The 64,547-nt window shown below is 45.4% G+C and overlaps 1 protein-coding gene across 1 annotated transcript; it reads left to right on the top strand.

Annotated features, from left to right (window-relative positions):
* The first annotated feature begins 5,051 nt into the window (after nt 1–5,051).
* Nucleotides 5,052–51,451, top strand: LOC123727899 (pleckstrin homology domain-containing family O member 1). Its single transcript, XM_045698193.1, has 6 exons — nt 5,052–5,638; nt 6,330–6,476; nt 39,116–39,256; nt 40,644–40,748; nt 46,315–46,416; nt 46,680–51,451. The coding sequence occupies exons 1-6, from the start codon at nt 5,612–5,614 to the stop codon at nt 47,466–47,468; spliced, it is 1,311 nt and encodes a 436-aa protein (XP_045554149.1). The 5' UTR covers nt 5,052–5,611; the 3' UTR covers nt 47,469–51,451.
* Nucleotides 51,452–64,547: the final 13,096 nt, after the last annotated feature.

Raw genomic sequence — 64,547 nt, 5'->3', positions numbered from 1 at the left:
GTTCCGTAAGCACAAATTTGTTTACATCCCTGTTAGTTAGCATTTCTCCTTTGCCAAGATGATCCATCCACCTGACAGGTGTGGCATATCAAGAAGCTGATTAAACAGCATGATCATTACACAGGTGCACCTTGTGAAGGGGATAATAAAAAGCCAGTCTAAAATGTGCAGTTTTGTCACACAACACAATGCCACAGATGTCTCAGGTTTTGAGGGAGCATGCAATTGGCATGCTGACTGCAGGAATGTCCACCAGAGCTGTTGCCAAATAATTTTATGTTCATTTATCTTCTATAAGCAATCTCCAACATTGTTTTAGAGAAATTGACAATACTTCCAACCGGCCTCACAACCGCAGACCATGTGTAACCACACATTTACATTTACGTCATTTAGCAGACGCTCTTATCCAGAGCGACTTACAAATTGGTGCATTCACCTTATGATATCCAGTGGAACAACCACTTTACAATAGTACATCTATATATTTTTGGGGGGGGAGGGTAGGGGGGGGGGGTTAGAAGGATTACTTAATCCTATCACAGGTATTCCTTAAAGAGGTGGGGTTTCAGGTGTCTCCGGAAGGTGGTGATTGACTCCGCTGTCCTGGCGTTGTGAGGGAGCTTGTTCCACCATTGGGGTGCCAGAGCAGCGAACAGTTTTGACTGGGCTGAGCGGGAACTGTGCTTCCGCAGAGGTAGGGAGGCGAGCACACCAGCCCAGGACCTCCACATCCGGCTTCTTCCCCTGCTGGATTGTCTGAGACCAGCCTCCCGGACAGCTGATGAAACTGTAGGTTTGCACAACCAAAGAATTTCTGCACAAACTGTCAGAAACTGCCTCAGGAAAGCTCATCTGCGTGCTCGTCGTCCTCACGAGGGTCTTGACCTGACCGCAGTTCGGCATCATAACTGACTTCTGTGGGAAAATGCTCACCTTTGATAGCCACTGGCACACTGGAGAAGTGTGCTCTTCACAGATGAATGCCGGTTTCAACTGTACTGGGCACATGGCAGACGGTGTGTATGGCGTCATGTGGGCGAGCGGTTTGCTGATATCAACGTTGTGAACAGAGTGCCCCATGGTGGCGGTGGGGTTATGGTATGGGCAGGCATAAATTACGGACAATGAACACAATTGCATTTTATCAATGGTAATTTGAATGGACAGAGATACTGTCGTGCCATTCATCCACCGCCATCACCTCATGTTTCAGCATGATAATGCACGGCCCCATGTCGCAAGGATCTGTACACAATTCCTGGAAGCTGAAAATGTCCCAGTCCTTCCATGACCTGCATTCTCACCAGACATGTCACCCATTGAGCATGTTTGGAATGCTCTGGATTGACGTGTACGACAGCGTGTTCCAGCTTCCGCCAATATCCAGCAATTTCGCAGAGCCATTGAAGAGGAGTGGGACAACATTCCACAGGCCACAATCAACAGCCTGATCAACTCTATGCGAAGGAGATGTGTTGCGCTGCATGAGGTAAATGACGGTCACATCAGATACTGACTGGTTTTCTTATCCATGCCCCTACCTTTTTTTAAGGTACTGTATCTGTGACCAACAGATGCATATCTGTATTCCCAGTCATATGAAATCCATAGATTATTGCACAATGAATTTGTTAAAATCAAATCAAATAAAATTGTATTAGTCACATGAGGCGAATACAACAACACCTTACAGTGAAATGGATACTTATGAGCCCCTAACCAACAGTGCAGTCTCCAAAAATACGGATAAGATTAAGAGATAAAAGTAACAAGTAATTAAAGAGCAGCAGTAAAAAATAATATCTACAGGGGGTTGCCAGTACAGAGTCAATGTGCGGGGGCACTGGTTAGTACAGAGGTAGTCTGGATAGCCATTTGATTAGATGCTTAGGAGTCTTATGGCTTGGGGATAGAACCTGTTTAGAAGCCTCTTGGACCTAGACTTGGCGCTCTGGTACTGCTTGCCGTGCGGTAGCAGAGAGAAGAGCCTATGACTAAGGTGGCTGGAGTCAGACAATTTTTAGGGCCTTCCTCTGACACCACCTAGCATAGAGGTCCTGGATGGCAGGAAGCTTGGCCCCAGTGATGTACTGGGCCAATCGCACTACCCTATGTTGTGTCTTGTGATCGGAGGCCAAGCACTTGCCATACCAGGCAGTGATGCAACCAGTCAGGATGCTCTCGATGGTGCAGCTGTAGAACCTTTTGATGATCTGAGGACCCATGCCAAATCTTTTCAGTCTCCTGAGGGGGAATAGGTTTTGTCGTGCCTGCTTCACGACTGTCTTGGTGTGCTTGGATCATGTTAGTTTGTTGGTGATGTGGACACCAAGGAACTTGAAGCTCTCGACCTGCTCCACTGCAGCCCCGTCGATGAGAATGGGGGCGTGCTCGGTCCTCTTTTTCCTGTAATCCACAATCATCTCCTTTGTCTTGATCACGCTGAGGGAGAGGTTGTTGTCCTGGCACCACATAGCCAGGCCTCTGACCTCCTCCCTATAGGCTTTCTCATCATTGTTCCTGATCAGGCCTACTACTGTTGTGTCATCGGCAAACTTAATGATGGTGTTGGAGTCGTGCCTGGCCATGCAGTCATGAGTGAACAGGGAGTACAGGAGGGGACTGAGCACGCACCCCTGAGGGGCCCCTGTGTTGAGGATCAGTGTGGCAGATATGTTACCTACCCTTACCACCTGGGGGCAGCCTGTCAGGAAGTCCAGGATCCAGTAGCAGAGGGAGGTGTTTAGTCCCAGGGTCCTTAGCTTATTGATGAGCATTGATGGCACTATGGTGTTGAACGCTGAGCTGTAGTCAATGAATAGCATTCTCACATAGGTGTTTCTCTTGTCCAGGTGGGAAAGGGCAGTGTGGAGTGCAATAGAGATTTGATCTGTGGATCTGTTGGGCCGGTATGCAAATCAGAGTGGGTCTAGGGTTTCTGGGATAATGGTGTTGATGTGAGCCATGACCAGCCTTTCAAAGCACTTCATGGTTACAGACGGGAGTGCTACGGGTCGGTAGTCATTTAGGCAGGTTACCTTAGTGTTCTTGGTCACAGGCACTATGGTGGTCTGCTTAAAACATGTTGGTATTACAGAATAGGACAGGGAGAGGTTGAAAATGTCAGTGAAGACACTTACCAGTTGGTCAGGGCATGCTCGCAGTACACGTCCTGGTAGTCCATCTGGCCCTGCGGCCTTGTGAATGTTGACCTGTTTAAAGGTCTTACTCACATCTTCTGCGGAGAGCATGATCACACAGTCTTCCCGGAACAGCTGGTGCTCTTGCCTCGAAGCGAGCCTAGAAGTAATTTAGCTTGTCTGGTAGGCTCGTGTCACTGGGCAGCTCTCGGCTGTGCTTCCCTTTGTACTCTGTAATGGTTTGCAAGCCATGCCACATCCGACGAGTGTCAAAGCCGGTGTAGTACGATTCGATCTTAGTCCTGTATTGATGATTTGCCTGGTTCTGTCACGCCCTGATCTGTTTCACCTGTCTTTGTGATTGTCTCCACCCACCTCCAGGTGTCACCTGTTTTCCCCATTAGTCCCCGGTGTATTTATCCCTGTCTTTCCTGTCTCTCTGTGCCAGTTCGTCTTGTTTTGCCAAGTCAACCAGTTTTTCCTAGCTCCTAATTTTCCCAGTCTCAGTTTTTTCCTAGCCCTCCTGGTTTTGACTCTTACCTGTTCTGACGCCATATCCATCTACCTGACCACTCTGTCTGTTCTGACCTTGAGCCTTCCTATCCCCTTGTACTGTTTGGACTCGAACCTAATCACTGAACCCCTGCCTGTCCTGACCTCGAGCCTGCCTATCGCCTGGTACTGTTTGGACTCTGACCTGGTTTCTGAACTCTCGCATGTCCCCGACCTGCCTTTTGCCTACTCCCTTTTGTTGTAATAAATATCGGAGCTCAACCAGCTGCCTCCTGTGTCTGCATTTGGGTCTAGCCTTGTGCCCTTATAGTTTGATGGTTCATCGGAGGGCATAAAGGAATTTCTTATAAGCTTCCGGGTTAGAGTGCTGCTCCTTGAAAGTGGCAGCTCTAGCCTTTAGCTCAGTGCGGATGTTGCCTGTAATCCATGGCTTCTGGTTGGGGTATGTATGTACAGTCACTGTGGGGACAACATCATCGTCATATCATATTGATGAAGCCAATGACTGATGTGGTGTACTCCTCAATGCCATCTGAGGAATCCAGGAACATATTCCAGTCTGTGCTACCAAAACAGTTCAGTAGTTTAGCATCTGCTTCATCTGACCACTTTTTTATTGATCTAGTCACTGGTGCTTCCTACTTTAATTTTAGCTTGTAACATGCTGACAACATGATGACAAATCTTTGGAGATGTGCTTTACCTGGTTTGGTGTCAATTCAGTAGTGACTCAGTTTTATTAAAATATTTGTTTTAGGGGGAAATTAAAATAATGGTGTTGAGAAGACACTGGAGAAAAACATATTTCAGGCACAGCAATCTTGTTTATTCATATTGGTGTAGTCCTATCCTTTCTGTTTTACAACATCAAGAGTGTGTGAAAGTGGAAAGGGGGCTTAAGGGATAAGCTTCCTCGGATATTCTTGGAAACCTAAGAGGGTCAGCAAAGGATGGAAACAGCAAGTGGCCGTTTTGTTGTTAATGAGACTGACTATTACACCACAGGTATAACATTTTACACCCCATAGCCCAGACCTATATTCTATCATCCTATAATATTCTAGTCTTATTGATATTTTTTTGTGAGATCTTGAGGGTCATTTGAACATCACAACATAATTAAAGATGCACTCCAGGATCTTAAACACATCAACTTTGTAAGATATAGTATATTACGAATTGGATTTGTAACATATACCAATTGAACAGGATGTAACATATATGAAATGGATGACTTAGTACACAATTTGATGACATTGTACACAAAAAAAACGGGGACCACAATTGGCTCTTGAGCATCACTTCCGGCTGAAATTATACAAAAATTAGAGAGTGCAATTTAACATTTTCTAGACATCACAGTACTTGTAGCCTAACACCCCCTCCCACACACCCCCATTTTCTACAGAAAATAATTTTCATGTTTGCGTCTTTCACACGAACCTCGTGCCTTCATTCCTTATTTTCCGTGATGATATCATGACTCGGTAGCCCTACAGCTTTGGTTTTAGAGAGATGGAGCCGTCGAGTTACAGAGCGGGGGAGAAGGCTATCCAGTCTCCCAGCTGCATGCTCTCTAATAACCAAAGCCTCGGAGAAGAGAGGAGAGGGAGAGGGAGGGGGACTCAATAGGGAGGCAATGAAACGGACTCATCCGCGTAACTAGACATTACCAGTTCAGTTCAGTGTTCAGAGCATGCGAGAGCGTAGCTAGACCAACCGCATTCAGTTATAACTACAAAGGAATAGAGAGGGAGAAAATTGAAGTGTTCCAGCCTAGGGAGGCGGCGAGGAAAGGAGCAAGACATAGGCTACTGGCGGCTTTCGAGCTTCACGGGCATATACACCCCGTGTCCACAATTTACGGCGATTCTTGGCATCAGCCTATTGTACAAAATTGCGGATTTATAACTGAGTGAAGTCGGGGATAGTCATCGACAGTCTTATCCTTCACAATGAAGAAAAACAATTCAGCTAAACGGGTAAGGTTCTGAAACGATGCAAGTGATGATCACTTCAGCTTCAACGTAATAACGGGTTTCTGGTTAGCTGCTACTCCAAAGAATGTAACAAAAAGCTACAATGTAACGAGTGTTGTATTTAATAAACAGGTCAATGCTACTTGATACGTTACTGACTCGGTTACTTTGTAGCCAAGTCTCAGTCCAAACTCCAAAGTGATGCATTTGTTAGACATGCTGCTTTGCTTTATTTATTCATTGTCTAACTGGAGAATGTCCCCCACTATCTTAACTTGATTAACAAAATTATATTTGACAAGAGATCTAGCAGTGTAGAGTTTAAAAGTGTTCTGATGAAATGCTTGTAGTGGATGCTGTGAAAGACAAACGTTTTTAGGGACTGCTCTTTTTGTGTATAACGGAATCAGAGGATTTTAAAACGAGCTTTATTCTTGGAATGCAATTATCTAACGTGGTCGGTGTAGCCTAACTAAGATCATAAGATGGTGACAAAAACACTTGCCCAAGAAAAACGGTGCGCGCAAGGAATGTGACAGCATCTACATGACAAAGGAAATGACAGGGGGCTGAGTCCTCACAAAAAGACTCTCCTCTTTTTCTTGTCTGTTCAGTCCCACTTTCGAATCTAAACGAGGTGCTCTGGCAATTTCATGTCTTAACCTCTACTTTGTTGCTTTCGTTGAATATGCAGGGCCCGCAGGACACAAACCAGCACAACACGCAGCCAGACAAAATCGGTTGGATTCGCAAGTTCTGTGGCAAAGGGATATTTAGGGAGATCTGGAAAAATCGTTTTGTAATACTCAAAGGGGACCAACTTTACATCTCAGAGAAAGAGGTAAGTGACGCCTCTTCATTGAACAGCTGATATTTACACACCTTGACATTTTTTAGAGCATTGAACACATATTTTTTTTTACTTTTCAAATGCAAACAGAACCAGCACATCTTTTACACTAATTTTGGGGTACATTGTAATAGTCCTTGTTGAGCATCAACACAGTGAAATATAGGCTACTTTATGACATCATACCGTGGGTTATAAATGACAGTATTTCCAGTGACAACATACAGTATATGGAGTGTTTAACCATGTGGTCATGTAGCAGTCTCAAGAGAGACTCTAGACATGCTCTCCTCTGTTCTGGATCCACTCAGACTGATGGACCAAATCAGCAGCTCCAAAAGCTGTGTGTGTGTGTGTGTTTGTGTGTGTGTGTGTTCAGGTTCACTTAAGGCTTCACATAAATCTCTGTATCCTCCCGCCAAGCCTCATCTATCATCCCTCTGGGGCTGGTCTGCCAACGAGTTCTGTCTTTTTCTCTCTCTCCTTCTCTCTCTCCGTCTCTGTCTGTCCCTGTCTGTCTGTCTGTCTGTCTGTCTGTCTGTCTGTCTGTCTGTCTGTCTGTCTGTCTGTCTGTCTGTCTGTCTGTCTGTCTGTCTGTCTGTCTGTCTGTCTGTCTGTCTGTCTGTCTGTCTGTCTGTCTGTCTGTCTGTCTGTCTGTCTGTCTGTCTGTCTGTCTGTCCCTCTCCTTCTCTCTGTCTGTCTCTGTCTGTCTCTGTCTGTCTGTCTGTCTGTCTGTCTGTCTGTCTGTCTGTCTGTCTGTCTGTCTGTCTGTCTGTCTGTCTGTCTGTCTGTCTGTCTGTCTGTCTGTCCCTCTCCTTCTCTCTCTCCGTCTCTGTCTCTCTCCTTCTCTGTCTCTCTATGAGTCTCTCTCTCTCTCCCTGTCAGCAACAAACCTGAGCTGCAGCACACCTTCCACCTCACTGGATATCCAACATTATAGATGAAAAACTCCACTGTATGTCTGCTCTACACTATACTTCAGTCCTTTGACCTACAGTGTCTGTTATCATTGCAGTCAGACGTCAGAGTGCTTTGAATGGCTGAAGTCTGATTCATTACTCCTGTTAGTTGTCCACAGCAAAACAGCTTGACAGAAGATTAGAAAGTGTTTATTAATAGAGCTAGGAAGTCTCCAGAGACCTCTAGTACATCAGTCTAACCTTATGACAGAAGGAGTTGTCGGAGAGATAACCCTAGATGGTAATAAGGCACGCAGTAACTGCCGTGGTCAGGCTCACTGAGAACAGAGAGCGTGCTCCAGGCATAGCTATGAGACAGCACAACAGCACCCGCATGGTTGTGGTGTTGCAATATTAAGGCCTTAACGTTGTGGTAACCATAGTGACAGAGCCAGCCTGTGATGTGTCAGGGTGATTGCTCCAGATATTAAACAGAGGCAATAATGAGCCACATAATCAGTCAATGTGATGCTTGATACAAGGCAGAGGCAGTTTTAAACCGCTTAGCTGAGAGTTACAGGGAATTTGCTACAAACGCACATGTACGCACGCGCAAACACACACACACACTGACTGCGATCGGGCACTGACAGTTCTCTTGTTGGGCTTGCTTTAGAGTTGCAGGGTATTAGTATTCTGCCAAGCTCAGCTGAAGCTTACAGGAGGATGTGTTGGCAGCTTCTAAGGGACCACTTTAACACCTTACTCCAATTGTAAACATAACTCCAGGGATCACAGCGGAATCTGACAGACACTGAAGATTCCAAACTGTGATCTAATCAATCCTAACATATTCACAGCTTTGAGGGAAAGTAGCCTTTGAGAGTTGAATATCATGGCATATGTGGCAAAGAAATGCCTTCCAGGGTTTTGGTCACTTGAAGAGGTCACCAAGCGTATCAATGTAGTGCCCTTTTCAGTCATTTGTCACAGAATGATAAACAAAAGCACCCAGAGCTAAGGACCCCAAAATAACTAACCTTAGGAGACGATGGAAACCCCGCCAGATAGAACATTAGCTTTTATCATTGTCAGATAAAATGGTGAATTCATGATCATTTCCCATTGACATTCTGTCATGGGGCATGTTAAGGTGGGTGACGTCAGTGCAGCTCATATATTCACCCACCAAGCCTTCACTTGAGTTGACTGTCATGACTTAGTGTCAGCAGTCCTGAGAGAGATTTTTACAATGGAGGGAGCATGAGTCACAGGTCCAGTCTGTAATCAACCTGCTAGCCCCCTTTCCCTACACCTTTCCAAGGGTCGTTATAGACCTGTGAGAATCTGATGGCTGTAAACAATATGGCTGGAACTCTATGCAGCCAACGGGTTGGCCAAATCCTATTCTTTCAGATCTGTAACTGATGACCCTGCGTAACAAGTAGCTTGGGTCCATATCAAGTGGCTAGCAGGTAGGTCTAAAATCTATGGTCAACAAAGGAAGTGCCTTCCTCGACTTTCCTCAAGTGGCTTTTAGGGCCAAATGTCAACCCAGCATTATTTTTCAAGACAGTGCGTGCATGAGGTCAGGTTTCATGGAGATCTGAGAGGAAAGGCCTCCCCGTAGTTGGGACAGCTGTGAGGAGCGAGCTCTGGCAAGTGGGAGAGCTCCGATTTCACCTCGCTGACCAACCTGTTCCAGCCTGACGTCTGTCATGTTCTGATTCAGTCTCTGTCTACTTTCACTATGATGTCTGGTGTGTTTCACTCCACTTTTTACATACCTAACCACATTCCCGTTTCCCAGTTCACTATGATGTCTGGTGTGTTTCACTCCACTTTTTACATACCTAACCACATTCCCGTTTCCCAGTTCACTATGATGTCTGGTGCGTTTCACTCCACTTTTTACATACCTAACCACATTCCCGTTTCCCAGTTCACTATGATGTCTGGTGTGTTTCACTCCACTTTTTACATACCTAACCACATTCCCGTTTCCCAGTTCACTATGATGTCTGGTGTGTTTCACTCCACTTTTTACATACCTAACCACATTCCCGTTTCCCAGTTCACTATGATGTCTGGTGCGTTTCACTCCACTTTTTACATACCTAACCACATTCCCGTTTCCCAGTTCACTATGATGTCTGGTGTGTTTCACTCCACTTTTTACATACCTAACCACATTCCCGTTTCCCAGTTCACTATGATGTCTGGTGTGTTTCACTCCACTTTTTACATACCTAACCACATTCCCGTTTCCCAGTTCACTATGATGTCTGGTGCGTTTCACTCCACTTTTTACATACCTAACCACATTCCCGTTTCCCAGTTCACTATGATGTCTGGTGCGTTTCACTCCACTTTTTACATACCTAACCACATTCCCGTTTCCCAGTTCACTATGATGTCTGGTGCGTTTCACTCCACTTTTTACATACCTAACCACATTCCCGTTTCCCAGTTCACTATGATGTCTGGTGTGTTTCACTCCACTTTTTACATACCTAACCACATTCCCGTTTCCCAGTTCACTATGATGTCTGGTGTGTTTCACTCCACTTTTTACATACCTAACCACATTCCCGTTTCCCAGTTCACTATGATGTCTGGTGCGTTTCACTCCACTTTTTACATACCTAACCACATTCCCGTTTCCCAGTTCACTATGATGCTTATACTGTCCTCAACCAAAGAGACAACTTAGTTAGACTGGCAGATATGAGCCATGGACATATTGACTGAATTAGTTCCTTCTTCAGAGTGTTGTTCTTTGTCCAAATAAGGAAGATGTTTTTTTCCCTGTGGGTATTTTGAAACAGTCTTTGTCTCTGTTCTGCTTTGTGTGTTAGAGGGTTATTGGTCAGAGCACCAAACAGTACTTCCTCTCAGAAACTGTCCGCATAAACTTCTTCAAATGACTCGTCAAGACTTGGAGGGATTTTAAGAGCACTTGTGCAAAAGACAGTACCCTAGGTAACACCAGCACACAACCAGAAACTTTAGTCCATGAAGTTTATCAAATCAAATCAAATGTTATTTGTCACATGCGTCGAATACAACCGTGAAATGCTTACTTACGAGCCCTTAACCAACAATTCAAAGTTTTCAAAAAGTAAGTAAGAAAAATGTGCTAAATAAACTAAATGAAAAAGAGTAACACAATAAAATAACAATAACGTGGCTATATACAAGGGGTACCGGTACCGATTCAATGTGCAGCGGTACGGGTTAGTCAAGGTAATTGAGGTAATATGTTCATGTAGGTAGGAGTAAAGTGACTATGCATAGGTAATAAACAGAGAGTAACAGCAGTGTATGTGAAGAGTGTGAAGGAATGTGAATGTATGTGTATGTGTGTGGCGTCAATATGCATGTGTGTGTGTGTGTGTGTGTGTTTTGTGTGTGTGTGTGTGTGTGTGTTGGAGTGTCAGTGTAGTATGTGTGAGTGTGTGGTTAGAGTCCAGTGAGTGTACATGGAGCCTGTGCAAAAGAGTCAGTGCAAAACATGTGAATAAACAATAATAAAATAAGCCGGTCAATGCAAATAGTCCGGGTAGCTATTTGATTAACTGTTCAGCAGTCTTATGGCTTGGAGGTAGAACCTGTTAAGGAGCCTTTTGGTCCCAGGCTTGAAGCTCCGGTACCGCTTGCCGTGCAGTAGCGGAGAGAACAGTCTATGACTTGGGTGGCAGGAGTCTTTGACCATTTTTAGGACCTTCCTCTGTCCAGGACCTAGTATAGAGGTCCTGGATGGCAGGGTGCTCGGCTCCAGTGATGTACTGGGCATACGCACTACCCTCTTTAGTGCCTTGCGGTCAGATGCAGAGCAGTTGCCATACCAGGTGGCGATGGATGCTCTTGATGGTGCAGCTGTAAAACTTTTTGAGGATCTGAGGTCCCATGCCAAATCTTTTCAGCCTTCTTAGGTGGAATAGGTGTTGTCGTGCCCTCTTCACGACAGTGTTGGTGTGTTTGGACCATGATAGGTCCTTAGCAATGTTCCCTCTAAACTGCGCGCGGGCAGGCAGATCCCCTGGGACTGCTGCGTAGAAGAATATCAGCCTGTGCAGAGAAGCATAAAATTTAACTTCACTCAACTTTCTAGAGATAACACTATCAACGTTTCCCTTTACTGTGGGAATTGTGATCAAATCAACGCAATATTAGGCACTTTCAATGCAACATACCGAAACAAAATTAACAATGCAAGACTTAGTATGCAAAACTAACTATACAAGAGACTTTGTTGTAGGCAGAACACATCAGAGTAAGATTCTATTGCATTGACAAGCACGACTCAGGCACATACTTTACACACACTGGTGCCCCTAAACCAATCAGAGCTGCAGTAGGCCTATATGCAAATAGATTGCTGCCAAATAAGGATCTGTGCCATTCACATTGAACTGGACTGTTTTTACAGCATGAGCGGTCATCAGTAGATATGCTTGTTTTGAGATCAAAGCGAGATCTACATCTACCGACGTGTGCACATTTGGACATTTGTTCATATTCTTTGCTAGTTAGTGAGTTATTAGTCCAGTTTTAGATAATTTGTAGTCATCGATGGGGGACTGATTGCTTCCTACAAAAGCACAAAATGTTTGCATTTTGAAAAGTGAGTCAGGTAAGGAGCTTTTTTGTCTTAAAGGGGCAGTGTTGTAGCCATTAGGCAGATGGTAGCATAATTTGTCTGATTCTCCGTAATAATAGTATGTGAATAATGATGCATTTTATTTTGTAAAGTGGTTTCTTGCATCAAACAACACAACATTTCCAGTCACCTCCTTTGTCTGAAGGACAAGTGGATAAACAGGTTAATGTCAATGTCACGCCCTGACCATAGAGATCCCTTGGACTAACACACACCTGTGTTTGTGGGATCTTGTTTTTGTGTAGGTGCCTATTTGCACTTCACTGTCTTCACGGTTCGTTTGTTCATTTATTGTTTTTGTATTTTGTTAAGTTTCACATTATAATAAAGATGTAGAACGCTACTCACGCTGCACCTTAGTCCAATTATTACGACAATCGTAACAGAAGATCCCACATCACAACAGGACCAAGCAGCGTGTCCAGGAGGAGAAGGTATCCTGGACTTGGGAGGAGATCTTGGATGGGAAGGGATCCTGGACTTGAGAGGAAATCCTGGCAGGACAGGATCGCCTTCCTTGGCGGCAGACGCAGGGAGAGAAGGGAGGACAGAGACGACGGTTCGCGGCCACAAAGACAGCCCAAAAGACAGCCCAAATTGTTTTTTGGGGGGGGCACACGGGGTGGTCGGCAGAGCCGAGGAATGAGCCAGAGACCGTCAGGGAGTCGAAGGAGGAACTCGATGAAAGATTCCGGAGAGAGGTGGTGGCGATGAGAGGGCTGCAGAGTGGGCATGCTGAGGAGCGTGACACCAGTCCGGTGTCATCTGCACTGGTTTCACGCATCTGGCCTCCAGTGCGCCTTTCCAGTCCGGTACGTCCTGTGTCCCCTCCTTGCACTCGCCCTGAAATGCGTGTCCCCAGTCCGGTGCGTCCTGTGCCAGCTTGCCGTGCGAGGTGGGTCATCGAACCGGTACCATTGATGCCGGTTCTATGCACCAGGTTTCCAGTGCGCCTCCACAGCCCAGTACGTCTTGTGCCAGCTCCTCGCACTCACCGTGCGAAGTGTGTCATCGAACCGATACCATTGATTTCGGTTCTACGTACCAGGTCTCCAGTGCGCCTCCACAGCCCAGTGCGTCCTGGGCCAGCTCCACGCACCAGGCCTCCAGTGCGCTTTCACAGTCCAGAGCTTCCGGCGACAGTTCCCAGTCCAGAGCTTCCGGAAACGGTCCCCAGTCCAGAGCTTCCGGTGACAGTTCCAAGTCCAGAGCTTCCGGCGACAGTTCCCAGTCCAGAGCTTCCGGTGACAGTTTCCAGTCCGGAGCTTCCGGCGACGTTTCACAGTCCGGAACCTCCAACGACGGTCCACAGTCCGGAACCTCCAACGACGGTCCACAGTCCGGGACCTCCAACAGCGGTCCACAGTCCGGAACCTCCTGAGACGGTCCACAGTCCAGAACCTCCTGAGACGGTCCACAGTCCAGAACCTCCTGAGACGGTCCAGAGTCCGGAACCTCCTGAGACGGTCCACAGTCCGGAACCTCCTGAGACGGTCCACAGTCCGGAACCTCCTGCGACGGTCCACAGTCCAGAACCTCCTGCGACGGTCCACAGTCCGGAACCTCCTGTGACGGTCAACGTTCCGAAGCCTCCAGCGGGGTTCAACGGTCCGGAGCTTCCAGGCAAGGCGTCTAGTCCTGCTCCAGGGCAGGAGCCTCCCTCTGCGCTGGTGCCCAGTCCAGACACAGTGTCCAGTCCAGCTCTAAGGCCGGAGCCTTCCCCTGCGCAGCTGCCCATTCCAAGCACGGCGTCCAGTCCTGCTCCATGGCTGGAGTCTTCTTCTGCGCCAGTGCTCAGTTCAGATACGGCGTCCAGTCCTGCTCCATGGCAGGAGCCTTCATCGGCACTGATGTCCAGGCCAGGGCTGGTGTCCAGTTCCGCTCCATAGCAGGAGCCTTCCTTGCCACTGAGGTCCAGTCCAGGCACAGTGTTCAACCCGGGTCCATGGCTGGATCCGCGGGATGAGCGGGTTCTGCGGCCCGCACCAGAGCCGCCACCAAAGCTGGTGGATCCGCGAGCTGAGCGGGTTCTTCGGCCCGCACCAGAGCCACCACCAAAGATGGTGGATCTGCGAGCTGAGCGGGTTCTTCGCTCCGCACCAGAGCCGCCCCCGATGCTGGCGGATCTGCGGGATGAGTGGGTACTTCGTCCCGCACCAGAGCCGCCACCGACACTGATCACCCCCCCAACCTCCCTATTTGGTTTCAGGTTTTGCGGCCGGAGTCCGCACCTTTGGGAGGGGGTACTGTCACGCCCTGACCATAGAGAGCCCTTGGTTCTCTATGGTATAGTAGGTCTGGGCGTGACTGGGGGTGTTTTATGTTGTTTATTTCTATGTTGTGTTCTAGTTTCTTTTCCTATGGTGGTGTTTTGTATGATTCCCAATTAGAGGCAGCTGGTAATCATTGTCTCTAATTGGGGATCATATTTAAGTAGTTATTTTTCCCACCTGTGTTTGTGGGATCTTGTTTATGTGTAAGTGCCTTGAGCACTGCAGTAGTTTCACGTTTCGTTTGATTCATTTATATTTTTTTTTGTATTTCGCTAAAGTTTCACATTATAATAAAGATGTGGAACGCTACTCATGCTGCGCCTTGGTCCAATCATTATGACGATCGTGACAGTCAAGCGCTGCATGTTTTTTTCAAAAGTCAAAAGTCATGGAATGTAGGCCTATGTTGAACACCACACATTGGCTGAACGATAGAACAGCTATTTCCATGTTCAAATGTAATGGGATGCATTTTTTCCCTTGTTTCTGATGGTAGGCCAGTCTGGTAGGCCTACATTATGATCAAATAGCCACAGTAGACTACTTGGCCACTGTTAAAACTATTTTAAAGCGGGTACAGCCTCAGTGTTTACAGTAAACGTGCACCGGAAGTAACATTGGAACATTGGTCCTTAGTGATGTGGACACCAAGAAGCTCTCGACCGGCTCCACTAGTGCCCTGTCAATGTGAATGGGGGTATGCTCGGCCCTCGTTTTCCTCTTTGTCTTGCTCCCGTTGAGGGAGAAGTTTTTGTCCTGGCACCACACTGTCAGGTCTCTGATCTCCCTATAGGCTGTTTCATTGTCGTCGGTGATCAGGCCTACCACCGTTGTGTCAACGGCAAACTTAATGATGGTGTTGGAGTCGTGCGTGGCCACAGTCTTGGGAGGGTCAGCGTGTCAGATGGTGTTGTGGGTCAGCGTGGCGGATGTGGTGTTGCCTTCTCTCACCACCTGGGGGCGTCCCATCAGGAAGTCCAGGATCCAGTTGCAGAGGGAGGTGTTCTGTCATTATCATTCCTCTATTATCTCAATACTGGAATACCCTGTAGACATGAATTCACTAGGTCTTAGTTCCAAGATTCTCTACCACCTAGTAGAATGCACTCAACCACTGTTTTTTAAAGGAAGTAGTACAAGAGTCAACCGTAGAGACATGGGCTTGTTATGTCTGCCTACATATGAGAATACACTACCTCTATTTTTGTGAATGTGTTACTTCTACCTGTTGCTACAAGTTGGTGTCACTTGGCTGTGGCGTGCCACTGACAATTAGCTACTTGTATTATGTTTTAAAGATCTGAATGAACTGGATGGGTGAAGCTATATAAAGATGGTTCCACCTAGCATCTCAATAGGCTCAGGGGAGTTTTCCTTCAATTGATTTTACCCATCACTAGGTCTTAGTCCATTGGGTTGATGAGGTCTTAGTCCATTGGCTTGATGAGGTCTTAGTCCATTGGCTTGATGAGGTCTTAGTCCATTGGGTTGATGAGGTCTTTGTCCATTGGGTTGATGAGGTCTTATTCTATTGGGTTGATGAGGTCTTAGTCCATTGGCTTGATGAGGTCTTAGTCCATTGGGTTGATGAGGTCTTATTCTATTGGCTTGATGAGGTCTTAGTCCATTGGGTTCATGAGGTCTTAGTCCATTGGGTTGATGAGGTCTTAGTCCATTGGGTTGATGAGGTCTTTGTCCATTGGGTTGATGAGGTCTGTGTCCATTGGGTTGATGAGGTCTGTGTCCATTGGGTTGATGAGGTCTGTGTCCATTGGGTTAATGAGGTCTTTGTCCATTGGGTTGATGAGGTCTTTGTCCATTGGGTTGATGAGGTCTTATTCTATTGGCTTGATGAGGTCTTAGTCCATTGGGTTGATGAGGTCTTAGACCATTGGGTTGATGAGGTCTTATTCTATTGGCTTGATGAGGTCTTAGTCCATTGGGTTGATGAGGTCTTAGACCATTGGGTTGCACACAAACCTCTTTTGTTTGATTTGTGAGTTATCAAGTCATGTCTGGCAGCGTGCTTTCACTTAAGCCGATAACCTCATTGCCCAGTGGGTTTCTGAAACGCTCTGCACATGATTTGCTATCTTGAAGCGGAGCATGTGCTACAGGCTCCGATCCAGTTTGTCTCCTCAACACTGCTAAGCACTAGATCCATTTTGAGAACGTTTTCAGCCCACAGCCCCACACTATACTTTCTGCTTCCTCATTGGTATCATCATACTTCCTAACTAAAGGCTGCAGTGTTTATTTGCACTAGTTTCTCTTCCTGGACCTGTTCTTATGGAGTCAGTCAAGGGGATGTATGAGGGAAAGTAGTGTGAGAAAGATCATCTGTTTGAATTTTAGATGAGCCTGATCAGTCCCAGAGCGGGTGGATTTCACTTCACAACCACAGCTTTTCTTCAATGAAACCATTCTAGCAACCTGCTCAGGGATTCATTCAGTGTTGAGGCACATAAAGATTTAGCTCCTTACATTTGAATTAAGACATAGGCTTACCCCAAGCAGTTCGTTAGCCTTGGCTTTGTCCTGAAGGGGAAGAGATGTTTTCTGTTTGTCTAAAGTAAATGATGCAATGGAGGAAGGGAGGGAGAAATGAAAGGGGAGGGAGAGTTGGAAGAGAGAGAAAGCGGGGAAGAAAGGGAGACAGGATAGAAAAAAGAACAGAGACAGAACAAAGCACACTTCTTTGTGTAATGCTCGCTAGTGTTTGCCAACTGGCTTCTCAGTAAAACCATGCAAGTGTCTTTGTCATGTTAGGGAGTAAAACCATGCAAGTGTCTTTGTCATGTTAGGGAGTAAAACCATGCAAGTGTCTTTGTCATGTTAGGGAGTAAAACCATGCAAGTGTCTTTGTTATGTTAGGGAGTAAAACCATGCAAGTGTCTTTGTTATGTTAGGGAGTAAAACCATGCAATTGTCTTTCTCATGTTAGGGAGTAAAACCATGCAAGTGTCTTTGTCATGTTAGGGAGTAAAACCATGCAAGTGTCTTTGTCATGTTAGGGAGTAAAACCATGCAAGTGTCTTTGTTATGTTAGGGTGTAAAACCATGCAAGTGTCTTTGTCATGTTAGGGAGTAAAACCATGCAAGTGTCTTTGTCATGTTAGGGAGTAAAACCATGCAAGTGTCTTTGTTATGTTAGGGAGTAAAACCATGCAAGTGTCTTTGTTATGTTAGGGAGTAAAACCATGCAAGTGTCTTTGTTATGTTAGGGAGTAAAACCATGCAAGTGTCTTTGTCATGTTAGGGAGTAAAACCATGCAAGTGTCTTTGTCATGTTAGGGAGTAAAACCATGCAAGTGTCTTTGTTATGTTAGGGAGTAAAACCATGCAATTGTCTTTCTCATGTTAGGGAGTAAAACCATGCAAGTGTCTTTGTCATGTTAGGGAGTAAAACCATGCAAGTGTCTTTGTCATGTTAGGGAGTAAAACCATGCAAGTGTCTTTGTTATGTTAGGGTGTAAAACCATGCAAGTGTCTTTGTCATGTTAGGGAGTAAAACCATGCAAGTGTCTTTGTCATGTTAGGGAGTAAAACCATGCAAGTGTCTTTGTTATGTTAGGGAGTAAAACCATGCAAGTGTCTTTGTTATGTTAGGGAGTAAAACCATGCAAGTGTCTTTGTTATGTTAGGGAGTAAAACCATGCAAGTGTCTTTGTTATGTTAGGGAGTAAAACCATGCAAGTGTCTTTGTTATGTTAGGGAGTAAAACCATGCAAGTGTCTTTGTTATGTTAGGGAGTAAAACCATGCAAGTGTCTTTGTCATGTTAGGGAGTAAAACCATGCAAGTGTCTTTGTCATTTTAGGGAGTAAAACCATGCAAGTGTCTTTGTTATGTTAGGGAGTAAAACCATGCAAGTGTCTTTGTCATGTTAGGGAGTAAAACCATGCAAGTGTCTTTGTCATGTTAGGGAGTAAAACCATGCAAGTGTCTTTGTTATGTTAGGGAGTAAAACCATGCAAGTGTCTTTGTTATGTTAGGGAGTAAAACCATGCAAGTGTCTTTGTCATGTTAGGGAGTAAAACCATGCAAGTGTCTTTGTCATGTTAGGGAGTAAAACCATGCAAGTGTCTTTGTCATGTTAGGGAGTAAAACCATGCAAGTGTCTTTGTCATGTTAGGGAGTAAAACCATGCAAGTGTCTTTGTCATGTTAGGGTGTAAAACCATGCAAGTGTCTTTGTTATGTTAGGGAGTAAAACCATGCGAGTGTCTTTGTCATGTTAGGGAGTAAAACCATGCAAGTGTCTTTGTTATGTTAGGGTGTAAAACCATGCAAGTGTCTTTGTCATGTTAGGGAGTAAAACCATGCAAGTGTCTTTGTTATGTTAGGGAGTAAAACCATGCAAGTGTCTTTGTCATGTTAGTGAGTAAAACCATGCAACTGTCTTTGTCATGTTAGGGAGTAAAACCATGCAAGTGTCTTTGACATGTTAGGGAGTAAAACCATGCAAGTGTCTTTGTTATGTTAGGGAGTAAAACCATGCAATTGTCTTTCTCATGTTAGGGAGTAAAACCATGCAAGTGTCTTTGTCATGTTAGGGAGTAAAACCATGCAAGTGTCTTTGTCATGTTAGGGAGTAAAACCATGCAAGTGTCTTTGTCATGTTAGGGAGTTAAACCATGCAAGTGTCTTTCTCATGTTAGGGAGTTAAACCATGCAAGTGTCTTTGTCATGTTAGGGAGTAAAACCATGCAAGTGTCGTTGTCATGTTAGGGAGTAAAACCATGCAAGTGTCTTTGTTATGTTAGGGAGTAAAACCATGCAAGTGTCTTTGTTATGTTAGGGAGTAAAACCATGCAAGTGTCTTTGTTATGTTAGGGAGTAAAACCATGCAAGTGTCTTTGTTATGTTAGGGAGTAAAACCATGCAAGTGTCTTTGTTATGTTAGGGTGTAAAACCATGCAAGTGTCTTTGTCATGTTAGGGAGTAAAACCATGCAAGTGTCTTTGTCATGTTAGGGAGTAAAACCATGCAAGTGTCTTTGTCATGTTAGGGTGTAAAACCATGCAAGTGTCTTTGTCATGTTAGGGAGTAAAACCATGCAAGTGTCTTTGTCATGTTAGGGAGTAAAACCATGCAAGTGTCTTTGTCATGTTAGGGTGTAAAACCATGCAAGTGTCTTTGTCATGTTAGGGAGTAAAACCATGCAAGTGTCTTTGTTATGTTAGGGAGTAAAACCATGCAAGTGTCTTTCTCATGTTAGGGTGTAAAACCATGCAAGTGTCTTTGTCATGTTAGGGAGTAAAACCATGCAAGTGTCTTTGTTATGTTAGGGAGTAAAACCATGCAAGTGTCTTTCTCATGTTAGGGAGTAAAACCATGCAAGTGTCTTTGTCATGTTAGGGAGTAAAACCATACAAGTGTCTTTGTTATGTTAGGGAGTAAAACCATGCAAGTGTCTTTGTTATGTTAGGGAGTAAAACCATGCAAGTGTCTTTGTCATGTTAGGGAGTAAAACCATGCAAGTGTCTTTGTCATGTTAGGGAGTAAAACCATGCAAGTGTCTTTGTTATGTTAGGGAGTAAAACCATGCAAGTGTCTTTGTCATGTTAGGGAGTAAAACCATGCAAGTGTCTTTGTTATGTTAGGGAGTAAAACCATGCAAGTGTCTTTGTTATGTTAGGGAGTAAAACCATGCAAGTGTCTTTGTCATGTTAGGGAGTAAAACCATGCAAGAGTCTTTGTCATGTTAGGGAGTAAAACCATGCAAGTGTCTTTGTTATGTTAGGGTGTAAAACCATGCAAGTGTCTTTGTCATGTTAGGGAGTAAAACCATGCAAGTGTCTTTGTCATGTTAGGGAGTAAAACCACGCAAGTGTCTTTGTTATGTTAGGGAGTAAAACCATGCAAGTGTCTTTGTTATGTTAGGGTGTAAAACCATGCAAGTGTCTTTGTTATGTTAGGGTGTAAAACCATGCAAGTGTCTTTCTTATGTTAGGGAGTAAAACCATGCAAGTGTCTTTGTTATGTTAGGGTGTAAAGCCAACACTGTCTATTGTCTGTTTGTCTTTGTTTTTTCTCTCTCTTTCATTGATTGGACAAAATCTCTTTCTCTCTCTCTGCTTTCTCTCTCTCTCTGCTCTCTGCTCTCTCTATCGCTGCTCTCTCTCTTTGCTCTCTCTATCTCGGCTCTGTCTCTGCTCTCTCTATCTTTGCTCTCTCTATCTCTGCTCTCTCTATCTCTGCTCTCTCTCTGCTCCCTCTCTCTCTGCTCCCTCTCTCTCTGCTCTCCCTATGTCTGCTCTCTCTATCTCTGCTGTCTCTCTCTCTGCTCTCTCTCTATCTCTGCTCTCTCTATCTCTGCTCTCTCTCTGCTCTCTATCTCTGCTCTCTCTGCACTCTCGCTACCTCTATCTCTACCTCCCTTCCTTCTCTGTCTACCTCTACCTCCCGTCTCTCTCCCTCTGTGTTCTGAATGGGAGTGGTGGGTCTGTGCTAGTGAGCCTCCAGCTGCCCATCAGGAGGGTGAGGGGAGTAGTGGGTTAGATGAGGATGGGCTGCTAGTTTCCATGCCAACCTATAGAAAGTCTCCAAAGCCTGGCACGGGGCAGACCATAAGTCCACATGCTCCCTCCGGAAAGATGCCATGCTGAATGTAATCAGGGCTGGACTCAAGGTGTGAATGAGATGAACAGAATCCACTCTGTCTGGTAATAATAATAGTTTGGTGGGTGCTTGTATGTGTCCTATTTCACACATGTACAAGTGGGTATTATATACCTGTGGGAATTGGAAGTGTATTCTTTGCATATCCCACCTCCCCTGAGACACCCTCGGAGAGTGGGGTCACGGCCAGGGTCAGCCATTATCAACGGTGACCTTTGGAGCAATTAGGGTTAAGTGCCTTGCTTAAGGGAACATCAACAGATGTTTCACCTCGTCGGCTCAGGGATTCAAACCCAGGACTTTTCTTACTGCCCAAACGCTCTAATCGCTAGGCTGCCTGCCACCCAGATGCATATGTTATGGTTGTGCTGCTTGTGCATTGTGGACTCACCCCTTGTTGCAAAGATGCAGGGTTGTTGAATCCAGCAGACTGTTTAGGGGACTGGTATTGAGTCAAGGATGAAGACAAATGAGGAGCCTTCCATTTGAAAAATGTATACACCTCAATGGCTAGGTGTTCTGCATGTTCTAGAAGACAGGTTGGAATGACTCATTAATGTAGTGGTCCAAACTGCCTGATTCCAGTGCTGCTGTACTTTTAACATTTGGATCTGGACCATTTAACTCTGGCAAATTCTTATTTTCAATGACGGCCTAGGAACAGTGGGTTAACTGCCTTGTTCAGGGGCAGAATGACAGATTTTTACCTTGTCAGCTCAGGGATCTGATCTTGCAACCTTTCGGTTACTAGTCCAACACTCTAACCACTAGGCTACCTGCTGGTTACTAGTCCAACACTCTAACCACTAGGCTACCTGCTGGTTACTAGTCCAACACTCTAACCACTAGGCTACCTGCTGGTTACTAGTCCAACACTCTAACCACTAGGCTACCTGCTGGTTACTAGTCCAACACTCTAACCACTAGGCTACCTGCTGGTTACTAGTCCAACACTCTAACCACTAGGCTACCTGCTGGTTACTAGTCCAACACTCTAACCACTAGGCTACCTGCTGGTTACTAGTCCAACACTCTAACCACTAGGCTACCTGCTGGTTACTAGTCCAACACTCTAACCACTAGGCTACCTGCTGGTTACTAGTCCAACACTCTAACCACTAGGCTACCTGCTGGTTACTAGTCCAACACTCTAACCACTAGGCTACCTGCTGGTGACTAGTCCAACACTCTAACCACTAGGCTACCTGCTGGTGACTAGTCCAACACTCTAACCACTAGGCTACCTGCCACCCCAGGATGATGATGGAGTCAAAAGGCTGTAAACGCTCGGTACTCTTTTTCTCATTTGAATGTATTTAGGTCACTCTCCAGCCTTGCCAGAAATTATATGTTAACTCAAATATGATGATATGTTAACTCTGACTGGGGGAGTTGTGGTAAGAGCAATGTAACAAGACAAAATGATCTTTAAATGAAAAAGGGGTTTTGGGGGGTTGGAATATGGAGAAGAGTTTGAAGGCTCCTGCCTAGATGTGACACACCTCACCGATACACTCAGAATGTTTTGCTGCAGAAACGGTAATGAGAGCCACCATCTGCTTGAATAAAGTAGGCCAGAGTAAGAGCAGTGTTTCCCACACCATTACTGAGGCGGGTCTCCGCTGGTTCCAACACAACAGGCTGGTGCAGTAGGTCATGGATAAGCATGGCCAGAGTAATGAGGGAAACAGAAAAAAGCTTGTAAAGTGAATTTCAATTTCGGATTGATGGGAAGTGTGGGATGATGATGATTACAAGAAACGATTGGAACAGGTCTGATTAGAGGCCCAGCATTAGATGATATCAGAATGATCTCACACGTACAGTAGAAATAATTCCAGTATGCTATGACTCCCTGTCAGCTGCGTCTGACTCATCCCTGTAATGGGATCCTGTTAAGCCCTGCAGGTCCTCCTATTGAACAGCACCACTTATACTCCCTCTATGGAAAAGCCTTTTACTATACAGCAGTGAAACAATGGAACCAACCCAAGTGTTTACCAGCGTTGCCATTAGCCAATTGTTTCCTCATGCATGTCGGTGTATGACCAGATTTATCACAATGGTACCTCATTGCTCCTGTGTCAAAGGTCAGTAAACAGTGTGTTGCCGTGTGGGTTATAAGGGTTGCATTTGGAGAGTACCATCATTACCTGCTATTGTAATCTCCAACTGAGCTTAGCCAAAAAGGAGCTGGTGCGTTCCACTGAATTAGCTCTCTAAATATGACACAAGTTATTTGCATGGCTTGGTTCAGACAGGCTTCACACTTTGAATGAAGAAATAAATAAAAACGTGCTAGGTCTAGTTCTAGAACCACGTCAACGGCACCCTATGTGTCCATTCCACTTCCTCATGGTGAGACTGTGGGACCAAATCTGACCTCACTATTTGCATTAAGACTCATAATTACAGTCAGAGGGTCAGGTTCTAATCTACTACTCACTCCCCTCCTGTGTTAGTAGCACCCAACTGAAATGAAGGTTGAGGTGATTTATGAATTATAAACAATTCATTCAATACTGGGGTTTTGACACCATAATCATTTGAACCTTCATCACCCTGTCTGTGGCTGTAACTGTCACTAACTGGCTGAATTCTCCTGAGACCTACACGACTGAAGTGACAAAACAATGTTATGTGGGGAGACCAAGATTCTCTACCACCTAGTAGAATGCACTCAACCACTGTTTTTTAAAGGAAGTAGCACAAGAGACATGGGCTTGTTATGTCTGCCTACATATGAGAATACACTACCTCTATTTTTGTGAATGTGTTACTTCTACCTGTTGCTACAAGTTGGTGTCACTTGGCTGTGGCGTGCCACTGACAATTAGCTACTTGTATTATGTTTTAAAGATCTGAATGGACTGGATGGGTGAAGCTATATAAAGATGGTTCCACCTAGCATCTCAATAGGCTCAGGGGAGTTTTCCTTCTATTGCTTTTACCCATTACCTTCATCTCTGAAAACCCTGATGTGATGGGGTCGATGTGATGGGGTCGACGAGGCTAGTGGCTGTTTTCAGTCCCGGCATGGCTTTAGGAACCTCACCTGGTATGAGCACCGTGCCTGGGAAGCCATCACTCAGCTGATCCACACTGATGGAGAGGGCCTGTGACTCACATGGACATGGTGACTCATACTGCTGATGTAGGATGGCATTTGTTTTCTCACATAATGTAGACACAGAATGGATCGTGCTGGCACAATTCTCAGTGTCATTTATATAGACATACTGTATATTAGAAACGGAGGTGTTGGGAGTTATTAACACTTGAACATTATGCAAGTGTGTTGAAAATTCCCTTCATTTGTTAAGGCAGAATTAGGTTTGTTCCTAACACAGTGAATACCGAACGCAACACAACATGGACAGAGAGCTTAAAAGCGTTTTTTTGTTGTCTTCACTCCTTTAGTTTGTCCTAAACTCAGTGAGAGCTGGGAGTGGGCATTGGTCAATATCCTAACCTGACAAAGGACAAAGAAAGAGAGAGTGAGGGAGATAAAGAGAGACGGAAGTCAGCCTCGTGGGTTCTATACTGCTTTTCCTTTTCAAGCACTGAGGAAACTAATCTGTCATGCTGTTCGTTTCTCCGTGCTCACGTGGCATCTCATTCCATTCTGCCTCTGAATCAAGGGAGTTCTCCAAACATAAGATTTTTTCTCTGGAGCAGCTGTGTTTTTCTCTTCAAAAGCACAGTTATCGGTAGGCTCTCCCGCCCCCTGCCTTCCTCCCTGTCCTCACCTGTTCCTCTGTCGAACAAGAGCCAGAGACCGCTGCCAAGTCGTGGCTATGGGAGCATGGGAGGGGGTACAGGGGGTGTTACTGAGGCTATTTCTGTATCTTTGATATCACCAGAGCATGTTGCCATGCTCCCATCCCTCCCACCTCACTGATTGCCTCCCAATGCTACTCCATGCAACTTTAATGAGATGTGCCCATATTGTATACCTTCCCTGGGTGATCTGATCTTTCTGGAGAAGGGAGATTGAAAGTGTGTGGATTCACGTTTTAGTGCCTGAATGTCTCATCATTTATTCATGGAGTAGTTAGAGATGCTCGCTGAATCTGGTGGCCATCTTGATCTGTATAGATGTGGCTGAAACTTTTTGGATGTCCTAGAGCAGTGGTTCCCAAACTTTTTATAGTCCCTTACCCCTTCAAACATTCAACCTCCAGCTGCGTACCCCCTCTAGCACCAGGGTCAGCACACTCTCAAATGTTGTTTTTTACCATCATTGTAACCCTGCCACACACACACTATACAATACATTTATTAAACAAAGAATGAGTGTGAGTTTTTGTCACAACCCGGCTTGTGGGAAGTGACAAAGAGCTCTTATAGGACCATGGCACAAATAATAATATAATAATCATCAATCATTTTGCTCTTTATTTAACCATCTTACATATAAAACCTTATTTGTTCATCGAAAATTGTGAATAACTCACCATGGGTTAATGAGAAGGATGTGCTTGAATGGATGCACATAACTCTGCAATGTTGGGTTGTATTGGAGAAAGTCTCAGTCTAAAATCATTTTCCACACAAGGTCTGTGCCTGTATTTAGTTTTCATGCTAGTGAGGGCCGAGAATCCACTCTCACATAGGTACGTGGTTGCAAAGGGCATCAGTGTCTTAACAGCATGATTTTCCAAGGCAAGAAACTCTGAGCGCAGCCCAATCCAGAAATCTGGTAGTGGCTTCTGATTAAATTACATTTTCACAGAACCGCTTGTTGTAATTTCGATGAGGCTCTCTTGTTCAGATATCGGTAAGTGGACTGGAGGCAGGGCATGAAAGGGATAACGAAGCCAATTGTTTGTGTCATCCGTTTTAGGAAAGTACCTGCGTAATTGCGCAACCAGCTCACTCAGGTGCTTCGCTATATCACATTTCACATTGTCCGTAAGCTTGAGTTCATTTGCACAAAAAACATCATACAATGATGGAAAGACCTGTGTGTGTTGTCCTTGTTAATGCAGACAGAAGAGCACCAACTTCTTAATCATAGCCTCAATGTTGTCCCGCACATTGAATATAGTTGCGGAGAGTCCCTGTAATCCTAGATTCATGTGAGAAACTCGTCATCATGCAAGCGGTCACACAAGTGAAAATTATGGTCAGTAAAGAAAACTTTAAGCTCATCTCTCAATAAAAAAAAACGTGTCAATACTTTTCTCCTTGATAACCAGCGCACTTCTGTATGTTGTAAAAACGTTACATGGTCGCTGCCCATATCATTGCATAGTGCAGAAAATACACGAGAGTTCAAGGGCCTTGCTTTAACAAAGTTAACCATTTTCACTGTAGTGTCCAAAACATCTTTCAAGCTGTCAGGCATTCCCTTGGCAGCAAGAGCCTCTCGGTGGATGCTGCAGTGTAACCAAGTGGCGTCGGAGCAACTGCTTGCACGCGCGTTACCACTCCACTATGTCTCCCTGTCATGGCTTTTGCACCATCAGTACAGATACCAACACATCTTGACCACCAAAGTCCATTTGATGTCACAAAGCTGTCCAGTACTTTAAAAATATCCTCTCATGTTGTCCTGGTTTCCAGTGGTTTGCAGAAAAGGATGTCTTCCTCGACCCCCATAAACGTAACGGACATATACTAGGAGCTGTGCCAGGCCCGCCATGTCTGTTGACTCATCCAGCTGTCACGCATAGAATTCGCTGACTTGTATGCGAAGCAGTAATTGTTTCAAAACATCTCTTGCAATGTCACTGATGCGTCATGAAACAGTGTTGTTTGATGAAGGCATTGTCTGTATAGTTTTTTTGGCCTTTTCCCACAGCATTGTCCCAGCCATATCCGCGGTAGAAGCAAGAATTAAGTCCTCCACAATAGTATGGGGCTTGCCTGTCCTAGCCACTCAGTAGCTCACCATATAAGACTCTTCTAGCCCCTTCTTATTAATGGTATCTGTTGCTTTTATACATGTCTTACTACTCGAAAGTCGTCTTAATTCTCGCTCCAAAAACTCCTGTGGCTTATTTTTCAAATTGGCATGTTTTGTTTCTAAATGTCTGCGCAAGAGTGAAGGTTTCATAGAGTTGTGAGATAGTACTTTTGCACATATAACACACTGTGGCTGTGGAAAGGCACTGCTCCCAATATAAGTGAACCCCAAATCAATGTAGTTCTCATCATATTTGTGCCTCTTCGATGGTCCAACGTCCCTGTCCCTAGAATTACTGATGCTAGTGTTGGATGTGCTCGTGGAAGGAGAACAACTTGTGTCGTCGACAGGTGCAGGTGTAGTACTGCTGGTAGTAGCAGGTGTAGTACTGCTGGTAGTATCAGTACCACCAGTAGAGCTGGTATGTGTCTCTATGGACACGGGCCTTACTTTTTTTAACCGTTTATACATTTTAGAGCAAACGGAACGAGCAGCAGCTACATTTGGCTAGATACGGACCATTAGTGGAATTCCCACGAATGAGTAACGGCTAATGTGATTGGATGTTAATTATTTGACTAGGCTACCTGTATTAGACATTGTGTTGTTATATCGCTGAATACTAGATGGTTTAATTTTATTTTTGGCAGTGAAACGATGCTACTCAGGCGAGACAAAAACCTCACCCAAATGTATAGCCCCGTTGGAAAATATAAATGGTCTGTTTGAAAATGTGAATCACATAAATATACTTTTTTAAATGTGAATCCCAGTTTTAGTTGGCGTACCCCCGACGGCATTGCATACCCCAGTTTGGGAGTACCTGTTCTAGAGAATCTCCCCTGGAGGCAGCTGGTGTGAAACAGAGTCCATGCATGTGTCCCCATAAACCATGATTTACATAGACACTGGGGCCAGTGAGCTTAAAGGGTCCCTACTTTTTAGAGACGATTATACCATGAATGTACATCGTCACTGACATCATCCTCGATTGATCACCCTCTCAGTCAAGATTAGTCTTGTATCAGGTGTTGGTTGAAGTCAGGATACTCCTGGGATTAGAATAGAACAAATACAACAACACCTATACAGGGAATTATAATGTTCCCCTGGGGAGATGAATGCACCAATTACAGGGCTAGCCTCATAGGCTCCACCTCCACCCAGTACCATGAGGTGATCCTCTGTAACTCTATCAGTAGCTTGTAACACCAGGCGACTGGGTTCCTTTCTTGGGACCATCTGTAAATCACTCTGGATTAAAGCGTCTGCTAAGTGGCATATATTGTTATATACACTGCTCAAAAAAATAAAGGGAACACTTAAACGACACAATGTAACTCCAAGTCAATCACACTTCTGTGAAATCAAACTGTCCACTTAGGAAGCAACACTGATTGACAATAAATTGCACATGCTGTTGTGCAAATGGAATAGACAACAGGTGGAAATTATAGGCAATTAGCAAGACACCCCCAATAAAGGAGTGGTTCTGCAGGTGGGGACCACAGACCACTTCTCAGTTCCTATGCTTCCTGGCTGATGTTTTGGTCACTTTTGAATGCTGGCGGTGCTTTCACTCTAGCGGTAGCATGAGACGGAGTCTACAACCCACACAAGTGGCTCAGGTAGTGCAGCTCATCCAGGATGGCACATCAATGCGAGCTGTGGCAAGAAGGTTTGCTGTGTCTGTCAGTGTAGTGTCCAGAGCATGGAGGCGCTACCAGGAGACAGGCCAGTACATCAGGAGACGTGGAGGAGGCCGTAGGAGGGCAACAACCCAGCAGCAGGACCGCTACCTCCGCCTTAGTGCAAGGAGAAGCACTGCCAGAGCCCTGCAAAATGACCTCCAGCAGGCCACAAATGTGCATGTGTCTGCTCAAACGGTCAGAAACAGACTCCATGAGGTTGCTATGAGGGCCCAACGTCCACAGGTAGGGGTTGTGCTTACAGCCCAACACCGTGCAGGACGTTAGGCATTTGCCAGAGAACACCAAGATTGGCAAATTCGCCACTGGCGCCCTGTGCTCTTCACAGATGAAAGCAGGTTCACACTAAACAAGTGACAGATGTGACAGAGTCTGGAGATGCCGTGGAGAACGTTCTGCTGCCTGCAACATCCTCCAGCATGACCGGTTTGGCGGTGGGTCAGTCATGGTGTGGGGTGGCATTTCTTTGGGGGGGCCGCACAGCCCTCCATGTGCTCGCCAGAGGTAGCCTGGCTGCCATTAGGTACCGAGATGAGATCCTCAGACCCCTTGTGAGACCATATGCTGGTGCGGTTGGCCCTGGGTTCCTCCTAATGCAAGACAATGCTAGACCTCATGTGGCTGGAGTGTGTCAGCAGTTCCTGCAAGAGGAAGGCATTGATGCTATGGACTGGCCCGCCCGTTCCCCAGACCTGAATCCAATTGAGCACATCTGGGACATCATGTCTCGCTCCATCCATCAATGCCACGTTGCACCACAGACTGTCCAGGAGTTGGCGGATGCTTTAGTCCAGGTCTGGGAGGAGATCCCTCAGGAGACCATCCGCCACCTCATCAGGAGCATGCCCAGGCGTTGTAGGGAGGTCATACAGGCACGTGGAGGCCACACACACTACTGAGCCTCATTTTGACTTGTTTTAAGGACATTACATCAAAGTTGGATCAGCCTGTAGTGTGGTTTTCTCCAAATCCAGACCTCCATGGGTTGATAAATTGGATTTCCATTGATTATTTTTGCGTGATTTTGTTGTCAGCACATTCAACTATGTAAAGAAAAAAGTATTTAATACGATTATTTCTTTCATTCAGATCTAGGATGTGTTGTTTAAGTGTTCCCTTTATTTTTTTGAGCAGTATATTATGTGGGATAATGCTTGTAAATACACAGAGGGAAAATGCATGGTTCCATCATGTACAGTCAAGATGCAGGGAATTCAGTTTTTTCAACCCAAGCACTGGCCCTTTAACCTGAAGGGAACTCACCCTATGAGTGATTATAGGGTATTGGCTGCACTTTGGTGAAACTGGGGATGGTGATTAGTGGTTACATGACACATAATCTGATGTGTTTCAGGCCTGCTTGTGACCTCACAGATAGACTTTATACCACTGTAAAACATGTATCGTATATGATCATGAGTGGTAGGAGAGAGATCCACAATATGCTGTTTTTATTCATCAGTAACATTGGGGGATATTTTGGAGGGGCCTCATCCTTTTGGAAAGTGTTACCTTGAAAAGGAATGTCTCCCCCCCCCCAATCCGCAACGGAAAAAGTCCCCCGTAGTTTTGTTGGCACAGCACGTCCTCAGCCAAAATTAGCACCGGCATCTTTTGTGTGGCGAGCACTTGGGTTTCTCCTTCTCGTTGAGGGTCTATGTATAGCCAGGGCCAAGCCTTGCAATAGCTGAATGCTACAAAGAGCCTCCAACAAAGCCAGACAAGATGGCGTTTTGAGATCCGTTTCTTCCTAGGCAGGTATCAGGGCCACCGAACACAGTGCTTTGTTGTTTTTCCACCTCTGGAGTTTAATGGCTGGTCTTGAAATAGGGCCTCCTTCACAAAAGAGTCCAAACCAAGCTTGACGAGGGGACTATGTGTTCTTCATGTTCCTTGACAAGGAGATATGGGCTCCAAGCTTAACAAACACACTGTCTGGTTAACGCCTACTTCTGACACGTCACATGAGCAGAGTCCGGCTCAGGTTCTGGCTCTGTTGAGGCTACATCAGATAGGCTTCTCCTCAGAGGATACCCTGGTCTGTCTTGACGCTAGCAGAGGTCACCTAGCCTCAACAAATCTCCTCCTGCCCTGACCCCTAAACCCAACTGAAACAGTATTAATATATCTCCTGCCCTGACCCCTAAACCCATCTGAAACAGTATTAATATATCTCCTGTCCTGACCCCTAAACCCATCTGAAACAGTATTAATATATCTCCTGTCCTGACCCCTAAACCCATCTGAAACAGTATTAATATATCTCCTGTCCTGACCCCTAAACCCATCTGAAACAGTATTAATATATCTCCTGTCCTGACCCTTAAACCCAACTGAAACAGTATTAATATATCTCCTGTCCTGACCACTAAACTCAACTGAAACAGTATTAATATATCTCCTGTCCTAACCCCTAAACTCAACTGAAACAGTATTAATATATCTCCTGTCCTGACCCTTAAACCCAACTGAAACAGTATTAATATATCTCCTGCCCTGACCACTAAACCAATCTGAAACAGTATTAATATATCTCCTGTCCTGACCACTAAACCTTACTGAAACAGTATTAATATATCTCCTGTCCTGACCACTAAACCCAACTGAAACAGTATTAATATATCTCCTGTCCTGACCCCTAAACCTTACTGAATCAGTATTAATATATCTCCTGTCCTGACCACTAAACCCATCTGAAACAGTATTAATATATCTCCTGTCCTGAGCACTAAACCCAACTGAAACAGTATTAATATATCTCCTGTCCTGACCACTAAACCCATCTGAAACAGTATTAATATATCTCCTGTCCTGACCCCTAAACCCATCTGAAACAGTATTAATATATCTCCTGTCCTGACCCCTAAACCCAACTGAAACAGTATTAATATATCTCCTGTCCTGACCCCTAAACCCATCTGAAACAGTATTAATATATCTCCTGTCCTGACCACTAAACCTTACTGAAACAGTATTAATATATCTCCTGTCCTGACCCCTAAACCTAACTGAACCAGTATTAATATATCTCCTGTCCTGACCACTAAACCTTACTGAAACAGTATTAATATATCTCCTGTCCTGACCCCTAAACCCATCTGAAACAGTATTAATATATCTCCTGTCCTGACCACTAAACCCATCTGAAACAGTATTAATATATCTCCTGTCCTGACCACTAAACCTAACTGAACCAGTATTATGTGACACTCCCTCCTCTCTCCCATTCTATCCAGTAGGTTCAGACATTGCTGACTTGCAATATGCTGCCTTTGAGTTCTAAGAAGAGTGATGATGTTGGCCTGACCACTGCATTCTGGAGGCACCTCTGAGAGGGAAGAAGAGTGTAGAGTCAAAGTTGACTGGACTAACGTTGGCATTGCCCTGCTACCTATCCTGTCCTGCTGTCTCCCATGTCCAGCCATGCGTCCAGCCATGTGTGTGTCCTACAGCTTCTGCACAGTTTGATCAGTCTCTGTCCTGCTCCACTAATGGAAATTGATTGCCACTTAGCGAGGGCCTAGTTGTGCTGAGGGGTCAAGTGACGTCAGCGCAGGTCCTGCTGTGTGCTGGGAACCAGTTAAGAGAGAGGCTTTCTGACAGTAAACCAACCAGGGTGATGTTTGAGGCATAGCATGGTCACACCATGTCTGGTCTTCTCCCTCCTGAAATCATACAGTGGACAGTACTGGGTGTCTCTCCACTCAACTACAGGAAGTCATAGAAGACGACAAGGTGGCATGGTCATCATCATAGCTTAATGTAAGACTTCCCCAGAGTCCTGTGACTTAAAGGTGTCAGAATGAATGTGACAAGATTTGCCTTTTCATCAGAAGAAGAAGAGAGAGGAAAGAACTGGTGTCTGTGGATAGACAGTATGGTGGATAGACAGTATGGTGGATAGACAGTATGGTGGATAGACAGTATGGTGGATAGACAGTCTGGTGAATAGACAGTGTGGTGGATAGACAGTGTGGTGAATAGACAGTGTCGTGGATCGACAATATGGTGAATAGACAGTATGGTGGATAGACAGTATGGTGGATAGACAGTATGGTGGATAGACAGTATGGTGGATAGACAGTCTGGTGAATAGACAGTGTGGTGGATAGACAGTGTGGTGAATAGACAGTGTCGTGGATCGACAATATGGTGGACAGACAGTATGGTGGATAGACATTATGGTGGATAGACATTATGGTGGATAGACATTATGGTGGATAGACATTATGGTGGATAGACAGTGTGGTGAATAGACAGTGTGGTGGATAGACAATATGGTGGACAGACAGTATGGTGGATAGACAGTATGGTGGATAGACATTAGAGGTCGACCGAATATGATTTTTCAACGCCGATACTGATTATTGTAGGACCAAAAAGGCCGATACCGATTAATCGGCCGATTTTAATTTAAAAAAATCTTTGTAATAATGACAATTACAACAATACTGAATGAACACTTATTTTAACTTAATATAATACATCAATGAAATCAATTTAGCCTCAAATAAATAATGAAACATGTTCAATTTGGTTTAAATAATACAAAAACAAAGTGTTGGAGAAGAAAGTAAAAGTGCAATATGTGCCATGTAAGAAAGCTAACGTTTAAGTGCCTTGCTCAGAACATGAGAACATAGCTGGTGGTTCCTTTTAACATGAGTCTTCAATATTCCCAGGTAAGAAGTTTTAGGTTGTAGTTATTATAGGAATTATAGGACTATTTCTCTCTATACGATTTGTATTTCATATACCTTTGACTATTGGATGTTCTTATAGGCACTTTAGTATTGCCAGTGTAACAGTATAGCTTCCGTCCCTCTCCTCGCTCCTACCTGGGCTCGAACCAGGAACACATCGACAACAGCCACCCTCAAAGCAGCGTTACCCATGCAGAGCAAGGGGAACAACTACTCCAAGTCTCAGAGCGAGTGAGGTTTGAAATGCTATTAGCGCGCACCCCGCTAACTAGCTAGCCATTTCACATCGGTTACACCAGCCTAATCTTGGGAGTTGATAGGCTTGAAGTCATAAACAGCGCAATGCGAGCTGCTGCAAAACGCACAAAAGTGTTGTTTGAATGAATGCTTACGAGCCTGCTGGTGCCTACCACCGCTCAGTCAGACTGCTCTATCAAATCATAGACTTAATTATAATATAATAAACACACAGAAATACGAGCCTTAGGTCATTAATATGGTCTAATCCGGAAACGATCATCTCGAAAACAAAACGTTTTTTCTTTCAGTGAAATACGGAACCGTTCCGTATTTTATCTAACGGGTGGCATCCCTAAGTCTAAATATTCCTGTTACATTGCACAACCTTCAATGTTATGTCTTAATTACGTAAAATTCTGGCAAATTAGTTCGCAACGAGCCAGGCGGCCCAAACTGTTGCATATACCCTGACTCTGCGTGCAATGAACGCAAGAGAAGTGACAATTTCACCTGGTTAATATTGCCTGCTAACCTGGATTTCTTTTAGCTAAATATGCAGGTTTAAAAATATACACTTGTGTATTGATTTTAAGAAAGACATTGATGTTTATGGTTAGGTTAAAAAATTAATTAAAAAAAATACAGATATCGGCAAATCGGTGTCCAAAAATACCGATTACCGATTGTTATGAAAACTTGAAATCGGCCCTAATTAATCGGTCGACCTCTAATAGAAATTATGGTGGATAGACAGTGTGGTCAATAGATAGTGTGGTGAATAGACAGTGTGGTGAATAGACAGTGTGGTGAATAGACAGTGTGGTGAATAGACAGTGTGGTGGATAGATAGTGTGGTGGATAGACAGTATGGTGGATAGACAGTGTGGTGGGTCGTTAGCGTGATGGATAGACAGTGTGGTGGATAGACAGTATGGTGGATAGACAGTGTCATGCATACAATCTGGGGTTATCAGTCCCAGACACTGTCACAGAGAAAGAGGAAGACAGACTCAAGTCTGGCTTTGTGGCTCTGAGCTCCAACATCATGTGACAGAGTGTGTGTGGAGGGGGGGATTAAAACCAAAGTGAGTGTCAGCGCTGAGGGGGACATGTGTTGGGAGGGAGGGGGGTGGCCGTGGGTTATGATATCTCCCAAAACCTTCTGTCCAGTGCCATCTACTCTTTCAATCCTAAACCCACAGCCCAACTCACCCACCCAGGGCCACAACACATCTCCCAACAGTGGTGCCGTATAGCTGAAATCTAATCCTTTGTAATGCAGTAAACACTTTAAATCACCCAAATTGATCATGTTTATGCAATGACCATTTCTGTTATTGAATTGTTATTCCTGTCTGAAAGCACAAATAAGTATTCTTATAAACCCATTTTCTAAATACATGTATTAATCTTTTTCCTGACTGGCTGTCTGGCCATCAGCTTACCAGCTAGATAACTAACAGATATCTGCCTTGTCTCAATGCAAACAGGCCTTTTGATTGTTCTACTGCAGCGTTTCCCAAACTCGGTCCTCGGCACCCCCAGGGGAGCACGTTTTGGTTTTTGCCCTAACACTACACATCTGATTCAAATGATCAAAGCTTAATGATTAGTTGATTATTTGAATCAGCTGTGTATTGCTCGGGCAACAACCAAAACGTGCACCCCTTTGGGGTCCCGAGGACCGAGTTTGGGAAACCCTGTTCTAAGGAGTGTGTATGACTCCACCAAGGTTCCGAAAACTAAAATCACGAGAGGCAGCGAGCGGTATGTGGACTCACTGAGGCACATTTATGTACAAAAGTTTAACATTATTTTAATTTATCTTTTGTACGCCCAATAAAACTTTTAACTTTATGAGGTGGATGGCTGTCATGTCGTCAGACTGTCCCAAGATAGACGGTCCCGTGGGGGTTGTGTCATAGACCCACAGCCCCATGTGGCAACTGGCTGCCCCGGACCTGAACTCACAGTGCCACCCTGCCACCTGGGGAGGGTTAAGATGGTGACACTTTACTGGTGACCTCTTCCAAATCTAGGGCCATATAAATCTGTGATGCAGAGAACGTGGACGGAATCACGGAATCCAGACATTTAAACATAATTCAATGATGTTCAAACATTTATTGAACTTAGTAGGAAATCAATTACATTTGCCCAAGTTTATCATAAGAAATGAACAGACTGCATCAGTGATTCGTCTTTCCTGTAACTTCCTGAATAGGCAACGAGAATTCCCCGTCTGTGTATGTGAGGTGAGCACATCTACCTCTTTGTGTAGCGGTTAGCAATGATGCTAATGAAAACAGTCTTATGGTAGATGGAAAGGCTTTCCCTAAAAACTTCTCAATTAAATGTTATCTACAAAGTAGCCTATGCTGACCTGGCAGAATGATATCAGGATTATTTTCATGAATCCAGTGGGTATTTGTTTAGCAAACTCTACCATCATATGTGTGCTACAAAAACACGCTAAACAACAGCCTCATGCTAGGTGTACACTTGAATTAAAGGGTAACTATATCCAAAAATCTAATCTTCTCAAATTTTTCCCAGACCTCAGAAGTGGTCACCTGATGTGGTTTAAGCATTGTTGTGGACAGACACAAAGCCGTGTCTGACCTTAATCCAATTAGCTGTTGTGTTGTCACTGGGTGCTGCCTGTTCAGTCTATTGCCTTTGTCCTGGGATGTGTTTGGTGGTGGGGGACGTCAGATTAATAACACAAGTTATTAACAACCCGGAACAGGAGGGAGTTTGTGTCTAGGAAGGGTTGGGGGTTGGGGCTTATTGTGCACGTTGTGATTAGTCCAGCATGTTCCGGACCGGTTGTGTCCTTCAAGAATTGATGGCCTCCTGCCCTATCTGCACCCTGCAGCATTATTGGATGACTGCCTTTGTTTCTATTTTAGTGACTTCGTGCCTGCTAGCCCCGCCTTTACACCATACAGCCTCACACATCACATGGGAGACATCCTTTGTATCTCTCACAGTTTTCAGGGACACAGAATACACTATTACAGTTCACACAGTTCATTCTGTTGAAGTTGACGTCTGTATTGGAGTCTTAGCTTTCTGTTCAACATCTCCATCTGTCACCTGTGTCTATCTGAAACATCTCCATCTATCTACTGTGTCTATCTGAAACATCTCCATCTATCTATTGTGTCTATCTGAAACATCTGTCCGTTGTGTCTATCTGAAACATCTGTCCATTGTGTCTATCTGAAACATCTGTCTATTGTGTCTATCTGAAACATCTCCATTTGTCTATTGTGTCTATCTGAAACATCTCCATCAGTCCATTGCGTCTATCTGAAACATCTCAATCTGTCCATTGTGTCTATCTGAAACATCTGTCTATTGTGTTTATCTGACACATCTGTCTATTGTGTCTATCTAAAACATCTCAATCTGTCTATTGTGTCTATCTGAAACATCTGTCCATTGTGTCTATCTGAAACATCTGTCTATTAGAAGTCGACCGATTAATCGGAATGGCCGATTTCAAGTTTTCATAACAATCGGTAATCGGTATTTTTGGACACCGATTTGCTGATATTTGTAAAAAAAAACAAAAAAAACCCCATACCTTTATTTAACTAGGCAAGTCAGTTAAGAACACATTCTTATTTTCAATGACGGCCTAGGAACGGTGAGTTAACTGCCTTGTTCAGGTGCAGAACGACAGATTTTTACCTTGTCAGCTCGGGGATTCAATCTTGCAACATTACGGTTAACTAGTCCAACGCTCTAACCACCTGCTTTACATTGCACTCCACGAGGAGCCTGCCTGTTACGCAAATGCAGTAAGAAGCCAAGGTAAGTTGCTAGCTAGCATTAAACTTATCTTATAAAAAACAATCAATCAATCAATCATAATCACTAGTTAACTACACATGGTTGATGATATTACTAGTTTATCTAGCCTGTCCTGCGTTGCATATAATCGATGCGGTGCGCATTCGCGAAAAAGGACTGTCATTGCTCCAACGTGTACCTAACCATAAACATCAATGTCTTTCTTAAAATCAATACACAAGTGTATATTTTTAAACCTGCATATTTAGCTAAAAGAAATCCAGGTTAGCAGGCAATATTAACCAGGTGAAATTGTCACTTCTCTTGCGTTCATTGCACGCAGAGTCAGGGTATATGCAACAGTTTGGGCCACCTGGCTCGTTGCGAACTAATTTGCCAGAATTTTACATAATTATGACATAACATTGAAGGTTGTGCAATGTAACAGGAATATTTAGACTTAGGGATGCCACCCGTTAGATAAAATACGGAACGGTTCCGTATTTCACTGAAAGAAAAAACTTTTTGTTTTCGAGATGATAGTTTCCGGATTCGACCATATTAATGACCTAAGGCTCGTATTTATGTGTGTTTATTATATTATAATTAAGTCTGTGATTTGATAGAGCAGTCTGACTGAGCGGTGGTAGGCACCAGCAGGCTCGTAAGCATTCATTCAAACAGCACTTTTGTGCGTTTTGCCAGCAGCTCTTTGCAATGCTTCAAGCATTGCGCTGTTTATGACTTCAAGCCTATCAACTCCCAAGATTAGTCTGGTGTAACCGATGTGAAATGGCTAGCTAGTTAGCGGGGTGCGCGCTAATAGCGTTTCAAACGTCACTCGCTCTGAGACTTGGAGTAGTTGTTCCCCTTGCTCTGCATGGGTAACGCTGCTTCGAGGTTGGCTGTTGTCGATGTGTTCCTGGTTCGAGCCCAGGTAGGGGCGAGGAGAGGGACGGAAGCTATACTGTTACACTGGCAATACTAAAGTGCCTATAAGAACATCCAATAGTCAAAGGTATATGAAATACAAATCGTATTGAGAGAAATAGTCCTATAATTCCTATAATAACTACAACCTAAAACTTCTTACCTGGGAATATTGAAGACTCATGTTAAAAGGAACCACCAGCTTTCATATGTTCTCATGTTCTGAGCAAGGAACTTAAACGTTAGCTTTTTTACATGGCACATATTGCACTTTTACTTTCTTCTCCAACACTTAGTTTTTGCATTATTTAAACCAAATTGATCATGTTTCATTATTTATTTGAGGCTAAATTGATTTTATTGATGTATTAAATTAAGTTAAAATAAGTATTCATTCAGTATTGTTGTAATTGTCATTATTACAAATACATTTTTTTTAAATCGAACGATTAATCGGTATCAGCTTTCTTGGTCCTCCAATAATCGGTATCAGTATCGGCGTTGAAAAATCATATTCGGTCGACCTCTACTGTCTATTGTGTATATCTGAAAAATCTGTCTATTGTGTCTATCTGAAACATCGCTATCTGTCCATTGTGTCTATCTGAAACATCTGTTTCTGTCTATTGTGTCTATCTGAAACATCTCCATCTGTCCATTGTGTCTATCTGAAACATCTCCATCTGTCTATTGTCTATCTGAAACATCTGTCCATTGTGTCTATCTGAAACATCTCCATCTGTCTATTGTCTATCTGAAACATCTGTCCATTGTGTCTCTCTAAAACATCTGTCCATTGTGTCTATCTGAAACATTGCCATATGTTCATTGTGTCTATCTGAAACATCTGACACATCTGCCCATTGTGTCTATCTGCAGGTGAAGGATGAGAAGAAGATCCAGGAGGTGGTTGACCTGACGGATTACGAGCGTTCTGAGGAGCTCCGCAAGGCCAAGAGCCGCAGCAAGAAGAACCACAGCAAGTTCACCCTGCTGCGCTCCAGAACCCCAGGCAACACGGTGAGTCCACAGGAAGTGTCCACAAGAACCCAGATCTAGAACCTTGGAAAGAGCAAACCTGTACCTCAAAGTACTGTACCACAATAGCAACACAATCAATACTTACATCTTAAACACAGTGTTGAGATGAGTTCACGGTACTGTAGCCGGACATTAACATAGTCAGATCAGTTACAGCATCCAGATTGATTGACAGGCTGATTGACACTCACCTGACCCCGCCCGCCAGACCGGGCCACCACCCTGTACACCCTGTCCTTAGTCATTAGCCATGATCCCATTTGACTCGACTTAGCTCCTCCCACCTCTGTCTCTGCCCAGAGAAACCGTCCTCCTTCTCTCTGTTCCCTCCCTCCTTCTGTTCCCTCCCTTTCACAGGGACATTGTGTTCCAGACTCTCCACACCTCCAACTCCTACACCCAGTATATGATCACCAACGCTGATGGACAGACTAACTTGAGAAACAAAGTGAAAGTGTCAAATTCCCAATGCTTGTAGACCATTTGAAATCTGACAGTTTACCAGTCCAGTTCACCTTTGAAACATGGAAAGGCTCTTCTGGTGAGGCAGTGATTCCACCATGACCCCTACACACACTAGGGATGGGCATTTGACGGGTTTTTTTATGTTCAAGTACTCGCATATTTGTTTTTTGAGTACTCAAATCCTTTCTTTTAATAACATGTAGAACACAAGGCCCCCGCTGGGACAAAAGATGTGTCCATTTATCTATAGACATAACCTGTATGATCCTTGGCTTGGTTTCCTTTCTGTTGTGCCCTGCAAATGCACATATACAAATGGAACACTAACATGGTCTCCAAGTCCTGTTCAGGCAGCCGCAAAGCACAATCCACCAAATAGTTTTACAGTAATTGACACAAATGTGATCTCTGGTTAAAGGTCAAGGGCTGACTTCCTTTCCAGTACTCCATTACTCATACCCATCCCTAACACACACATGCACTCACAAAGCTGCACACACACACGCACACATACACACACATACACCATCTGCAGGCTCTCCCAGAACCCCCAGAGCAGCAGAAGGATAGGGTATCATGTTGGGTTGTCAGGCCAGGAAGCTTGTGTTTCAGCACACAGACAGACACAGACAGAGAGATTCTCAGAGTCTCCACACAGCTGCAGTTTCCTGTAGCCTCAGTGGGAGAAAGAGCACCATATGGTCATATCTGTGTGTGAATGTGTGCGTGAGTGATCTGGGTTTCTGGAATGGTACCTATATGAAAGGTATCCCTTACAGATGGTTGACTGAGTACTATGCATGTTAGGATTTTCATCACTCCTCTCATGCTCAGTAACACAATATTGTGCAAGGCCCTGGCTTCTTACATTCCCAGTCTCTCTCCCCTTTGTGTCTGTCAGGTCCCTAACCTGGTGTTCCTGGCTGTTAGTCCAGAGGAGAAGGAGTCCTGGATAAACGCCTTAAATGGAGCAATCACCAGATCCAAGAACAGCATCCTGGATGAGGTGAGACACACCCCTCGATGCACCTCCACTCTCCTTCTCCTCTTCCTCTCTCTCTTATAAACAACACTTCATCTGGCACATGGCCAATTGCAAGAGGATATCTTACTGAATGCACTTTTGAGGAATGGAATCCATTGACCTGCCCCTCATTCACACACACCCTCATGACCCGACACTAAACTCCACAGCATGTTGACGTGGAAAAAAGTGCTTCAGAAATAAAAGGAACTGTTATAGTATCTTACATTCTATCTTAAACTGGTTTCCTGATGAGGGCATTTTCTGGGTTTCAGTCTAGTGTAGTGTAGATGTAATGACCTCTATAAAGAAGAGAGAGACAGGTGGTGACTGATGGGACAGTCTTCTAGCTGAGGCTGCTGATCAAAGGATTCCCTCTCTGTTTGGGGATGATGGGATGGATCCTTCATCCCTCCTTCTCACTTGCAGGTCAATCGCCCTGATGACATCAATAGGCAGACGGTAGGGGAGCAGCTTGATGTGAAATAACATGTACACACACTAAAACACACATATACATACACACACACTTCTGAGCTTTTATGCACTTAACGCATCGCGTCAACACCACCCTTATATAAGGCCACAACACACACATTTGACATAATCCCCAACACACACACACGGATGGATGGACACATGCACACACACACACTGACGCACGAAAGCACATGCATGCACACACACACACACACGCACCCTATCACACAGCTATAGATGGCCCAAACTGGACAGGTCCCTATCACACAGCTATAGATGGCCCAAACTGTACAGGTCCCTATCACACAGCTATAGATGGCCCAAACTGTACAGGTCCCTATCACACAGCTATAGATGGTCCAAACTGTACAGGTCACTATCACACAGCTATAGATGGCCCAAACTGTACAGGTCCCTATCACACAGCTATAGATGGCCCAAACTGTACAGGTCCCTATCACACAGCGATAGATGGCCCAAACTGTACAGGTCACTATCACACAGCTATAGATGGCCCAAACTGTACAGGTCCCTATCACACAGCGATAGATGGCCCAAACTGTACAGGTCACTATCACACAGCTATAGATGGCCCAAACTGTACAGGTCACTATCACACAGCTATAGATGGCCCAAACTGTACAGGTCACTATCACACAGCTATAGATGGCCCAAACTGTACAGGTCACTATCACACAGCTATAGATGGCCCAAACTGTACAGGTCACTATCACACAGCTATAGATGGCCCAAACTGTACAGGTCCCTATCACACAGCTATAGATGGTCCAAACTGTACAGGTCCCTATCACACAGCTATAGATGGCCCAAACTGTACAGGTCACTATCACACAGCTATAGATGGCCCAAACTGTACAGGTCCCTATCACACAGCTATAGATGGGAGAAGCAGAAGCACTCTCACAATGACTATCCAAATCCATGACATCACTGTTAAAGAAACAGAACGAATACAACATTGAGCTACTTTCACATAAAATAAAATACATTTAGAGGACAAATGGTCAGGCGTGTGGATGGACTCGGAACAACAGCACCAGCACTGTGAGAGATATCAATTACCTCCAGGGCTCCAGTGTCTCTGCTGCTCAATAGCCTGATGACATCAGAGACGGGATTCACTCTTCCACCAGGATGGGGTTTCATTGCTCTCAACTGTAGGGTTATCGCAGGTGGAGTCCTACATGATGGTACACACATACTGTAGATCTATGTTGATAAACCTGCATTGAATTGCAATGCAACATTGGTTGAAAGTGTTGTATACACATAATGTATGTGTATAATAGCGAACCTAGTGCCCTTAAATACACCCTTATTTACATTTTTATTTAACCTTTATTTAACTAGGCAAGTCAGTTAAGAACAAATTGTTATTTACAATGACGGTCTAGGAACAGTGGGTTAACTGCCTTGTTCAGGGGTACTTATACTGAACACAGTACCCTGACAAGACAGTCACATGATTGGATGGCGTTTTAAAACATCCTCAAAAGTTCTATTCAATCTGTGGATTCCTCCTGGTCAGCTGTATCACATAGAAATACTAGATTGACTTCAGAATATTGTCTTATAATAGATGAACTAGATACATCTTGACAATTGGATGTGGGACAATTGCTGATCCAAGGTTTTTGTCAAAGGATGATGGATAAAAACATCTGGTTGAGTTTGGGTTTAGTCATTGGTTGTCATGTCAGAAAGAAGACAGGTCATAGCTGTAACTGCATACATTACATGATTGTGGAACAACAAGCTTACATAGGTCCCGTGTGGCTCAGTTGGTAGAGCATGGTGTTTGCAACACCAGGGTTGTGGGTTCGATTCTCACGGGGGACCAGTACGGAGAAGAAAAAAAATAATGTATGCATTCACTACTGTAAGTCGCTCTGGATAAGAGCGTCTGCTAAATGACTAAAATGTAAAATGTACAAAATAACACAACAGTATGTTTAGCAGAACATAAAAGTTGCACCCATCATATAATCACCATTTAAACCCACTCTGTTATGTCCAACACCGGAGATGGATAATGTTGGCAAACACCGGAGATGGATAATGGATAATATTGGCAAACAAATTAAATCCCTTAAAGTTTGAGGAATGAGTGGCACTTTGCTGTAATGGAATGACTCCACCACGCCTGCACCCCAAACCCCTAACCTCCCATCTAAAACCCCTAACCTCCCCTCTAAAACCCCTAACCTCCCATCTAAAACCCCTAACCTCCCCTCTAAAACCCCTAACCTCCTCTCTAAAACCCCTAACCTCCCATCTAAAACCCCTAACCTCCCATCTAAAACCCCTAACCTCCCCTCTAAAACCCCTAACCTCCCATCTAAAACCCCTAACCTCCCCTCTAAAACCCCTAACCTCCCATCTAAAACCCCTAACCTCCCCTCTAAAACCCCTAACCTCCCCTCTAAAACCCCTAACCTCCCCTCTAAAACCCCTAACCTCCCCTCTAAAACCCCTAACCTCCCCTCTAAAACCCCTAACCTCCCATCTAAAACCCCTAACCTCCCCTCTAAAACCCCTAACCTCCCCTCTAAAACCCCTAACCTCCCATCTAAAACCCCTAACCTCCTCTCTAAAACCCCTAACCTCCTCTCTAAAACCCCTAACCTCCCCTCTAAAACTCCTAACCTCCCCTCTAAAACTCCTAACCTCCCCTATAAAACCCCTAACCTCCCCTCTAAAACCTCTAACCTCCCCTCTAAAACTCCTAACCTCCCCTATAAAACCCCTAACCTCCTCTCTAAAACCCCTAACCTCCTCTCTAAAACCCCTAACCTCCCCTCTAAAACTCCTAACCTCCCCTCTAAAACTCCTAACCTCCCCTATAAAACCCCTAACCTCCCCTCTAAAACCTCTAACCTCCCCTCTAAAACCCCTAACCTCCAGCTCCTAAAATACAGATAAGCCACATGGTCACGTAAAGACCTAAATCCAATACTCACCGCCATGACTCTGTATTGAGGAAACAAGGCTCTGGGTGTAGTCACAGGAAGTCAGGGCACATTTTTTTTATTTATTTTTTATTTAACCTTTATTTAACTAGGCAAGTCAGTTAAGAACAAATTCTTATTAAATTATTTTTTATTTATTTCACCTGTATTTAACTAGGCAAGTCAGTTAAGAACAAATTCCTATTTAAAAAAGAAAGAAAAATTCTACTTTATTTAACCAGGTAGGCTAGTTGAGAACAAGTTCTCATTTACAACTGCGACCTGGCCAAGATAAAGCATAGCAGTGGGACACATACAACAACACAGAGTTACACATTGAATAAACAAACGCACAGTCAATAACACAATAGAAAAAATCTATATACAGTGTGTGCAAATGAGGTAAGATTAAAGGAGGTAAGGCAATAAATAGGCCGTAGTGGCGAAGTAATTACAATTTAGCAATTAAACACTGGAGTGATAGATGTGCAGAAGATGAATGCGCAAGTAGAGATAGTGGTGTGCAAAGGAGCAAAAAATAAATAACAATATGGGGATGAGGTAGTTGGATGGGCTATTTACAGATGGGCTATGTACAGGTGCAATAATCTGTGAGCTGCTCTGACAGCTGATGCTTAAAGTTAGTGAGCGAGATATGAATCTCCAGCTTTAGTGATGATCTTTTCTCATTCCACCTGATAATGTAATGGTTAGAAGCTTTCAGATCCAATTGACAATTATGACGTAGATATTAGACATAAAATCCCAGCGGATAAAATATGACATGTTGCTTAGTCCCACTAGCCAGTGAATAAACTACACTCCAGCTGAACTCACTTCATCAGTGGAGACTGTGTTATCACTAGATGACAGTGCAGACGTGTTGGTCATCAGTGTAGCTATAGGTTAGATATAGGTTAGATATAGGTTAGCTATAGGGCTGAACTCACTTCATCAGTGGAGACTGTGTTATCACTAGATGACAGTGCAGACGTGTTGGTCATCAGTGTAGCTATAGGTTAGCTATTGGTTAGCTATAGGTTAGATATAGGTTAGCTATAGGGCTGAACTCACTTCATCAGTGGAGACTGTGTTATCACTAGATGACAGTGCAGACGTGTTGGTCATCAGTGTAGCTATAGGTTAGCTATAGGTTAGCTATAGGTTAGCTATAGGGCTGAACTCACTTCATCAGTGGAGACTGTGTTATCACTAGATGACAGTGCAGACGTGTTGGTCATCAGTGTAGCTATAGGTTAGATATAGGTTAGATATAGGTTAGCTATAGGTTAGCAATAGGGCTGAACTCACTTCATCAGAGGAGACTGTGTTATCACTAGATGACAGTGCAGACGTGTTGGTCATCAGTGTAGCTATAGGTTAGCTATTGGTTAGCTATAGGTTAGATATAGGTTAGCTATAGGTTAGATATAGGTTAGCTATAGGGCTGAACTCACTTCATCAGAGGAGACTGTGTTATCACTAGATGACAGTGCAGACGTGTTGGTCATCAGTGTAGCTATAGGTTAGCTATTGGTTAGCTATAGGTTAGATATAGGTTAGCTATAGGGCTGAACTCACTTCATCAGTGGAGACTGTGTTATCACTAGATGACAGTGCAGACGTGTTGGTCATCAGTGTAGCTATAGGTTAGCTATTGGTTAGCTATAGGTTAGATATAGGTTAGCAATAGGGCTGAACTCACTTCATCAGTGGAGACTGTGTTATCACTAGATGACAGTGCAGACGTGTTGGTCATCAGTGTAGCTATAGGTTAGCTATTGGTTAGCTATAGGTTAGCTATAGGTTAGCGGCCTGTTTCCCAAGGCCTTATGCAAATTGTTGTGGCCCATTTGGCACAGTGAATCACATGCCTGTACATGATCAATCAATGATTAGGTCCATAATACTGATCAATAAACTACCCAACCCACTCCGACACAAAGACAGCCCTCAGGCTAATGTGAAAGCATGTCAATCCCCTCACTCCACATGTGACTGTTCCATTATCTCCTCTCTCTCTCTCTCTCTCTCTCTCTCTCTCTCTCTCTCTCTCTCTCTCTCTCTTTCATCTTTCTTTTTTTCTTGCTTTCTTTCAGGTGATGGTTGAGGATGAAAACCTTCTGTCCCATCTGACACGGGACAGGGCTAAGATCCCTCACACACGGCGCCTGCCTACACGAGGACACATCATGGCTGTGGTAGGTATCCTGCTTCCCCTGGCCTGTCTTGTCTTAGCCCTCCTTATTACCACAACGGCTGGTTGGAGACAATTCCAACTCGGTCAATTGAGCTTTAATAAAATGAGTCAGTTGAACATGCTACTTTCAAATGGAATTTTTCATTAGTTTAATCCAATTCATTTCCTAACTTAACTAAGTCACAATGGGCCTTACCCTGATCTCAGTGTTTCTCACTGTGTCTAATATCACTAACAGACTGTTTCTCCTTGTTCCGTATCCAGGCCTCCACTTCTACCTCTGACTGCATGTTGACCCTTGACCTGATCCAGGAGGAGGACAGCCCCAGCACAGACGGCCAGGACACCTGTGACAAGAGCTTCCGGGCCAACCTGGACAAATCCACTCAGCTCGACTGCCTCAGGTCCAAAACAGAGGGTGCCATCAGTAGCATCTGTCTAGCGACTCCCGCAGAGGTCACTGGGAAGTCCCAGAGCCTGCCGCGCGAAACCGGGGTCACCTGGGACGACAAACAGCAACTTCAGAGCCCGATGGGGAAGTCCTGCACTCCTCAGCCGGGCAAGAGGCTCACAACGGCCGAGAAAAGCCGCTGCGCCTCCATGGACGAGATCCTCTCACACTCCGGGACGCAGGCCACCAAACCCAGGACATCCATCCCCCGCTCTGCCACCTCCGCCCCCCCGGGCAACCTGCCGCCCATCAGCCAGCTGCAGGACCTAATCGCTCAGAAGCTGGAGAGAACTCAGGAGCTGCTGATGCAGGTGCAGGGGACGAAGGGGGAGGAGGTGGAGCGGGGGAAGGGGAAAGGGAAGGACTCGCCAGGTTCCAAGGGCTCCAGGGGTTCCTCGGACGGGGCCCGGGCAGAGGCAGAGAGGCTGCTGAAGGAGGCAGCGTCCACATGGGGTCAGGCCAAGGATGTTCTAGAGGAGGTGAAGGAGCTGAGGGCTCTCTACCGTCATCTGGACTCCTCGCCCATCACCCCTGCCTCCCTCTCACCCCTCACACCCTCCAACAGCGGCAAGCAGACTGACTACAGGAAGAGCATGATGTGACCGTCAGAGAACTCAACACAGACTGGACTATGAATCCCTAAGCAAAAAACCATCTCAACATGCAAAGCCACAATATTGTTAAATATGTCTGTTTCTCTCCTTCTGTGTCCTTTCACTTTATTGATGCTGTGACAAAGTGAGGACATTCAGTTGCCCAACGACGTCCCCTGTGCTTGACCACTGTGCCCTTACATGTCTGCTTGATGAAGGGTGTGGGGGGCAAAGGGAAGGGGCCAATCTAGGGTCTGAGGTACATGTTGGCCAGGGAGTCCAGTAGAGATCCTGTCTCTCTGTACTGACCGGCTGCTGAAAGACCTTGTGATACTGCAGTGTCGGGTTTTACTCACAATCTCAATGTTTTCCTCTGCGTTGGTTGTCAAACAGGGGATGTTGCAAGGTTTGGGCGGGGAATCAGAAGGGCTCTGCTCTCCAGGGATAGACACACAGTGGTTGAGGATAACTCAGATTACAGGAAGGGAAACATGGCGTCCAGACCAGCCCGCATGTTGGGAATGGGAATGTTTTCCTTTTTCTGTTAGGTTGGTCTGAGCCAGATTCCCAACGACCACCACTCTAAAAGCAACAGCAGCCCACCCACCGTACACCGTACAGTACAGCATTCTCCCTCCCTCCCTCCCTCCCTCCCTCCCTCCCTCCCTCCCTCCCTCCCTCCCTCCCTCCCTCCCGCTGCTGCTCTGGGAATGGAGCTCGGTGGACTCCTCATCTCTGCTGGTCCATTATGATTCACAGGGGCAAGGGGAACCAGTTCACATAGTCAGAACGCACTGGCGTTCCATAGGGTGTTTCTGTCTGTTCCATGAGCCATATGATACAGTCAAAATGGAGGACGTCTGTCTGGGTTGTGTTGTTACTAGATGGTACATACTAGGACAGGGCGTTCCTTTCCTGTAGGCCTACAGCCAGTTGTCTTCAGCCAGTTGCCACTGCAGCCATTGATTCTCATGCTACTGTAGAGCCATGGAGCCGGGATGGCGACTGTGTGTGTCTGGTGTGAGTGGTGATTCTCATGCTACTGTAGAGCCATGGAGCCGGGATGGCGTCTGTGTGTGTCTGGTGTGAGTGGTGATTCTCAAGCTACTGTAGAGCCATGGAGCCGGGATGGCGTCTGTGTGTCTAGTATGAGTGGTGATTCTCATGCTACTGTAGAGCCATGGAGCCGGGATGGCGTCTGTGTGTGTCTGGTGTGAGTAGTGAATATCATGCTACTGTAGAGCCATGGAGCCGGGATGGCGTCTGTGTGTCTAGTATGAGTGGTGATTCTCATGCTACTGTAGAGCCATGGAGCCGGGATGGCGTCTGTGTGTGTTTGGTGTGAGTGGTGAATATCATGCTACTGTAGAGCCATGGAGCCGGGATGGCGTCTGTGTGTGTCTGGTGTGAGTGGTGAATATCATGCTACTGTAGAGCCATGGAGCCGGGATGGCGTCTGTGTGTGTCTGGTGTGAGTGGTGAATATCATGCTACTGTAGAGCCATGGAGCCGGGATGGCGTCTGTGTGTGTCTGGTGTGAGTGGTGAATATCATGCTACTGTAGAGCCATGGAGCCGGGATGGCGTCTGTGTGTGTCTGGTGTGAGTGGTGAATATCATGCTACTGTAGAGCCATGGAGCCGGGATGGCGTCTGTGTGTGTCTGGTGTGAGTGGGAGGCATGACATAGAGGTCAGATGCAGTACTGAGGAGAGGAACCACTTGTAAGTGATTTGCTAAAATAGTAATAATAACAGAATTGCACTATGAAGGAAGGCTGTAAAACAAGAGGATGAAACTGGTGGTTGGAAACTGGAGAGAACAGATGTGTCTAATATGGCTTTTCATTCTGTTCTACATATTTGTTACGACAATCTAGTGTTTCTAGAAACATACAGGCTGCATAGTTCCAACGCCTTGATACCTAAGACAGTCGCTCGGCTCGCTACTGTTTGAAAATCTGAGCTTCTCAAAGGTACAATGTGTGTAAACAATGCTGTTGATGAACGCATCCCTCCGGCTAGCTAACAGTGATGCTAATGCTTGACCTCTGACCTCCCTGTCCTACTTAACGTCTTATTGGGTTTATGGCAGAGAAGAGAGCTATGCAACATAGCACGAACACACACAACCACAACGAGAGAGAGAGAGAGAGAGAGAGAGAGCGAGCAGCGGCCAATGGACTGCGTCGCCTGATCAAAACATCCAGTGCGCCTCTCCAGAGCACCCCGCCTTGTTTTATAGTCAGTAGCTACGTATGTTATGTGTTTGCACAGTGCTGTGGAAATGGTTCACTCTGGACTGTCAGACAGACAAAAAAAAAACAGTGTTATGATTATGTTGTTATCATTGTTTGTATTTTTTATTTGTTTAAAATGCTTTTGTAGGATGATTTAAGGCACTCTTTAGAGAAGAAAATGGCCGGGGCATTCTAGAACGTTCACGCTCTTAAAATGCTCAACTGGAAACTCAGCATATTGTAGTGTTACTCTGTTTGTTCAACCACAACCACAACCCAATAACAGAAGTCAGAAATCATTGACGTTGAAGTTGGATATGGACATGAAAGAGGATGAAGTGAGAAAGGTATGTTAGAAAGACGACAACAGGAAACATTTAACGGAGTAGGCCATAAACAATATTTTTACTAGTATGTCTATTATTGTTGTTGTTATTTAGTTTTATCTGGGAGGAAGTACTATCTTGTGTGAGGCTGAACACAAAACCTAACGTTTGTGCAATCCTGAAAAGATTGATATGACCGCCGATGCACTGTACATACTCAGAGCAGTTTGAATCATCTCAAAGGATGTTGCTGTATTTTCTTATTGTGTTGCGTTATGATGGAGACGGAAGTGGCTTTGCTTTGCACTGAAGTTCCTCACTTCTGGACTGTCAAAGTACTTGAGACATAACCACTTGTGCAATTATAACAATCAGCCTAATTCAGACAACCAGTGTTCTACATTGAATGTTTGCTTTTTTAAGTCAAAACCTAGCCGAGAATTGTAATAAAATGATTTTTGTATGTCCATTCAGAAGAATACCCTACTGGAATACAGGGCTGGTTTTCATAGGAAATGCTGAGGTAGGAAGTGATTGATCCAAGCATTGTTTTTATGGCAGCAATAATACCATCTTCAAGCTATGCCAAAGATAATATGGCTGTACAAGGAAATAAAACTATTCCCATTGAAATACTTTGATAATGTAAATAAGGATGTTTCATACTTTCTAGTTGACAATGTAAACGTCAGCCTACTTGCTCTGACAACCATACCACATGTTGTGTCACACCAACTCCAACCTTAATAATCCATCAAACACCAAGTCAACTTAACCTCTTCTACAGCTGGCAATGCATTCTGGGATATAATAATAATATAATATATGCCATTTGGCAGACACTTTTATCGAAAGCGATTTACAGTCATGCATGCATCCATTTTAGGTATAGTGGCCCCTGGAATCAAACCCTCAGGTATGGCAGTACAAGCGCCATGCTCTACCACCTGAGCCATACAGGACCAGGATACAGGATCTGTGGCCACAAGCTGTGAAATCCAGCCAATATTGGCCACACATGGTCACACACAAACGCATAACATTCAATCATGACTGTTTTCTTATTTCTGTAAGGTGAAATGTCTTCCTTCTTTTTATGTATGACATGTTGTCATATTTTCAGTTTCCTTTCCAATTTTGTTCACCAAATGTGGGTCCGGCACCAAAACAGTAGCTACCGCAGCCTTAAATACCAAGAGGAATATAGGAAAGTTACTCAGCAACTACAATGATTGTCCCCCAGCTATTTACAAAATCCTAATTCTTGTGCATTATGGGTGAGATGAAGATTGTAGCATAGGAATACAATAGCAGAGTACGAGCTAGGTGGATTACTAGATGGGGATGGAGAAGGTATTGTTCAGACTCAGAGGTTTAAATCCTGCTCCCTCAGGGTTCCATTTTAATAAATTGTGCTAAACAAAAGAAATGGAGGATTTACTTTCTCTTCATTTTTGACCAAATCTGTTCAAGAGCATTTGAAACTACACTCACACTCTCTCTGCCAGTCTGTAGAAACTGTATGTACACACACACACACACACACAGACAAACACACATACACACACACAGGAATGATTCCATGCATGTGTGCACCTCACACCATGTGGCAGGAGCTGCCTGCTAGTCCGACACAGACAGACAGAGTGCTGGGCCTACGGCATGACGGACTGTGTGTTATCATCCTCCTGTGTTGTCACTGCCAAAGACAGTACAGAGATGGTGGAACCTCCTTAAAACTGGGTGAGATGTGGCACCGATGTTCACAGCCCCATCGAGGCAGGAAGAGGAACAGATACTGACAGTGATTTTCAATGAGACACAAAAATACACCACAGAAATAAAGAAGCCAAAACACAGCTGAGAGAAGTCTACTGTGTGAATAGAATACATCCAATACATCCTCTGCCCAATGCACACTTAAATATGCATGCATATTACCCTGTCTTTCTCTTGCTCTGTCTCTCTCTCGTTCTGTCTTTTGTTCTCTCTCTGTCTCTCATTCTCTCGCTCTCTCTCTGTCTCTTTCTCGGCCTGTGGAGATCATGACACTCCATAGGGCAGAATCCCCTCCCAGAGGGCAGCAGGCCCCTGTGGCCTCCATGCTCATTAAACACGAGAGATGTCCCTCTGCCTCCTCAAATTAGGACTGACGCTGCTCTGCTCGGTGACTAACTTCAGTCACACTCCAGATGTCAACACTTCATCCAACAGCACAGCAGACAGGAAGAAGCTTGCTGTCACCACGAGTCTAATGGGTGTATATGATTTTATGAGCGACAGAAGAACAGCATCTCATGGTCACCTCAAGCATCCTTGAGGTATTTGTTTAGCACACGTGTTACGGGTCATTGTAGGCCGTCATTGGAAATAAGAATTTGTTCTTAACTGACATGCCTAGTTAAATAAAGGTTCAGTTAAAAAATGTAAAAAACAATTGAAAGAATATATATAAACTCAGCAAAAAAAGAAACGTCCTCTCACTGTCAACTGTGTTAATTTTCAGCAATCTTAACATGTGTAAATATTTGTATGAACATAACAAGATTCAACAACTGAGACATAAACTGAACAAGTTCCACAGACATGTGACTAACAGAAATTGAATAATGTGTCCCTGAACAAAGGGGGGGTCAAAATCAAAAGTAACAGTCAGTATCTGGTGTGGCCACCAGCTGCATTAAGTACTGCAGTGCATCTCCTCCTCATGGACTGCACCAGATTTGCCAGTTCTTGCTGTGAGATGTTTCCACACTCTTTCACCAAGGCACCAGCAAGTTCCCGGACATTTCTGGGGGGAATGGCCTTATCCCTCACACTCCGATCCAACAGGTCCCAGACGTGCTCAATGGGATTGAGATCCGGGCTCTTCGCTGGCCATGGCAGAACACTGACGTTCTTGTCTTGCAGGAAATCACGCACAGAACGAGCAGCATAGCTGGTGGCATTGTCATGCTGGAGGGTCGTGTCAGGATGAGCCTGCAGGAAGGGTACCACATGAGAGAGGAGGATGTCTTCCCTGTAACGCACAGCATTGAGATTGCCTACAATGACAACAAGCTCAGTCCGATGATGCTGTGACACACCGCCACAGACCATAACGGACCCTCCACCTTCAAATCGATCCAGCTCCAGAGTACAGGCCTCAGTGTAACGCTCATTCCTTCGATGATAAACGCGAATCCGACCATCACCCCTGGTGAGACAAAACCACGACTCGTCAGTGAAGAGCACTTTTTGCCAGTCCTGTCTGGTCCAGCGACAGTGGGTTTGTGCCCTTAGGTGACGTTGTTGCCAGTGATGTCTGGTGAGGACCTGCCTTACAACAGGTCTACAAGCCCTCAGTTCAGCTTCTCTCAACCTATTGAAGACAGTCTGAGCACTGATGGAGGGATTGTGCGATCCTGGTGTAACTCAGGCAGTTCTTGTTGCCATCCTGTACCTGTCCCACAGGTGTGATGTTTGGATGTACCAATCCTGTGCAGGTGTTGTTATGCCTGGTCTGCAACTGCAAGGATGATCAGCTGTCCATCCTGTCTTAGGCATCTCACAGTATGGACATTGCAATTTATAGTCCTCATGCCTCCTTGCAGCATGCCTACAGCACATTCATGCAGATGAGCAGGGACCTGGGCATCTTTCTTTTGGTGTTTTTCAAAGTCAGTAGAAAGGCCTCTTTGGTGTCCTACGTTTTCATAACTGTGACCTTAATTGCCTACAATCTCTAAGCTGTTAGTGTCTTAACAACCATTCCACAGATGCATGTTCATTAATAGTTTTTTTTACCTTTATTTAACTAGGCAAGTTAGTTAAGAACAAATTCTTATTTTCAATGACGGCCTAGGAACAGTGGGTTAACTGCCTGTTCAGGAGCAGAACGACAGATGTGTACCTTGTCAGCTCAGGGATTTGAACTTGCAACCTTTCGGTTAATAGTCAAAAGCTCTGACCACTAGGCTATCCTGCCACCCCAGGTTCATTGAACAAGCATGGGAAACAGGGTTTAAACCCTTTACAATGAAGATCAGTGAAGTTATTTGGATTTTTATGAATTATCTTTGAAAGACAGGGTCCTGTAAAGTACCATAGTAAAGGTAAATCTGTCTCCCTCCATTAAGTATGATATGTTACATTTCGTATGGTATGTATTCATTTGTGGATGTCAATAATCAATATGTTACAAATTCAAATGTATTGTGGCTAACCTAGGTGGCTGATGTTAGCTAGTCCTGCGGTTACGGTTAACCTGTTTGGGATAGGGGACAGTATTTTCACGGCCAGATGAATAAAACGTACCCGATTTAAACTGGTTTTGCCCAGAAACGAGAATATGCATATTATTAGTAGATTTGGATAGAAAACACTCTGAAGTTTCTAAAACTGTTTGAATGGTGTCTGTGAGTATAACAGAACTCATATGGCTGGCAAAAACCTGAGAAGATTCCAAGCAGGAAGTGGCCTGTCTGTGAAATTGTAGTTCTTCTTTTGGTTCTCTATCAAAACTACAGTATCTGAGCTGTTACGAAGCACTTTCTAAGGCTTCCAATGGCTCTCTAAAGCCTTCAGAAAGCGGATTGAGGCGTCTCCTGTCTCTGGGCAGTGTCAGTGGTCTGCCTGGTGACAAAGAGATTGGAGATGCGCAGTCCCGCGACCATGCTGTTTTTTCTTTTCCTTTTTGAATGAATACACTATTTTACGAGAAAAATACCATAAAAATTGATTTTAAACAGCGTTTGACATGCTTCTATGTACAGTAAAGGAACATTTTGAATTCTTTTTTCTCGAAATGCGCTCGCGCGTTACCCTTTGGATAGTGACCTGAACGCACGAACAAAACGGAGGTATTTGGACATAACTATGGATTATTTGGAACAAAAACAACATTTGTTGTGGAAGTAGCAGTCCTGGGAGTGCATTCTGACGAAGATCAGCAAAGCTAATACCATTTTTCTAATAGTAATTCTGAGTTTAGTGAGCCCCGAACTTGGCGGGTGTCAAAATAGCTAGCCGTGATGGCTGAGCTATGTACTCAGAATATTGCAAAATGTGCTTTCACCGAAAAGCTATTTTAAAATCTGACATAGCGATTGCACCGGATGTTTTGGGTGGGAATGAATGTTCTGAACATCACATGCTAATGTAAAAAGCTGTTTTTGGATATAAATATGAACTTGATTGAACAAAACATGCATGTATTGTATAACATAATGTCCTAGGAGTGTCATCTGATGAAGATCATCAAAGGTTAGTGCTTCATGTCACAGTATCTAACGAAGGTGGCGCCCCTCCTCGGTCGGGCAGCGCCCGGCGGTCATGTCGCCGGCCTATTAGCTGCCACCGATCATTGTTTCTGTGTCTTTTGGTTTTGTCTGTCTATCCCGCACCTGTTTTGTGTCTGTAATTAGTGGGGGGTTATTTAGTGTGTATTTTCAGTTGGGATTCTTGTGCGGCATTGTTTATCTGTCGCTAGAGGACAGGTGTTAGTTAGCGCTGTCTTTATATTAAGCGTGTTACTGTTCTGTACTGTGTTTGCCGGGCTGCGCCCCGTGCGTTAAACGTTTCCGAACGATTCTCCTGTTTTGGGTGTTATGCGCACCCTGTGCCTTTTTCCGGACGCCTTATTGTCTACGGTGGAAATAAACTTTTGACCTACCGGACCTCAGTCTCCTGCATTTTGACTCTACTCCTTTCCTGCTCCTAAGAGAAATCGTGACAGAATCCCGCACCACTATGGAGTCAGCAGGAGCAGAAGCGCCGTCCATGGTTGAGCAGGTCTCTCACCACGCCAGCCTCCTCCACCGCCTAGGCTCGGCCATGGACCAGGTGTTGGCCCGGTTGGAGAACTGGGAGAGAGGTGCTTCCCCAGCTGGGCCAGCTCCGGTCCCTCACGCTGCGCCCCTACCCACACCCACTGAAACGGGCGCCGGCGGTATCCGGATTACTCCTCCCCGGGAGTTCGATGGGACGGCCGCTGGGTGTAAGGGGTTCTTGCTCCAATTGGAACTATACCTGACGACCGTCCCCCCCCCGACGAATAGAGGGTGAGCGTCCTCGTCTCCTGTCTCACGGGTCGAGCCCTGGAATGGGCCAATGCGGTCTAGGATGGCCCAGACTCGGCTCGGGGCGACTACCCTGAGTTCACCCGCCGCTTCCGGGCGGTTTTCCATCATCCCCCGGAGGGCAGGGTGGCGGATGAGCGTCTATTCCATTTGAGACAGGAGACGAGGAGCGCTCAGGATTTCGCCTTGGAATTCCGGACTCTCGCCGCTGGATCGGGGTGGAACGAGCGGGCACTGATAGACCACTATAGGTGTAGCCTTCGCGAGGACGTCCGCCGGGAGCTGGCTTGTAGGGACAACGCCTCCACCCTAGACCAACTGGTGGATTTGTCCATTAGACTGGACAACCTGCTGGCTGCCCGGGGACGTTCCAGTCGGGGCCTGTTCGTTCCGCCTCCCAGTCCTCCCGCTCCACAGCCCATGGAGATAGGGGGGGCTGCGTCGAGGAGGACCGGAGGGGGGGGTCTCTCCTGCACCTGCTGTGGGCGCAGAGGACACACTGTGGACTGGTGCTGGAGAGGTCCCCCTGGGAGTTCGGAGGGCAGGCAGAGCACTACTTCGACCAACCCAGGTGAGTCCGCACCAGCCACACCCAGAGCCCCCTGTCGACCACATGTACACCTCCGTTTGTTTTCCTGATTTTTCCCCTCACTTCCAGTATAAGGCACTAGTCGATTCAGGTGCAGCTGGGAGTTTTATGGATCGTGGGTTAGCGAAGAGGTTAGGGATTCCCCTGGTTCAGCTGGACCACCCCTTCCCCGTGCACGCCCTAGATAGTCGACCGCTAGGGTCAGGCCAAGTAGGGGAGGTCACAGTGCCACTGGTTATGCAGACGTGGGGGGGTCATGAGGAGCGTATCAACCTGTTTCTCATTGACTCCCCAGCGTTTCCGGTGGTAGTGGGAATCCCCTGGCTAGCCACGCACAACCCTCAGATTTCGTGGAGGCAGAGGGCTCTTACGGGGTGGTCGAGGGAGTGCTCAGGTAGGTGCATAGGAGTTTCCATCGGTGCGACTACGGTGGAGAGTCCAGACCAAGTCTCCACCGTGCACATTCCCTCAGAGTATGCCGATTTGGCTATCGCCTTCAGTAAGACGAAGGCGACTCTAATACCCCCCCATCGACGAGGGGATTGTGCGATAAACCTCCAGGCCGACGAGGTTCTTCCTAGGAGTCACGTCTATCCTCTGTCTCAGGAGGAGACAGTGGCTATGGATACATACGTCACTGAATCCTTGAGACAGGGATACATTCGGCCATCTAAGTCCCCCGTCTCCTCGAGCCTTTTTTTCGTGAAGAAGGAGGAGGGAGGTCTGCGCCCGTGCATTGACTATAGAGGTCTAAATGCTATCACAGTGGGTTTCAGTTACCCGCTACCTCTCATTGCTACGGCAGTGGAGTCATTTCACTGGGCGCGCTTCTTCACGAAATTAGATCTCAGGAGCGCGTATAACCTGGTGCGTATTCGAGATGGAGATGAGTGGAAAACCGCATTTAGTACCACATCGGGCCATTATGAGTACCTCGTCATGCCGTATGGGTTAAAGAATGCTCCCGCTGTCTTCCAATCCTTTGTGGATGAGGTCCTTCGGGACATGCTCGGGCAGGGTGTGGTGGTGTACATCGATGACATCCTTATCTGCTCCGCCACACGCGCCGAGCATGTGTCCCTGGTGCGTAGAGTGCTTGGGCGGCTGCTGGAGCATAACCTATACGTCAAGGCTGAGAAATGTGAGTTCTCCAAAACAAGCCATCTCATTTGTAGGATATCGCATTTCCACCTCGGGGGTGGAGGTGGAGTGTGACCGCGTGACGGCTGTGCGTAATTGGCCAACCCCAACCACTGTGAAGGAGGTGCAGCGGTTCTTGGGGTTTGCTAATTATTATCGGAGGTTTATCCGGGGTTTTGGCCAGGTGGCGGCTCCAATTACCTCACAGATGAAGGGGGGGCCGGTGCGGCTACGATGGTCAGCAGAGGCGAACAGAGCCTTCCATCGTCTGAAGGTTCTGTTCACCAACGCACCTGTCCTGGCGCATCCAGACCCCTCTTTGCCATTCATAGTGGAGGTGGACGCGTCCGAGGCTGGGGTAGGAGCTGAGCTATCGCAGCGCTCGGGCGTTCTTCTGAAGCTCCGCCCATGTGCATTCTTTTCTAAGAAGCTGAGCCCGGCGGAGCGCAACTATGATGTGGGGGACCGGGAGCTGTTAGCCGTGGTCAGGGCTTTGACGGTGTGGAGACATTGGCTTGAGGGGGCATGTCACCCTTTTCTCATCTGGACCGACCACCGTAACCTGGAGTATATTCGGGCAGCGAGGAGGCTTAATCCCCGTCAGGCAAGGTGGGCCATGTTTTTTACGAGGTTTAACTTTACTCTCTCGTACATTCCAGGTTCCCGGAACCGGAAGGCTGACGCACTGTCGCGTCTCTATGACACCGAGGAGCGGACCATCGATCCTACTCCCATACTTCCCGCCTCCTGTCTGGTGGCACCGGTGGTATAGGAGGTGGATGCGGACATCGAGCGGGCGGGTCGGTCAGAATCCACTCCACCGCAGTGTCCCGTGGGCCTCCACCGCAGTGTCCCGCAGTGTCCGCTTGGTGTTCGCGATCGCCTGATCCGATGGTCCCATACTCTACCCTCCTCGGGTCATCCTGGGGTGGAACGGACAGTGCGGGGCCTGAAGGGAAGGTACTGGTGGCCCACCTTGGCTGAGGATGTTCGGCGTTATGTCTCTTCCTGTTCGGTATGCGCTCAGTGCAAGGCTCCTAGGCACCTGCCTCGAGGGAAATTACAGCCCCTCCCCGTTCCACAGCGGCCTTGGTCTCACCTCTCGGTGGATTTCCTCACGGATCTCCGTCCCAGGGGAATACGGCGATCCTGGTCGTTGTGGACAGGTTCTCTAAGTCCTGCCGTCTGCTCCCTTTGCCCGGTCTTCCTACGGCCCTGCAGACCGCGGAGGCCCTGTTCACCCATGTCTTCCGGTACTATGGGGTGCCCGAGGACATCGTATCTGATCGGGGTCCCCAGTTCACGTCCAGGGTGTGGAGATTGTTTATTGAGAAGCTGGTGGTCTCGGTCAGCTTGACCTCGGGGTTCCACCCCGAGAGTAATGGGCAGGTAGAGCGCATTAACCAGGATGTGGGCAGGTTCCTGCGGTCGTATTGCCGGGACCGGCCAGGGGAGTGGGCGCAGTTCGTGCCATGGGCCGAGATGGCCCAGAACTCTCAGCGCCACTCCTCTACCAATCTGTCACCCTTCCAGGTGGTATTGGGGTATCAGCCGGTCCTGGTGCCATGGCAACAGAGCCAGACGGAGGCTCCTGCGGTGGAGGCATGGGTGAAGCGCTCTCAGGAGACCTGGAATGGTGTCCAGGAGTGCCTAAGGAGGGCTGGTGAACGACACAAGGAGAGCGCTGACCGCCACCGCAGTGACGCCCCCGTGTTTAACCCGGGGGACAGAGTCTGGCTCTCGACCCGGAACTTGCCTCTCCGCCTGCCCTGCCGGAAGCTGGGTCCGCGGTTTGTGGGGCCGTTCAAAGTCCTGAGGAGGATAAACGAGGTGTGTTACAGGTTACAACTCCCTTCATATTACCGCATTAACCCCTCGTTTCATGTGTCTCTCCTCAGGCCGGTGGTAGCTGGTCCGCTGCAGGACAATGAGGTGCTGGAGGTCCCCCCGCCCCCCCTGGACATCGGGGGGGGCCCGGCGTACACAGTCCGAGCCATCCTGGACTCCCGACGTCGGGTAGGGGGCCTGCAGTACCTCGTGGACTGGGAGGGGTATGGTCCGGGGGTGCTGGGTCCCACCAATGCTATAAGAATTCCACCGCCGCCTCGCCCTCCGGGCCATCCCCGTCAGGGGAGGGGTACTGTCACAGTATCTAACGAAGGTGGCGCCCCTCCTCGGTCGGGCGGCGCCCGGCGGTCGTCGTCGCCGGCCTATTAGCTGCCACCGGTCGTTGTTTCTGTGTCTTTTGGTTTTGTCTGTCTATCCCGCACATGTTTAGTGTCTGTAATTAGTGGGGGGTTATTTAGTGTGTATTTTCAGTTGGGATTCTTGTGCGGGATTGTTTATCTGTCGCTAGAGGACAGGTGTTAGTTAGCGCTGTCTTTATATTAAGCGTGTTACTGTTCTGTACTGTGTTTGCCGGGATGCGCCCCGTGCGTTAAACGTTTCCGAACGATTCTCCTGTTTTGGGTGTTATGCGCACCCTGTGCCTTTTTTCAGATGCCTTATTGTCTACGGTGGAAATAAACTTTTGACCTACCGGACCTCAGTCTCCTGCATTTTGACTCTACTCCTTTCCTGCTCCTAAGAGAAATCGTGACACTTCATTTAGCTGTGTTTTGGGTTTATGTGACATATATGCTTGCTTTGAAAATGGCTGTGATTATTTTTGGCTGTGTACTCTCCTAACATAATCTAATGTTTTGCTTTCGCTGTAAAGCCTTTTTGAAATCGGACAATGTGGTTAGATTAACGAGAGTCTTGTCTTTAAAATGGTGTAAAATAGTCGTATGTTTGAAAAATTGAAATTATTGCATTTTTGAGGTTTTTGTATTTCGCGCCACGTTCTTCCATTGGATATTTGGTGAGGCGTTCCGCTAGTGGAACGTCTAGATGCAAGAGGTTTTAAAGGGTAGGTAGCATAAACATAACCACATGTAACATGTGGATTTGCATTAGTATACACATCAAAAGTTCCAATGCCAAGTTACGCCTCACTGTAAAAAAAAAAGAAAAAAGTTATTAAATAAAACCGATCAGAATTCCGAAAAATGCCGTAGTCATGTCGGAAAATGTTTTTCTGGGGTGTGATGTAATATGGAGGATCTGGCAAGCAGGCCTATTCCCTATAATGTAAACAGAAATAACTTCAAATATATAACTTCAAATTAAACCAAATAGTTTGCACTCATGACCACTGGTGTCAATAAAATCTTCAGCCAATTTACAAGCAAATAGTTTATTAATTTATTTTGACAAATCAACTTGCAAGGTTACGAGCCATCTAGCCTACTAACGTTAGCCCTACTAGCCTGCTAACATTAGCCCTACCAGCCTGCAAATGTTACATTAGCACTGAATGAGTCACCCAGTTGCTTTCAACACCTAGCTTGCAGCTACATTAAAGTAAACCAACGTTTTGGAAATATATAATGCCATCTAACTGTCATGCCCTGATCTGTTTCACCTGTCCTTGTGCTTGTCTCCACCCCCCTCCACGTGTCGTCCATCTTCCCAATTATCCCCTGTGTATTTATACCTGTGTTCTCTGTCTATTTGTTGCCAGTTCATCTTGTTTGTCAAGCTTATCAGCGTTTTTCCTGTCAACTCCTGTTTTTCCCAGTCTCTCTTTTTCTCATCCTAATGGTTTTTCCCCATTGTCTGTCCTGACCCTGTACCCGCCCGCCTGATCACTCTGCCTATCTCTGACCCTGAGCCTACCTGCCATCCTGTATCTTTGCTCCACCTCTGGATTACCGACCGCTGCCTGACCTGCCCCTGAGCCTGCCTGCCGTCCTGTACCTTGGCCTCTACTCTGGATTACAGACCTCTGCCTGACCTGACCCTGAGCCTGCCTGCCGTCCTGTACCTTGGCCTCTACTCTGGATTACCGACCTCTGCCTGACCTGACCCTGAGCCTGCCTGCCGTCCTGTACCTTGGCCTCTACTCTGGATTATCGACCTCTGCCTGACCTGAACCTGAGCCTGCCTGCCGTCCTGTACCTTGGCCTCTACTCTGGATAATCGACTCCTGCCTGCCTTGACCTGTCGTTTGCCTGCCCCTGTGGTTACAATAAACATTGTTACTTCACAAAGTCTGCACTTGGGTCTTACCTTGATAGCTGATACTAACCAGTTATCAGTTATCTAACCAGTTATCAAAGAATACTAACCAGTTATCAAAGAATATTAGCTACATGCAGTTATCTTAGCCAGAAAGCTAGCCAGTCAGCTAATGTTAGCTTTTTAGCCAATTTGCTATTAGCCTAGCCAGCCTAGCCAACCACCATGCTAGAGCCCAACGACAGTAGACCAGCTTGAACACAACTAACACAACACAACTAAAACATAATCGCAGATTAAAAGCGAAGAGAGAGCAGAGATTTACAGATTGATGGCTCGGGCCCATTCGATGGTAAAACTTTTAAAAGAGTGCAGGCTGAGTTAGCTACCAAAGCGAGGGGGAGGTTGGCGCTTCACCAGGCCGAGGGAGAGTCAGGGACATCCAATAGCTATATAGAGAGAAAAACCAGAAGCAAATAGATTTGGCTAAGGTGGAAAAAGTTACAAAACTCCCGTAGCCTACTTCGCAGAGAACATGCCGAAAAGTTGACAAAACAAAAAGGAGAACAGACAAGGTACTACACAATTAGAGCCAGCATGTATGATTTTCTCTTTCGTTTTGAGCCCACGGCAAGATGACACCAGAGCCTGCCGTGCTAACGGGTTCCCACTAGATAAAACAGCCACAAAGTCTGTGAACAGCATGAGATGTGGGTAACATTAGCGAGCTTGAGCTAGCTACCGCGCTAGCATACAAACTCGGTAGCACTGAATAGATCCTCCATATGACTTTGAGAAATAGTTCATTGTGGGTAGTTAAGAAGATATCCAGAAACAAGTTCATAAATATGTAATAACCCAAAAACATAACTATGTTTGTATAGGTAACCAGATCATGGCTACAACTAAGTTACTAAGTCTTTGACCACACTGTGTTGTTACATTGATGTCATTCATACTACCCTTTAAGGTTAGAATTAAGATTAGGGTAGGAGTTACGTTAAAGGGTTAAGGTTATCATTAGGGGAAGGGTTAGCTAAGTAGTTGCAAAGTAGCTAAAAATTTGTAAGTAGTTGCAAAGTTGTTAACTAGCTAAAGTTGTCTGTGATGAGATTTGAATATGTAACCTTTGGGTTGCTAGATATTCGCGTTATATGCCCAACCATGACCAACCAATCTACTTTTGTTTTTGCCTTAACCTGTCTGGGCCAAGCGTCCCACCTAGTCAACAGCCAGTGGAATCGCGTGGCGCGAAATACAAATACCTCATAAATGCTAGAACTTCAATTTCTCAAACATATGACTATTATACACCATTTTAAAGACAAGACTCTTGTTAATCTAACCACATTGTCCGATTTCAAAAAGGCTTTACAGCGAAAGCAAAACATTAGATTATGTCAGGAGAGTACCCTGCCAAAAATAATCACATAGCCATTTTCAAAGCAAGCATATATGTCACAAAAACCAAAACCACAGCTAAATGCAGCACTAACCTTTGATGATCTTCATCAGATGACACTCCTAGGACATTATGTTATACAATACATGCATGTTTTGTTCAATCAAGTTCATATTTATATCAAAAAACAGCTTTTTACATTAGCATGTGATGTTCAGAACTAGCATACCCACCGGTGAATTTACTAAATTACTCATGATAAACGTTCACAAAATACATAACAATTATTTTAAGAATTATAGATACAGAACTCTTTTATGCAATCGCGGTGTCAGATTTTAAAATAGCTTTCGGCGAAAGCACATTTTGCAATATTCTGAGTACATAGCCCGGCCATCATGGCTAGCTATTTTGACACCCACCAAGTTCGGGGCTCACCAAACTCAGAATTACTATTAGAAAAATTGGATTACCTTTGCTGTTCTTCATCAGAATGACAAAATATTTCAAAATATTCCATTACTGTACTTCGAAGCATGTCAAACGCTTTTTAAAATCAATTTTTATGCTATTTTTCTCGTAATATAGCGATAATATTCCAACCGGGTGACGTTGTATTCATTCAAAGGCTGAAAGAAAAGATTTTAGAATTCTCGTGACCGCGCCTCTCAGGCTCACTGTCCCCAGGCTGACCACTCACAAATTCTCCTGCTGTTCTTCGCCCAGAGACAGCAGACACCCCATTCCACTTTCTGGCGCCTTCTGAGAGCCAATGGAAGCCTTAGAAAATGTCACGTTACAGCAGAGATGCTGTATTTTCGATAGACATGCAACAGAAGGACAACAAATTGTCAGACAGGGCACTTCCTGTATGGAATCTTCTCAGGTTTTGACCTGCCATATGAGTTCTGTTATACTCACAGACATCATTCAAACAGTTTTAGAAACTTTAGAGTGTTTTCTATCCAAATCTACTAATAATATGCATATTCTCGTTTCTGGGCAAGAGTAGTAACCAGTTTAAATCGGGTACGTTTTTTTTCCGGCCGTGCAAATACTGCCCCCTAGCCCCAACGGGTTTTAAGTAACCTTCTGTCTTATGTTACGATACCAAACATAATACATCATACTAATTTAAGTAAGCAAAATTTAAATTTACTATTTTACGTCTAGTCTATGAGACCAGGCTGGTGTTACCCCTAAATAACATTAGGGTTCAGTGAATATAAACTATGAGCAAGAAAAAGGAAGATGAAGAATGTCTACAACACAA

The sequence above is a fragment of the Salmo salar genome, chromosome ssa02 (assembly GCF_905237065.1).
Source record: "Salmo salar chromosome ssa02, Ssal_v3.1, whole genome shotgun sequence".
NCBI lineage: Eukaryota > Metazoa > Chordata > Actinopteri > Salmoniformes > Salmonidae > Salmo > Salmo salar.
The sequence above is the reverse complement of the archived record's forward strand: the minus strand, read 5'-3'. Positions and strand labels throughout refer to the sequence as shown.

Bases quoted from the DNA above. Each gene is read 5' to 3' on its own strand.
- LOC123727899 (XM_045698193.1), top strand. From the start codon at position 5,612: ATGAAGAAAAACAATTCAGCTAAACGG. The intron at 39,257-40,643 runs GTGAGTCCACAG...TGTGTCTGTCAG, and splicing joins CCAGAACCCCAGGCAACACG to GTCCCTAACCTGGTGTTCCT. The intron at 40,749-46,314 runs GTGAGACACACC...GCTTTCTTTCAG, and splicing joins AGAACAGCATCCTGGATGAG to GTGATGGTTGAGGATGAAAA.